Source organism: Atractosteus spatula, chromosome 25, assembly GCF_055471065.1.
Source record: "Atractosteus spatula isolate fAtrSpa1 chromosome 25, fAtrSpa1.hap1, whole genome shotgun sequence".
Lineage (NCBI taxonomy): Eukaryota > Metazoa > Chordata > Actinopteri > Semionotiformes > Lepisosteidae > Atractosteus > Atractosteus spatula.
The window spans coordinates 11,096,874-11,157,821 of NC_142730.1; the positions used below are offsets into that span (position 1 = coordinate 11,096,874).

The 60,948-nt window shown below is 46.0% G+C and overlaps 3 protein-coding genes across 3 annotated transcripts; 2 read left to right on the plus strand and 1 right to left on the minus strand.

The window, feature by feature from the left end:
- The first annotated feature begins 23,319 nt into the window (after positions 1-23,319).
- On the plus strand, positions 23,320-24,799 carry LOC148815433 (fish-egg lectin-like). Its single transcript, XM_088905702.1, has 4 exons — positions 23,320-23,368; positions 23,754-23,999; positions 24,167-24,509; positions 24,597-24,799. Exons 1-4 carry the CDS (start codon positions 23,320-23,322, stop codon positions 24,736-24,738), a joined length of 780 nt encoding a protein of 259 aa, XP_088761828.1. The 3' UTR covers positions 24,739-24,799.
- Positions 24,800-33,432: 8,633 nt separating this feature from the next.
- LOC148815434 (uncharacterized) lies at positions 33,433-42,260 on the minus strand. The gene is made up of 19 exons (XM_088905759.1): positions 42,170-42,260; positions 41,046-41,188; positions 40,559-40,693; positions 40,183-40,345; positions 39,860-39,958; positions 39,569-39,696; positions 39,114-39,260; positions 38,628-38,720; positions 38,189-38,311; positions 37,952-38,077; positions 37,462-37,584; positions 36,958-37,106; positions 36,663-36,783; positions 35,802-35,990; positions 35,418-35,567; positions 35,041-35,112; positions 34,619-34,715; positions 34,052-34,117; positions 33,433-33,515 (listed from the first exon to the last, which is right to left on the minus strand). The coding sequence occupies exons 1-19, from the start codon at positions 42,258-42,260 to the stop codon at positions 33,433-33,435; spliced, it is 2,298 nt and encodes a 765-aa protein (XP_088761885.1).
- A 16,320-nt stretch (positions 42,261-58,580) lies between these two features.
- On the plus strand, positions 58,581-60,540 carry LOC148815435 (maestro heat-like repeat-containing protein family member 1). Its single transcript, XM_088905081.1, has 5 exons — positions 58,581-58,601; positions 58,817-58,936; positions 59,726-59,848; positions 60,078-60,157; positions 60,504-60,540. The coding sequence occupies exons 1-5, from the start codon at positions 58,581-58,583 to the stop codon at positions 60,538-60,540; spliced, it is 381 nt and encodes a 126-aa protein (XP_088761207.1).
- Positions 60,541-60,948: the final 408 nt, after the last annotated feature.

Sequence of the window (60,948 nt, forward strand, 5' to 3'; positions counted from 1 at the left end):
TGGCGCATCAGCATCAGCTACAAGATGTTTTCCTTTTCGTATTCCTCAAAATTATCTGCATCTGATACACAGTGTAACATTAGCAACTGCCCGAACTTAAGAAACCTAAGCAACAATCCTCACCTCATTATCCATGTGATCATCTAACAGTGGATAATCAATTAAAGCCACTAACGTCATCATCACCCTCCTCTACACAATCCACAACAAACAAGTCTCCTGTTCTATTTACACGGACTGCCCTGCCTGGCCACCAACATTCACTCCCATCTTCACTGCTCACAAATGTGCTCCATTTTCTTGCCTACAAAGTCCTCTGCACTAACAGGAAGCAATTCTAAATAACTATTCATATAATCTTTCCACAAAGCAAACCACCACATTTTTCTAAATCCATCATCATCTTCTTCTTCTTCTTCACAGCCTTAGTCCCAGACTGTCCTGGGGTCAGCTGCTTTGGTTGCTCTTCTCCACTTGTCTCTGTCGAGCACATCTTCCTCACTCACTTCACATACCTCCATATCTTTTCTCACACAATCTATCCATCTCTTTCTAGGCCTGCCTCTTCCCCTGTTACCTTCCACCTCAAATTCCATTACCCTCTTTGTTACTTCCTCAACGTCCCTCCTCATGATATGTCCATACCACCGTAACCTCGCCTCTCGCATCTTCTCAACTACATCCACCACCCTACAGTACATCGTCTACGGATTTCTTCATTTCTGATCTTATCCTTCATTGAAATCTGCAGAATCCATCTCAACATCCTCATTTCAGTCCTTCTCATCAAGTTCTCTTCCCTCTTTCCAACTGCCAAGTATTCAGCTCCATATAGTAGTACAGGTCTAATCACAGTCTTGTACATTTTGCACTTTCTAGGAATTTTCCTGTCACAGAATATTCCAATTATTTCCCTCCACTTGTTCCATCCAGCTTTCACTCTTTGTTTTACTGCCTCCAGTGTTTCTCCTCCCTTTACCAGTTTTGATCCAAGGTATTTAAAGCCATCAACCTGTTTCAGTTTTCCTCCATTTGTCTCCTCAACATTGGTCATAGTATCTCCTCTTCTCTCCATTACCATTATTTCTGATTTTTCTGCATTCATTTTCACTCCACCCTTTTCCAGACTCCCCTGCCATTTGAACACTTTCTCCTGTAGTTCTACTTCTGAATCTGCCATCAGTGCCACATCATCAGCAAAGATGAGTTCCCAAGGCACTTCTGTTCTTACCTCCTCTGTCAGTGTGTCAATAATGTTTATAAAAAGGAAAGGACTTAGTGCTGATCCTTGGTGTACTCCAACTGTGATTTCAAACTCTTTTGTCTCTCCCCGTTGTGTGACCACCTTCGTAGTTGCATCTCTATAGGTTGCTTGAACTAACTTCACCATGCTTTCTGGTACTCCTTTCTTCCTCAAGCACCAATACACCACCTCTCTGGGCACACAGTCATATGCCTTCTCCAAGTCCAGAAAGGCCACATACAGCTTTTTCCCTTTCTCAAGTGTCTTCTCCTGTAACTGTCTCATCACAAAAATGGCATCTGTTGTGCTTTTCCCCGCTGAGAATCCAAATTGTGAGTCGTGGATCCTGACTATCTTCCTGAGTCTCTTGTCCAGAATTTTTTCCAGGATTTTCAATCCACGTTCCAGAAGTTGTATTCCTCTATAGTTTTTACACTCCATTGGGTCTCCTTTCTCCTTGTAGATGGTAACCATACTGCTTTTTGTCCATTCTTCTGGAATTCTCTCTTCCTTTGCAATATTGTTTAGCAATCTCGTCAGCCACTGAATCCCCTCTTCATCGAGGTTCTTAAAGTGTTCTGCTGCTATTCCTGATGGTCCAGTTGCTTTGCCCACTTTCATCTCTTTGATAGCTTCTGTCACTTCCTTTACTGAAATTTCTTGGATTGGTCCACACACTACGTCTGCCTCCACTAGGTTCTCCCTCTCATTTTCTACATTTAACAGATTTTTGAAGTACTCCAGCCATCTTTGCTTGATCTGTTTTTCTTTAATCAAGACTCTGCCTTCTCCATCCTTGAGTACTGCCACCCGGATAATATCTTTTTTCTGTCTCGCTCTATGTTTAGCAATCTTGTAGATTTGGTCCTCTCCTTCCTTTGTTTCAAGTTTCTCATACCATTCTTTCCAGGCTCTTTCCTTTGGTCTTGCTACACTTCTTTTTGCTACCTTCTTTAGTCTCTTATATTCTTGTAATTCTCCAGTGCCATCTTTCAGTGCCTTGTGTGCTTTTTTCTTTTCCTTCGGTGTTTCCTGAACTTCCATATCCCACCACCACTCTTCATTTTCCCTCGGTCTGCCTCCTCTTGTCTTTCCACAAACCCTGGTAGCAGCCTCTTCTAGGATGTGGCTCATCTCAGTCCACTCTTCTTCAACTGAAGGCTCCTCTGTTTCCTCTGTGTTGTTTTTCATTTCTCTCACCAGCTTGTTGAAATCTACTTTGTTTTCTCTCAGTTTCCACACTTTTGTTCGTGCTGGGTGTTTTCTCTGCTTTATTCTTCGCTCCTTCAATATTGTGATTTCCATCACCAGTAGCCTGTGTTGTCTGGTAACAGCCTCATAGGGCAGGACTTTAGCATCTTGGACTTTCGCTCTATCAATTCTTCTCACTAATATGTAGTCTATTTGGGTATGGCCTCCACTCCTGTATGTCACCTTTTGCTCATAATTCTTCGTGAACCCTGTGTTCACTGCAAACAATTCAAGAGCTTGGAGTGTTTCTAGTAGCCTTCCTCCTTCTTCATTTCTCTCTCCTAGCCCTCTCTGACCATGTTCATCGGGATAATCTGGGCATTTCTCTCCTAAATGCGCATTGAACTCTCCTTCAATTACCACCATTTCATTTCCTGGGATTCTGCTAACCACTTCTTCGAGATCTTCCAAGAAGCTATCCTTTTCCTCCTGTGGTCTTCCTACCTGTGGTGCATATACAGAGATGATATTCCACAACCCGCTCTCAAAAGCCACCTGTACATTGATAATCCTGTCTGAGTGTCTAACCACCCTCACTATCTTGTCTGCTAGGTCTTTGCACACTATCACACCCACTCCATTCATTTTTGTACTCTTTCCAGCGTATAGAATCTTGTATCCCGCTCCTACAGTAGGTGTCTTGAGCTGTTTCCTTTCCACTTGGTTTCTTGCACACACAAGATCTCCACTTTTCTCCTTGCCATAGTTTCAACCAATTCTCTCCCTCTCCCTGTCATGGTACCAACATTCCAACTCCCCACTCTCATTGACTTAACATTCCTTCCAGGCCCCTTCACCTTGTTTCTTTTCTGTAGCTCCCACTCTACAGTTTTCCCCACAGTAGCATAATTTCCATTAGTACCCTGTTGGGACACAGCACTAATGGCGGCCGTTGTTAACCCGGGCCCCGACCGATCCGCTATGTGCTTTGTGTTCTTTGTAACCATGGTTTTGGCAAGATGGTTTTACGTCGGATGCCCTTCCTGACACAACCCTTTTAGTCGCCTCTTACGACAGGCAGGGATACCCAGGAGGTATTCTGATCCCCCTCCCGAGGGAATTCTAAATCCATCATATTTATTTAAAAACATACTCCTGGCCATCTAGTCTCATTTCAACGACTGTGCCCTTGTACCACACCTTCCTGTCTTTCTCATCAAAAGCAGGTCTAACTCTCTTTCCTAACAAGTGTTCTGGTTTAATTAACATAAGAATTCTTAATCTTTTCTTTTTAGAAACTTGTCTCGCTTCTACCACAAGATATTTACAAAAACTTTCCCCTGGCAATCTGTCGACCTGAATACCTACAGTACCAATTTATCCAAAACTATTCTGACTATCTTAGAAGCCTTTCGTGCACGAACGCCCATGTTTGCTACTAAATCCATATAAACCTCTCTTACAGCATCACTATACTTTCCTTTTTCACACGTGCTAATATTGTGACTCACTCTCCTGTCTGTCTCTGTTTTCAAGCCTTCATATTCTCCCTGCCAGAACTGCACCTGCTCATTCAGGTCCCTCTCCCCATGTGCTAAATCTGCTTCAGAATCGCATTTTCTTTTGTAATACGTAACCTTCTGTGATTCCTTTTTTTATATATATCTAATCTTTTGCAACTGTTCCTGCAATTCATCAGTACTCTTCTCTAGTTGTGCATTTTCCTTCTCTAACTCACTTCTCTGCAGTTCATTCAAAATGACTGCCTGCTCACATTCCACAACTTTTTGCTCAAACACAGTAATACAGTAAAGCAACAAAAATGTCAATTTATGCTTGAAAAAGAAATAGAAATTAGGAAGGTCGTAATAGAATGAAAACAATAAAACTGAATAAAAAAGAAAGATAAATAGAAAGAACAGAGAACCATTTTAACTAAAAGCTAAATTAAAAAGATGTTTTCAAGTGGTTTTTAAAACAATGTACCGAGCTTGACTACCTGATAAAAAGTGGTAGTGAGTTCCATAATTTAGAAACATAAAAACAAAAAGCAGCCTCTCCACTCTTTCTATATTTCACATGTGGTATCTGCAGAAGGCCAGTATTTTCAGATCTCAGGTCAAGTATAGGAACATATAAAGACAGACATTCAGTAAGATACATAGGTGCTAGGCCGTTTAGAGCTTTAAAAGCAAGTAAAAGAACTTTAAAATCTATCCTGGAAAATACAGTCAACCAGTGAGGATCTTTCAAAACAGGAGTGATATGTGTTCTCTTTCTTGTTTTTGTTAGGATCTGTGCTGCTGCATTTTGAACAAGTTGGGATTTCTTGTTTTCTTGGGAAGCCCACTAAACAGAGCATTACAATAATCGATTCTACTGGTTACAAATGCATGGACACATTTAACACATGAAGCAAAAGAGCCCAATTTATCCTGCAAGAGTTCTTTCTGAATTTTAGTACCCAATATCAATATTTCAGTCTTGTCTTGATTAACTGTAGAAAATGTTGGGACATCTACTGAGAAATATCTAACACACAGCCGATTAGTCTGTTGACGGAGTTTTGATCTTCAGATGGAATAGAGATATACAGTTGTATATCATCGGCATAGCTATGAAATTGATCCCTTGGTTCCTAATTACATGACCTAAAGGTAACATATACAGTATAGTGAAAAGAGCAGAGGTCCTAAAATGGAACCCTGCGGAACTCCACAAGAAATGTCAAAATGTTTTGATGATTGATTTCCCAGAGCAACAAAAAACTGTCTATTCTTTAAATAAGATTTAAGGCATTCTAAAACCATCCCTGAAAGACCTACCCAGTTTTCAAGTCGGTTGATCAGAATCTTGTGATCAACTGTATCGAAAGCTGCACTGAGATCAAGTAAAACCAAATTATGTTTATCAGCACTCAGTCTCAGGTCATTCACAACAAGGACCAATGCCGTCTCTGTACTATGGTTAGAACGAAAACCTGACTGAAATTTCTCAAAATAAACAGTTAGAGACCAGATATTCTTTTAATCGAATAAAAACAACTTTCTCCAAAATTTTCTTAAAAAAAGGAAAATTTGAAATAGGTCTAAAATTGCTAACAACAGCAGTATCCATATTAGTCTTTTTTAGTAGAGGCTTCACCAAGGCAGTCTTGAAACCTCCTGCTGACAGAGAGCAATTTACAATAGTAAAAACATTATCTTGCACACAATCAAAAACCTTCTTAAAAAGAGTTGTAGGAACAGGGTCAAGATCACATGTGGAAGATGTCTGTAACGGTTTTAAGTGTCTGAAGATTAATAACAGAGAAAGACGTCATAATAGAACTAGGTGGCTGATCAGGACAATCGCGGAGACTCGTCGTGGTTGTCTGAGCTATATTCTGTGTAATCAAAGTTATTTTATCTTGGAAATGAATTGCAAACATCTTCACATTTTGTAGAAGATACATCATAAGAAATATTACGAGAAAAAGTAGGGTTTATTAAACTGTCTATAGTGGAAAAGAAGTACTTTAGTATTATCTTTGTGTTTGTTAATTACATTAGAGAAGTACAACTGTCTTGCCCTTTTTATGGAAGTATTGTCGGTGGAAATCTGTTCTCTCAGAATGTCATAATGAACCTGCAGTTTAGGTTTTCTCAATAAGTGCTCTGATTTGCGACAATTTCTCTTAAGCTGAAGTATCTCCTCATTCATCTTATGAGTGAGTGTGATTTTCTTAAGTTTCCTTAAGTTTCAGAGCATGAACCAGATCGTTGCAAGAGGGAGATGACACTGTGCATGAAACGTTATTTAAAATGTTTTTAAACTTCTCGGCTGTTGTTTAGTTTATGTAGCGTTTCTTAACATAAGATTCATATACTGTACATTCTTCCTGACTTGTAAATTAACTTGAAAGAATACACAAAGATGGTCACATATCAGTACATCAGATATTAGTAATAGACATTTAATTTTCATTATAAAAATAAGATTTACTGTGTGTTAGATACATGGCACATTAAGGACTCACTGTGCCACGTGGCATTTTAGCAGAGTAATGCTGTCCTGCACCTGAACATCTGCAAATATGAAAAGGTGTTGGGCAATACCTTTCGATCTGCTGCAGTGCTCTTTGTGGCAGCCTAAGCATTCCGAGTGACTGGACCTGCAAGAGCTGATTATTAAAGGTGACGTCTTGGCAAGGTGACGGAAGCCTGTCAAAGGTTCTTCATGCGCCGCCCAGCTTTCCAATAGAATTTCAAAGGGGAACTGCAGTCCCAGTTTCTCAGACCGGTTAGTAAATCTCTGTAGCAAAATGAATAGATTATCGGCATAAAAAACATTGACAAATATCAAATTAACCACAAAATCATGAACGTTTTGAAAGTTCTGTAAGTCGCCATATTGTCACAAACCCCTGTTCTCTCCACGGGGAGAGCGAGAGTTCGTATGAATTGTGCCGTGAAGCGGCCCTTCCTGCTCACTAGTCACTAAAATGATACATGTATTGTGATGTACGAGTGAATACATACAGGTTGTGCTGCAGGCATTTGACCACAGAAACTTTCCAGTATGATCTGCATTCAGAATTAACAAGTAACTTCAATTTATCAGCAAGACTGTCTTGATGTTGAGAGCAATATTTCTGTTGGATTAAAAGAGACATACTCACAAGCCTGCTATTTTGCAATGAATTGCAGACGTTGGGCATTCCTGGAAATTTTGTCTATTTTGTGATGTACACAGTAACTTGTAAAGCCTCCAGTTTACATCTGACATTTATTGTGGTTTGAAATACATCCATCAATGCTGATAGTTTCTAAGCTCTAAATATAAAAATGTGTTACTGTTCCCCTTTAAAGGAATACCAGAGATCGATGGTATAATGTTTACTTTCCATTCATATGTTGTCAGTTTCTAGAATAACATATCTCAGCAGTCAGTGACTTTCTGAAGAAGGTAGAACATGCTTCTCTTGGGAAAAGTACTTTGAAAATCTTCCCATCTGTCCTCATACTCCCTGTATGAGGACAGATGGGGAGATTTTCAAAGATACTCCTTGTCTGTCCATCAGTTGTGTAGAAAGAAATCTCTCAGAGAATTCTGGTTTTCATGGCTGTAGAAGCAGTAGAAGCCCTGAGTCTGTGTGAGGAGTGGGAACAGATCACCTCACCTCTCTCTCTGCAGGATTCTCAAATTGAACTTCCTGTAGACTGTCCTGAAGCGCATCTCTCACAGTCTCCTTTTGAGAGATGTTCTGGGCAACTGCACCAATACACTGGCACAGGAAGGCCTGTGACACCGGAGAAGAGGACAGTGAGCACTGAGTTCAGGAGGCTGCTCTGTACAGCTGCACTGAGAGGACATGTTAGCTCTGGAGACAGCACACTGAAGTAGAGCGCAGAGCGCACATTTCACAGTGAATGGGCTCTCCCTCTACTGGACAATCAAACACTGCTCACGGAAACATAGCTCACAGCTCACATGAATTAATCTAGCCTGAACAGCCACACACCTTACAACATCTAATATACAGCAAATTACAGACACACCTGCTATGTCCACTACGTCACAACACTAGGTGAGGAATAAGATGTTTAGTGAGTAAAAGTCCCAGCTTCTCATGTAGCTCAGCCTTCTGTCAGACTCACCTTCTCCTCAGAGGTGGAGCTGAGAGAGCAGAGCACTCTGACTGTGCCCTGAGTGAGCCTACAGGCCCACACCTCATCCGCCACTGCGCTCAGTGTGTTAGAGAGGAGCTGCAGACACACAGGGGAGGCAATCAGGTCCACAGCAGAGTGAGCAAACACACCCACACACGACACTGGGCAGCTAAAATTACTGCACAGCTACTGTATGAGGACTGACAATGATTCTCTCACACTACAGCATGACAGGACCACCTCAACAAGAGAAGATAGATTATTCTCTTGAATCCACAGCAACCCAGGAGAGGAAGCACAAGACAGCTGTGTAAGAGGACCCGGGGAAGGGTCATTTATAACTGGTATTTCCGGAACGAAACGCTGAAAATACTCGATATAGACCTGGGCAAGATGGCCACCCAGGATAACCAGCTGACCCGCTATTGGGAAAAGCCTACGCAGCGAAACGGGGAGACGCAGCTGAATGACATTAGGAAACAGGGTATAAATGCCCCAGAAGCGATGAGCCGGTGCGGAAGCCGATAAGGTGAAAGCGTGTTGGAAGAAGGAGAGATTTAGGAGTGAACTGAAAGGAATTTAAGAATAACGGACTATTGGATACGGTTTTGGCTACGATTACGGATTACGGCTTGGATACGGCGCAGAGTGGGGTGGACATACGGATTTAGGAATTTGGATCGTTCAAGGATACTGGCTACGGATTGCGGATCGGACTTGGAGAGACGTACCAGCGAAGAACAAAGAAGACCCGTGTGGTGTGAGTTAGATCTCTTTTACGCCTGTTTTCCCCCGGCGACACCACAGCTGTCACTGCATTTGAGTGACATGACATGACATTACCTAGCAGGGGAAGAAGATTACTTTCACTGTCTGTGCCCCCTCTCTCTCACTGTGTATGTTATCAATCCCCTCTCTCACTACATACCACAATCAGCCCATCCTGCCACTGCTTCAGGGGAATCTGTCCCTCTGGAAATTCTGAAACATAACACACAAAAAACTCAGCACTTAGATAGGGGCTGCAGCAGCTCAGAGCTTATTTAGGGCGAATAACTGTAATTGAGCATAAGAAAACACAGATGAGTGACATTAAAGACATCCTGGTGTTGATAAATGTAAATCCCCCATCTGATATGCTGTATCCTGTACAGTTCTGGACAATAGGATGGAGATCTGCTCAGGTACTGCTGCCATAAGGACAAAACCTGTGCTCTTCAGAAGATATGACACTGATTCTAATGCAACACTGAAAGATTCCAAATCTGATTAATCCTCTAAATGCACCTAAAACTCCCAGAGAGAAATCATATAATTCTGCTACAGACTTCTACACTTATCGTGGTGTACTCTCGGGAGCAGCTGAGTGCTCTTTCAGACATATCTCTTGGCAAATCTGTGCTGTTGTGCTGTGGGGTACCTGAGAGAGCCTGGCCAGGGGCGGGATGAGAGGCTCCCAGACTCTGGGCAGCTGGGGGTGGATCACTGGGCCCAGGGACTGCAGGAGGCTCAGGCACTCTCTCCCACCTCTGTGCAGCTGAGACGCTCCAAGCTGGCAAGCAGATGTCAGCCCAGAACTTCAGCTCGGACCTGCACATCACTGCTGGGTATCAGAGTGCACAGCTCTCTAACTGCTGTCTACACTGAATGCTGAATCACTGGCTTCACTGATGCACTTTTTCCCCCAGTTCACACTGGATCAAGAAAGGAATCACCCCCACTGGCCCAGTCTTCCCACTGGCTGGCTGTGGGTGGAGAAGCTGTGCACTACTGTTCAAGTCTTACGTTAGGGGACCTTGTGTGCTCTGCTAGCTGAGGCCTCACTTACCAAGTCTCACCATGAAGATGTCCGGTGAGGCCAGGAAATCTGAAACACACTCCTTGACACAGTCTGAAAAGAAACACAACCCTGTGAGTGCAGCCCTGGTCCAAGCAGCTTGACCAGACGCAGCAGATGCAAGAGGACAAGGAAGTGACTAGGAATCGGGGTGCATCTCATGGCTACGGAGAACTACAGTCTCACACCCTATCAACTCTGATTAATAATTCTCCGCTGTTCCTAAATAACATTCCTAAATAAAATAGACACTCCTGTTAGGAAGGATGAGTCTCCCATTTGGGAAAAAAACAGTCAAAGACTGGTTAGAAATGAAAGTGGCTCAGTACCTTCACCCACAAGTTTAGCAAGGATGGTCAGGCTGCCTAGTAGGTCCTGCTCCTTCAAATTGTCCAGCTGGGACATGGAGATTTCCAGCACACTCCCTGGAAACTCCCCAGCTACAAAGAAGCAACAAAGCAGAAGAAAATCACGGCACTCAGGACAGCACACACTCTCCTCATTCACCTGCACCTAGAACCTACAGCCCCTTCCTACAAATAATCTTCATCATCTCATCTGTACACCCAGCACAGAGGACACACATCAAAACAGAACAACTTTTCATCAGCTGGTGACATAGCATGAAGCAGCCCTTCCTGCTCACTAGTCACTGTAATGACTGATTAATGCAAAGTGCAAGCGACTAAGTTCAGGTTGTGCAGCAGACATTTCACCACAGAAATGTTCCACCGTAATCTGCAAGTGAATAGTATTGGTCGGCACAACTGTCTCCAAATGAAGAGCAATATTTAAAAGTCTTCACAAGCCTGCCTGGTCACAACATAACAGGGCCCCTTAACCTCACCGGACGTTTTGTTGCCTCGTCCAGAATCGCAGACAATATCACCAGCATGGCGCTGCGCAAACCTGGAAATGCCATCTATTTTGTGATGTCAAATGGAGCTATAACACGTTACTGTATACATTTTATATTCATTGGGGTTTGAAATGTACCCATCAATGTTGATTCTTTCGAACCCCAAAATATAAAAAGTTCCCCTTTAACGACTGGTGCCTTCATTCTTAGTGAAGTGGTTCATCTTGGATATCTTGAGCACAAAAGAGTAGAGCCACTGACTGAAGCTGCTCTACCACAGGGACACAACTGAGCTCCCTGGCTTGTGACTGTTGGATGTGGCATCTAGTGATCCAAGTCACACTGGTATTGAAAAGGTTTCCACCTTTAATAAATAGGGAATTTCTCTCATGGAGACAATGCCCTCACGTCAAGTTGTCTTTGTCCCGGCCTGCAACACATGAAGGAATCATCTTTCTGTGTCTGACACATAAAAACAAAGCCCTTAGCCCTCACCTAAGACACAGAACGTCTGCACGAAGGATGCGCTCCTCTCCTCCTCGGTTTCTCAGGACATTTGAAAGAAGCACAAACCTGAGAGAGACAGAGGATTTCTGAAGCACATTTACTGTACAACCCAGCCACATCTTCTGCACGTGCTGACAAACTGGGTACTATTAATATAGAAGTGCTTTCAGTTGGGACAGTAACTGGGCATGGCAATATCTAATACTGTGGGCACTTCCTCAAAACACACATTAATCATTTACTGGCTACTGTGACGTCTTGTCTGTGCAGGTGAGCAGGCTGCTGTCCCCATTACCTGGGCGTGCACCATGGTCAGCAGCTGCTCCAGCTGGGACTCCAGCACTGGTCTGGCCTTCGGCACTGCTGCCTCCATAAGCACACTCAGACTCTGAAAGAAGAGCACGTTGGAGTCAATCTGGAGAGGCATTGCTACTTAATCAAGAGGCCTCACTCTCTCAGTGTATGCAATAACATGTTAGCATTAGGATTTTGGTAGTTTGATCACACACAAAAATCTGACAGAGCAGGATAATGCCTCCCTTGGACTCTACTCCTGGAAGATTAACCTTGTTCACACCCTTCCACAATCACATGGGGCACCACAGACCATAATCCTCTTCTGCACTGGGCCTTACCAGCACATCACTGGAGCTTGTGGACAAAGGGACACTGGGAAAGTGCTACTAGTGATTGTTTGGATCAACAATTTAAGGAATCAAAATCCATTTTCTAAAAGAAACGGCCCTCGCAATCCACAACCTGTACACCTAAAGGCCCATCGTCGGCCACAGGCCTACCTTGTTGATTCTGGAGTAGCTGATGTCAAGCTCAGCTGCATACAGTGGCTGGAAGGCCTGTAAAACTTCTGGCAGCTCACTCTGAAACTTCTCCTCAGGGACCAGGCAGCACATAGCTGCCAGGGCCAAGACAATGGCCTCCATCACCTTCAGACAGAGCAAAACACAAACACCATCATCCTCAAGGAAAGGATTCGGTCACAGTAAAGCAAACTTGTCTAAACCCACAGACAGTTAAAACAACTTTGAGCAATGAATAAAACCTGCTTCATAAGTGCACCCTATTCAACTTTGTTTACTGTGATCTGAACCCTGGTACCTGATACCCTTCCCTAATACCTGCATGGACACATCTTTTCTTTGCATTCAAGTCCATTCTTTCCTCCAGAACATCTGAGAATTCAAGATGATTAATAAGATGTCAAATAACCTACACTGGATTAAAGATCCCATAACTTTGGCTCAGAAGACGGCAGCCATCTGTGCACTTTATCAAAACTAATGATGACCTGGCTTGAACAGTCTTGAACACACTGCCCGGGACCCTGGAATTTCACCCAGCTCTCGTACAGGCCTTCTAATGCTGACAACACAAGAGAGGAACAGCCTGCTACACTCCTCAGCTACATCAAAGCAGTCCTGTAGCTCAGTGGGAAGCGGTTTGAACAGGCCTTGTCAATGGATTACCAGTGGAACCAAGCATTGATAACAGCTGTCCCCCTAAATGAGACAGCTTGCACACTTACCAAAAGACATCATTGCCTTCATTTTCTTTGTCTCAGCAAGGGAGAGAACAGGCACCAGCAGGTCCAGCAGTCTCACAATATCCCTTGCAATGTCATGACCTTCAAAGAAAACACATTTCACACTGGGTAGGGACCAAGGCTCATGATTACACTGGAGACTCAGCAGCGGGATGAGTAACAAACACTGAGCCTTCATAATAAGCTCATGTATCAAGGCTTGAATGGACAGATACGAGCAGCATTATGAAATTTGAAATACAGCACAGTAAAACATCCGGAATATATCTGCGCAGATCACACCCCATTAGCAGCACAGAACTTACTGCAGTTGCGGGAGATATCTCCTACAGTATTCAGCAGCGTGTGGTGAGGGAGCACTCCGGGCTGGAAAAAGGACAGCACCATATCCATGGTACTGTTGTAGTGGTCTCTCACCACACAAACGACAATGTTGTTGGCTGGCTGTTGCCAGTCAGGCAGCCATTTCTGAAACAACAGTAAAAAGAGATCAGAGCATCTTGGGAGTCGATGGTATTGGAGTTGAAGCAACAGCTTGGATCAAGCCAATGAACACACAAGTTAACACACAACAATTTGCTTCCATTAGATGCAACAATGTGTGCTACAGGCAAGGAAACAGACCACAGCACTGCAGCAAGACATCAGCTCAATAGGCAGGAATTAAAGGGGTTTACATACTGGTGACATAGTCATTTCATTCAAGGCCATCGAGACGGTGCTCTTGGCCAAGGACTCATCCAGATGCTGCGCAGATGTTTTGCACAGCAGCTTCTCCACTGCCTGGAGGACAGCAGATCGATGGGCAGTTGTCACCTAGAGCAGGGAAGAACCAAAGCCAGGGGTGAGACTGCTGCTCTCATCACAGCACCAAGAGTGTCTGTTCAAAGGCTTCTCCTTCAGGGCCAGTCAGCCTGGCCAACGGGCACTGAGTGTGAAACAGCAGAACCACCCCAGCTCACCACACGAGGGAGTGGAAAAGCTTACAGAGAAACCCCAGGCTTCCACTTAAGCACATCTGTCAAGATGACAACACGTTAGGGCTTATCTTCTGACCTCTAGTTGTAAGAAACAGCACAGACAGTATCTTGGAGCACACTGGGCTCCTGATTAGAGTGCGTTTGCAACGAGTATGTCAGGAGGTGTGTAGGGAGCTCCTTCATGTTACCTGGGGGCTCTCGAGGAATCCCAGGATGACTGGCAGTGTCCCCTTGGTGTTCCTCTGCAGGAGGGAGAGAAGCTCTTCTATCAGGAGCTTCCCAGATTCCTCATCAGCGCTGCTCATTCCCTCCAGAACAGCCAGGACCTCATCTACAGCAGACACACAGACAGGGGAAACACTGGTGTCGCCGCAGCACAGACTTCTAGGGAGAAATCTCTAAATCTCACCTGTTCTCTGAGGGACCTAAAACCCTACTGACACATCTCTGAGAAACAGAGAGATTAAAATGATTCTTGATGCACAGCCTGTAAAAGCTGGGACTCTTTCACCCCGGACAGTTTTCCAGTAGAGAGGAATACAGATCTGCTCTAAGGGCAGGAGGCTTCAGAGTGCAGGGTTTTGTTTTCGTCTCATTTTCAGATCAGTGGTCCTGAATAACAGCTGCAGCCACTGGGACTTCTAAACCCTGAAGAACCCACAAAGAGAGCTGCTCTCTGGGTCACATCAGTCCTGTTAGCAGCTGCTCCTCAGCAAACAGAGGATCTCAGTGTTGAAGAAGAATCAGGGCAGCAGCTCTGCTCCCAGGTAAAGAATCTCCTTATGCTGCTCTAAGGGGATTAGAGCCTCTAATTCAGCTTCTCTCACACCCAGTCAAAAGGGCTTGGACAGATCTTCATAAATATACATTTGCTTTTCCCAAATTTACACTTAAATGTAAATGAAAGAATAATTGCAGTACATCACTCAGACACAGCTCATTTCATGTGAGTTACTCATTTTGAACACTTTCAATAGTTTCATACCTCACATGGATGTTAGTCTTCTTACAAATACTCTTATACTAAATTATTTTATTTAAATCTTATTATTTTAGCTTATATCTTTTATTTATTTTTGCTCAAATCATCATTTAGTTGAAAAGATGAAGAGACTGCTGTTGCTTTCCCTGCCTCGAGCTGAGGAGACCTGCAGGGTGACAGTGAGGAGCCCCTCGGGTCAGTCAGAGCTGAGCCCAGGGATGGGGTCCCAGTGGAAAGGGAAGCCAGGAGTCAGTGTGTGGGGGGACTGGCTTCAGGGGGCACTGGTCTAGATCCAGCTGCGTCATACCTGGCCCGGGGCACTGGCAGCCTGTGCGCTGCACACAGGAGGAGAACCACTTCACCCTGCTGGGCTCACAGCTGCACTCCTTCGGGCTCATCTTGGACCTGTCAGTCAGCCAGTAGAACAGCACAGTGAAGCAGGGAGCTGGGCGGCGCTTCTCACACACTGGGAGTCAAGGTACTGCTGACAGGCCAGCAGCAGACCCACTAGACACCACAGAACTCTCTCTAACCAGCTGGTCCTACTGGAATACAACCCAACAGGCTGAAGGGCAGACACGGGATATTGAGAACACAAGCAAATTCTTCACATCAGTGAAAGCAGAGACAGGAACAGAAGCAGCAATGAATTCCTGTTCAGATCTGCACTCTGGGCTTTAATAAAACCAGCAGGTTAAGAGCTTTTAACCCCCTCTCACTGAACACCGTGTTAACACAATAACAGCTCGATCTGCCCAGGAGAAACAGATCAAGAACAATCGGGTCCGCGATACCGAGCCTCGGCAGGTCCCTACCTAGTCCGTAAACCACCAGTGTCTTCAGTTAAAAGACAGAATATTGACAAAGCCGTGTCGAGCTCAAGTGTTTTCTTCGCTACGAGCACCAGCGCTGAGCGACTCGGCAGCATCGGAGCGCTTTCCCGGACCGGAATTGTTGCATCACAATCCTGATGTGTCGACGTCACGCTCACGTTTAATAAGTCATTATAATTACTATATCTAATTATTAAATTAAATTTCTTTTATATGCTTTCTGATTTTTCCCTACTCTACCAACAGAAGCACTGATTGTCTGATTTCCAAAGTGTCTGTCAGCCGGAAAGTTTCAGAAAACACGGAGCGTAGCGTCTTGCTCACGTTATGATGTCAGACACCACTTCCTCCCTCCATCCAGACTCGCCTCTCCCTCCTCTCTCACACAACTCGCTCATCGGGGCTTTTACTGTCACTCCAGTCCTCTCCCAGACACAGCCTGCTCATTAGTCCTCCTGTGATCTAGACTCGCCCTGCAGATCTGCTCTCCGGCTCCTCCTCATGTTCACTCCGCTCGCTCACGCACATGATTAACAACCCGGCGTTTTTCGGGAGGATGATTTCGGAAACACGGAGGAGATCCGCTCGAGTGTATGTTTGTTTAAAACCAATATATTTGTGTGTAGTGAACTTCACTGGTCAGCGTTATTTTGATACTAAGATTTCCATATGTTTTCCAAATTAATGTCTCCTTTTCCAAACCTTGGAAATCAGTCATTTTTAAGAAAAGCATACAGCTTTTCACAGGTTCCACAATGCATGAGCAGGTATTCTTAAGACACCGTCTGCCACCTGTACCCAACACCAGTGGCTGAGTCTAGCAGTCCTACCTGGAGCTCAGGGCCCCTGGGATCCTGCAGAGGCAGTAGCAGCACATCCTCCACAAGCACACGAGTCAGGTGCTCTGCACTGCAGGGAGCTCTGGGCTCCAGCTACAGTCGGACAAGGAACAACAGGACTCTGTTAGCAGCTCTTCCTCAAGACCCAGCATGATGTAAACAGAGATGGAACTCTGACAAAAACTCAGGGTTACATCCTGCCAGTATATCAGTTTTAGAAAAATTAGTCTAAGTTACATATGGCAATAAAGTTCAAGTTCAAATTGAGTTGTATTTGTTTCTCCTGGGAGCACTGTTCAGGATCCTATTTGAAATCTTCTTGCCTCATCTCTAATGATGTTGACACTTTATAAACTTTATTATATTGGACATGATTATGCTGAATCAGATGTTTTGTTAATTGTTTTTTTTTTCAGTTTTATTGTAGAACAAGCACCATCATTAAAATAAATGGTAGGCAGTTTATGACCCCGTGTGAAATCAATAGCTGTGATTTGAAATCAGGTATAGAATCAAGTCATTATGAGAAGGCTGTGGAGAAGAATAACTCCACATTCAACACAAAATGAATCCACTGAGCTGTCAACCTCCGAGAGAATCCAGAAGAATCCAGAGTGCCTTCTAATACTGTATGTACAGCAGCTCAGAAAGGTTCCATTCACTGCAGGGCGGCTCAGTTGTTTTTCACTTCATTTAGAAAGCTGATTTGAAGTCTTATGTCTCCAATCATATCAAAGCAGGTCTTTCATGGTCAGCCCACACTGGAACAGATGTTCCACCACCACAAGCTTGAAGGTCTTCGCCTGAACACCTGCAGCACTGAACCGAAACTGAACCGAACGGAGTAAATGGAGATCCAAGACAGACTGTGAATCCCATGACTGTGGCACAGTCCTGTATGAGCTCCAGATTAAACCTCACGCGCTCGTCTCTTTTCAATCTGGACTGGCAGATCAACGTTGAGAGAATCAGTGGGATGTCTTGCTTAAGACGGGTGACCTTCTACCTTAAACAGGGCAACAAGCAGCTACAACAACGCATCTAAGAAGATGGCGCCGTGTTAGTGGCAGCCTGCTCTTTGTTGTCTCTTTGTTGTCTTTTTGTTTGTGTCAGTTAGTTAGTGCTAGTGTGTTAGTGTTTTTGTTTTGTTTCTTTCAGTTAGTTAGTGCTAGTGTGTTAGTGTTTTTTATTCATACCCTTGCCGGCAACTAGATTTGCGATCACAACATGATGGATGCTAGGAAAGTTGAGATACTTTTTCTTGTTTTTTCTGATACTCGGACCTCTGTTTCTATCGGGTTGCAATGCCGATAGCTACAGAGGCACTGTCTACACGCGGGACCAGCTGATCGCACTAATGCGTCCGGCTCTACTCACTGGAGAGAAGCCATCAGTTCCAGAGTAGCTGAGTAGGAGAAGCCGAGGCTGTAGGGCTGGTGCGACGCAAAAGGCAAAGAGAAGGAGATTTAAACCCTATCTTCCTTCGATCATCATGGGAAATGTGAGGTCCTTAGTGAACAAGATGGACGAACTGGGAGCATTGGTGAGGAGCGAGGGAGTATAGAGAATGCAGTATCATGTGTTTCACCGAGACGTGGCTGCAGGAACTTATTCCGGTCTCGAATTTTGCCATCGGCGGCTTTCAGCCGGTGCGGGCGGACAGAAACACCGAGAGCGGTAAGAGGAAAGGAGGGGGCTCGCTCTGCTTGTCAACAACAGATGGTGTAATCCTGGGCATATTCATGTTAAGGAGCGCGTCTACTGTATAACCCGGACATTGAACTGGTTGCCATAGGACTGCGTCCATACTATCTGCCGCGGGAGTTTACATGCGCCATCTTTGTTGTTGTTTACATTCCACCCACGGCGAACGCAGAGGCAGCGTGTGACGTCATACACACAGTCACAGCCAGGCTACAAACAAAGCACCCTAGTGCTTTTATAGCTATTTCAGGGGACTTAAACCACGTCTCTATTTCCATCATTTTGCCTACTTTCCACCAGTTTGTTAAGTGCCCGACCAGAGAAAACAAAACACTGGACTTATTATATGCCAATGCTAAGGATGCATATAGTTCCACAGCCCTTCCCCCCCTTGGCAGATCAGATCACAACCTTAACTTGCTTACACCACTATACACGCCTATTGTCCAGCGCCAACCTGCAGGCATTAGGACTGTGAGGAGATGGTCTTAGGAGGCTATGGAGGATCTACGTGGTGGTCTGGAGGCTACCAACTGGGATGTGCTGTGCAAACCACATGGGGACGACATAGACAACATGGTGGACTGTGTCACTGATTACATTAACTTCTGCGTACACAACACCATCCCCACCAAAGACGTACACTACTTTTCCAATAACAAACCCTGGATCACCAGCGACTTGAAGGCTCTTCTGAATGACAAGAATTGAGCCTTTAGGAGGGGGGATAAGGAAGAGGTCAAGCGTGTACAGAGGGAACTAAAGCAGAAGTTTAGAGAGAACAAGGACGCCTACAGGGGGAAGGTAGAGGACAAGGTGCTAAGGAATAGGGTGAGGGATGTATTGAGCTGCATGAGAGAGATCACTGGCTTCAAACAGGCTGGGGGTGCAACGGAGGGGAACCTGGAGATGCCCAACGAGTTGAACCAGTTTTTAACAGGTTTGATTCAGGGCCCTCTGTGGCTCAACACCCATCCCCTCACAGCCACGCGCTCCCTAAGCCTTCACAGCTGCGACTGCCCAACACCTTCTCCATCCCCCCACAATCATGGCCGCCTACAGCTACAACCGCCAACAGCTGCTCACCCCCCCATCCCCCACAGCTGCCACTCTCCAACACCTCCGCCATTAACACCTGCAGCACCTACAGCGCTATGAGCACCATCCCCCAGGCAAGGCTGACCAGGTGAAGAGGGAGCTGTAGAGGTTGCACCAGGGTAAGGCTACAGGACCAGATGACGTCTGTCCCAGAGTTCTGAGGGCCTGTGCTGATCAGCTGAGCGGAGTGCTCCAGTGACTGTTCAACCTGAGCCTGCGCTTGGAGAGAGTCCCTGTGCTCCGGAAGACATCATGCCTGGTCCCGGTACCAAAGAAAAGGTGCCCCTCTGTCCTCAATGACTACAGACCAGTAGAGCTGACTTCTCATGTCATGAAGGCACTGGAGAGGCTGGTCTTATCCCACCTGAGATCTCTAGTTAGTTTATCACTGGACACCCTACAGTTCGCCTACCAGCCCAGTTTTGGTGTGGAGGATGTAATCATCTACATGCTGCTAAGGGCCTACTCACACCTGGACAAGGCTGGCAGCACTGTAAGGATTATGTTTTTTGACTTCTCCAGTGCCTTCAATACTATCCAGCCCTTACTTCTAAGGAGGAAGCTGGAGGAGTTACAAGTCAGTGCCTCCATGATCTTGTGGATCACTGACTATCTGACAGGCAGACCACAGTCGGTGAGACTTCAAAACTGTGTGTCTGAACAGGTAGTAAGTAACACAGGGGCTCCTCGGGGGACAGTTCTTTCTCCGTTCCTCTTCACCCTCTATACTTCGGACTTTAAATACAACTCAGAGTCATGCCACCTGCAGAAGTTCTCAGATGTGCTGCAATTGTGCAATTGTGGTGTAGGCATCCTCTCATGAGGCACCAATAAATGTAGGGGTTTTGTGCATTTACTGGGACAATTATTAATTGTAACATTAAGTCACAAAATGATTCTTTGATGGCTATTAGAAGACCGACCCAGAGGGATACTCAGCAACGCACACACGGATACTAATACACGACAATACATTCAATAATACATAAAATGTGCATATATACATAACAGATCTTATCATGAGGGTTAGCAGAATACAAAAGGTATATATTCCTTCATACTGTATATATATGAAGAGTTACAAACCAAGAGGGACATACGTTCAGTATATCATTCATTTAGACCGTTTCGTAAATGAACTTGGATTACAACTTCTACACTAGATACTCAAAAGCAAGTACATCCTCATAGGAATTAAATTGATATAATCTCAGGTTAAGGTAACAATTGAATTCTCGAGCTGTAATGCAGAATGTTGAATACTCATCCAATTTGTGTGGATTCAGATCTCCCGCGGACACAAACAGCAGCAGGCTTGTTGCTGTGTCCAATCAGCGTTCTCTGGCCCGGTGCCAGGCAGTGCTGTTTCAGCGAGAGAGAAGTGGGAGAGATTTCTGCTGTGGTGCACTGCTGATGCTTTCTAGTTAGTGTTGGCTGAAACTAGCAGAGTTTGTGCACAGGAGAAAAGTGACTGTGGGTCCAAGCAGGTCACACTCTTTAGACAGGAAGAAGACCAGTTCGTTCCTGATGTAGCGCAAGTCCTGAATCCACAGATTCAGCTGTCCACAGTTCCGACTGTAGTTCACTTGTTGATCAGGTGAGCTTTCACGGTGGGTTCACGAGGCTTGCTGCTGGGCTAACCTCGGGTGGATCCTTTGGTTACGCGCTGGCAACCTCCGTTCTCGACTCTTAGAACAAAGTGAAGTTCTGACTCTCGGACACACTGGCCGTTACATGGTGGTCCGAGCTCAGTCTGAGGATGTCCAGGAGGCGCCCCGAGGAAGCCCTGTGCTGCCTGTTTTACCTGGAGGAACTACGGTCGTTCATTGGTCGAACGTTCTGTGGGCATTCGAGACCCACGTGGGGTTAACCTGCCCTACCAGTTCCTGATTGGCTGAGGATGGGTAACAATGCACTCTGACCTTAGGGTTGTAAACAACTTTGAATAAGACTGTCCCAGACAGTGAGGCGCAAGAGATGACCATTTATTAGGGTTGCTGGAGAATCTCAGCTTTGGGAGTTGTTCCTTATCAGGACACTCTATCGGCTAGAAAAACACCTTAAATGTGAACCAGCTGGAATGGCCTCTCTGTATCCAGCACCACTGAGATGAAGGAGAGAGGGACTGGCAAGGGAGCAGCAAACTTAATTCCTGTATTTTAATAAGCCTTGCCGCTACAGTGGGATGTATCAAGAGTGGGCAGGAGGAAGAGTGCAGAGGAAGAGGTTAGCAGCTTTGTGGAGTGGTGTGGGGAGAACCACCTGCAATTGAATGTAACAAAGACGAAGGAACTGGTGGTAGATTTCAGGAGGAAAAGCGTCAAACATACTCCTGTCTACATCCATGGGAGTGGCGTGGAGATGGTGGACTTGTACAAGTACCTGGGAGTGCACAGTGACGATGGAATGGTCTAAGAACATCGAGGCCATCTAAAAGAAGGGTCAAAGCCGACTTTACTTCTTAAGGAGGCTCAGGTCCTTCAATGTATGTAGTAAGATGCTACATATGTTCTATCAGTTGGTGGTGGCGAGCGCCATTTTCTACGCAGTGGTATGCTGGTGCTCTGGGATTAGAGCAGGGGATTCTAACAGGCTGAACAAGCTCATCAGGAGAGCAAGCTCCGTCATTGGGTCTGGCCTGAACCCCCTGGAGGTAGTGGCCAAGAGGAGAACGGTGTCCAAACTAGAGGCCATCATGGACAACGTCTTATTATTATTGTATCATTCGTTACACTGTTGCTGTGTTGTCTGTGTTAAGCTGCTGTTGCACTGCAATTTCTTTCATGGGATCAATAAAGTATCAGTCTATCTACTTCCTTTGAATATCCACACTTTCTCCAACTGCAATTTTTTCATCATTGACATAACTTTTTACATACATGTAAACTACTTTGAAAAGCCAGGATGCCTTTCTAAATTGGTAGCAAAGTGGTCCCTGTCTTGGAATTTTATCAAAGACGAGCCAGGAGAGGTGTTCTCATTCACTCAGTAAGGCATTTATTCATATTGTGCAATAGGGAAAAACAGCATCCACCAGTCTGTGCAGCAAGTGAGAGCTGATTTTCAAAGAAAATAGGAAAAGGTCCATTATTTTATACACTTAGCTGATGCAACACCTCAACTTGTTTACTTCATTATGGTTGGTTAGTAAAACAAAGACAGGCGAGACAGTAATTTTCCAGTCCTTATAGGTCTTAGCCTTAGGACAGAGAAGACAGCTACGTGCAGTTATGCATCGCCTTTTTGCTGGGACAGAGATAAACATATTCTTAGAACATCCCATGGCCTTGACTCGCTGGGTACAATCACAGTTTGTTCTAAGAATCCAGCTGCTTTTACAACACAGCTCTGCCCATAAACGGACATATTTAGGATAAAACACTTTTTTTCAGTAACTTTCCATTACATCCCATAGAGAAAATCCACATGGAAGACATGCAAGCTCCACACAGCAGGAAATTCAGTTGGACATCAACCCCAGGAACTGTGAGGCTGCAGTCCTAAAATCCACACCACTGTGCTGTCCAAATGGAATATTTCAATCTAGGGCCCAGATATTTTCCTCTAAGTGCTCAGAAAAATTTAATCTTTAATCTGGGAGATAAAATCTGAAATGAAAAAAAATATCTCATGACAAAGAGCAAGAGTAACCAAATATTCAGCTTTGCAATGAAACTATTTGTCTCGTTATCTAATTTAGACCACCCCTGACCTGCACTACTGGAGGATGTCCCTGCTGATATTAGTACTAATCCAGCTCGTGACTATCTGAAGCACTGGGCTTCAATTTCAGTTTTTGTCGCCATGATTCCCAAACCCTGAGGATAAGGTCTATGGAAAGAATATAATTAATGATGTCTTCTGTAATTGATACTTGAGTGATTCAATCAGCAGCTCGTTATGGTTCACAATTTAACACCTGGTTAGACAGGTGTGTGTAGGACCTGAAGCCCAGCAGTCTTGAGTATATAAAGGCCACCGGGGGGGAGGGGGGGCTTATACTATACATGAGGTTTGTGTGATCATTCACCAACATGGAAGGGAGAGGCTGTGTGTTGTGTTTGCTTGTGGGATTCTTTCTAGGTAAGGTTTGGGTTTATTGCTTTGACTGAAAGGAGCAGCACAAAGGCAGATGGGAGGATTAACTGCATGCTGCTAGTATTTAAGGATTTCAGTATAGTTATTTGATCTTGAGTAGGGATGTTGCCTGAGTGTTAAATCCATGACTTGGATGTTTGTGTGCTCTTGAATTTCTGCAGACCTTTGATTCTCTGTGCATTGAGCTCTGTTCACTTGTGGTTGTTGCTGATTCATTAATGCCCTATTGGCTTGTTTCTTCTGTCCTCGTATATTGACTTAGTCCCTCAGTGTCAGATGCTTATGATCCCTTAAATGTTGCCTTAATGCTGCCTTAAACCCAGGCTGCTTCCACGTGATCATTGACCCAGTGGTGTCCTCTCCTCCCCAGTGTCTGTAGCTGAAGCCCTGCAGTGTCGGGCTGTGCCTGGCAGTCTGAAGCAGATAGATGCTGGTGCTGGAAGAGTGTGTGGAGTCGACAATGCAGACAACCTGGTCAGCCATCAGGGCAACAGCTGGGTCTCTCTGGCCATGAAGGGGAAACATGTGAGTGTGGGGCCAGCAGGACTCTGGAGTGTGAGTCTCTCAAGCCTTGTGTTCAAGTGGCTTCGGGTAAGGTGGATCCAAGTGCAACCAGGTGAGGCTGCAGCTGATCTATATAGGTTAGAAATGATAGCTTTCATGTTTATCCATGGATAGTGGCTGCTTTCAGCCAGAACATCTTTCACTCAAATGTTCATGACTGAGGAATGAGCACTGCACTACCCCCTGCTGAGAACAGCTGTTTCTTGCTCTCCTCTGCAGGCTCCCTCATCCAGATTGATGCTGGTGGAGACAAGTTTGTGGTTGGTGTCAATGCTGCCAATTCCATCTTCTGCCTGAACAGCGGGCCTGTGCTGCAGTATGCTGGCCAGGGCAACATCCCCTGGATTCCTGTCGTGGGCTCCCTCAAGTACTATTCCTGTGGGCCTTTTGGCTGCTGGGGAGTGAACAGGTTGGACCAGATCTTTGTCAAGCTGGATGTGAGTGGGGATTCCTGCAAAGGCTCCGACAGGTGGTACCCCATCCAGGGCTCCCTGTCCCTGGTGGAGGTGGGCTCAGATGGCAGTGTGTATGGGGTGAACAGGAATGGAGTGGTCTTCAAGAGGTGAGCTGGGGGAGGGGTTAATGCACATGGTTGCATGAATGACTGTCCTAATTCTAGGCTGCTCTAACCCTGTTCCTTTTCCTGCAGGGTTGGAATTGATGCCTGTAACCCCTTTGGCAGGAGGTGGTGGGCTCTAAGGGCAGCTGGTGTGGCCAGGCATGTGTCCTATGACCGAGGAATCCTCTGGGTTGTGTGCAAAGATGGCCGAGTCCAGAGGTGCCAGGTCTGAGCAGCCTGGGTGGTCTGGCCCTGAGTGGGAAGTGACAGACATGACTAGGCTGCATGAAGGATTCCGAGTGGAATGAGGCATTAATGCCTGTCTTGTTTTTCTGTGCTGCAATAAAAATGCCTGGAAAACCCTGTTCTTCTGTGGTGTCTAATTCATTAACTTCAAATTGGTTAATGAACTTAAAACCAGTCCTCCTGATTTAATGAGGAGGACTACCTGGGATGTCACATTAAGCTCTTATCCCACATGGCCCTTTGCCTGTAATAAGCTAATAATGAAACATATCTAGTCTCTTTCCACAGTAGCTTAGTCCCACTTTTGTGCATGAATGGATTAGCTAAAATGCTACTATGTTTCTTGGGGAGCATCACTGATTGGTCTTTTCCAGTGGCCCTAAACAGGGATGTAAGTTGAGGCTGTGACTGGAGTCTTCAAGGCCTTTCACTCTCTTAACCCTAAACCACTCCAGTGTAATGTTTGTTTCCATAATGTGTTGGTGCAAAGCACTTGGTCTTAACTTTCTATTACATCCCTAACCATGTTGACTGGGTGCTTTCAGTTTTTTACAACTGAGTTCATCTTCATGGTTGAATCCTCACCTGCGGTTTAGCGCAAGTTCAGGTGTAATACTTCATTGCTGTAACTAGTTGAGTGGGAAGTGGTTTGGTGAACTTGTACAATTTAAAATGCAGGTGCCATCTGAATACCTGCAACACATGCCACAAAAATAACACCTATTAGTACTTTACTGAGTTGTGTGTATTTGTAATATGTGAACCAGTATTGCGTACAATCCACTCAAATGTGACTTTTTTCAGCTGATTATTTTTATTTCTGTACTTGTAACCAGTTTTTCCATTTACCTTTCCTAATGTAAATTTAAACTTTTAAAGTAGGCTGAGTATGTAACAATTGCTGATACAATGTCATTGAGACATTTGTTTTTGCAAAAGATCATTATCAACTGCAACAATATGGTTACATACAGTACTTTTGACCACACGTTGTGCACAGAAGTGACTCCTGTTTCCATACACGAAGGTGAAGGTTATACAGTAGATTTGTTGTTGCCCTTTAGGATTTTCAATACTTAAATTGGGCCCCTGAACAGTGCAGGACAATCACTTGAACCTGAGAATGTATCTGGTCACTCTTTCCGGTTTGGGCTGATTCCAGAGCAAAATCTTTGTTGTAACAGACAGCACATTTGAAATGAAGCATTACTAGTGGTACAGTCTTTATATAGCATCTCCTGATTTAAATGTTACACTTAACTATATATCCTAACATTTGCTTTATAATTTTTCCCACATTATCTTATCTCGTTCTAGTCCTACCCGTCTGTGCTCAGCTTTCTGACCACTAGGTGGCACTGCTGCTTGGCTGACTGGCCTCTGGATAGACTTCTCTGGGATCTTCAAAAAAGCTTTGATATTTTTAATGAGAAACATGAAAAACAGACAATAGATTAAAAATCCTCAAATTTGCTGCTGCCTTTTTAACAGTTTTCTTGTTAAGTCAAAATTTGTGACAACCATAATCACACAATTAATGGTTGTATAAAACTATCAGGGATATTTAACAAAGCTCTATGTTTTTAAACATATTGAGGAAAAGGGCCCCTGATCTCATGGAATGGCTCCAGATTGCTTGTGCTATAGAGGCAATTTTGTTCAGCCACAATTATTCCAAACGCCAGTGCTGATGGTTAATGTGAACATTGTCTCTGAACAACCAGAGAGTGCTAATTCAGGGTCTGGGGTATATTCTTCCCAAACACCTTTGAGTACCACTGAAATATTTCTACCCAAAGTTTATAGAACTTGGGGCAGAGCCTTCAGAAGATCTGCACCTGTCACATAAAGGAGAAACAGATATATCTTCAATTTAATTTGAGATTTTAGTCAAATTAGTTTTAAAATAATGCAGTTGACCTATGACCTTCTGTTGCAATATCTGGTGTCTAACATTATTAGAGCACCAGTGGATATTGTTCTAACCCTCGTTAGTTCCTGACATCAGGTGTCCTTCAGGAGATTAACAGACAGCTCTGTGTGCCTTGAAAAGCAGGAAACAAACTGTGATATTAGTTGTCTAGAGATGTGAGGTCATTGCACAAGATTGTAGAACAGATCAGCTCTTGTAAATTGATCATAGAACAGCTCCGATTTTCACATTGAGAACATCTTGCTTAACAACGTGTCTGACCTGTAAATAAAAAAGCATGTTTGTGAGAGGTCAACACTGTGGGATATTCTGCCTGAACCTCAGCAGTGAGCTAGTGAAGTCTCTGTTGATCCCATTTGAGAGCTGGTCCACAGTTCTACTGGACTGATGTCAGGAGAAAAGGTCTTGTCTCATCCCAGCAGCTCCCCAAATAAGCTCACAAATATAGAATTGACTGTGGCTTTGAACTGCATATAGAACTAATGGTGGCTTACAATGAGCTGAACAGCTGTACAAGTCACTGACCAAGTCACTAAAAGGAAATATCTTGGGTAAATAATACTACAATTTTTATTTTTTAATTAAATATTTTGCTTTCTTGTTCCATGTTAACAGACAATATGTGAAAATGTTACTGCAGCAGAAAAAAAATGCAGATCAGGGGGAATTTCAAGCTTTTCAAGAATGATGAACAGCAATGGCGCTTTGTGGCAAATCTCTGTGTCCTTTGTGCGAACACTCTTACCGAAAGAGTGCAATGTGAAAAGCTTTTGCATGTGTAAAGTATAGAAAGTGCCTGTGTATGTTGACTTTCTCTTTTGCAATACTTTAAATGGGATTATTATATGGTATTTTAGCCTATAAAATAACTTGACCTACAGTGTATATGTGCATGTATAAGACTCTTGTAAAACACATTGTGCGAAAGAATTAATTGATATTGATACTCTCCATGGTTACACAAACAAAAGGTGGTGTCAGAGGTTATATCAGTTTGAATGGAAAGAGCCTCTCTGGAGTATGTATCAGTAAGACACTGTGTTCAAGCAGCAGCCAGGTAAGACTACAGCAGACGTGTATCATTCAGCTGGTGAGCATAAAGCATGTTAGATGAGTGACACCTGCAGGAAAGGAAACCTGTTTGCAAGAGGGAATTCTTTTCCTTTCTACAAAAAGGCGCCCTGGAAGACATACTATTCTGTACAGTTGTTGAACACATTCCATTCTGAAGCACAGGTGAGCTGTGTATTGGGCCGGGTGTAGTTTAGTTTCTGCCATAAACCCTCAGATGGAGGAGATGGATAGAAATGTCCAAGTTACAACACCCAGCTCTACTTGGGAGCCTCGTTTACTAACTCCTGAGTAACAGGGCTCTATGCAGCTGATGTTTGAATAAAATGCTCCTTTGCTACAGTACTTGTTATGATCCCCGCTTCCCTGTTGCCTAGACCACGCTGAATTAGGCAACCTACCGGATCACTAATTCACCACCACACCACCATCTCATTATACACTGAAGCACAGTCTTCCCTGACCTCCTCGCTCGGTGTCCGTGTGAGCTTTATTATTGCTTTTCGCTCGTCTCGTTTACACCTCTTCGGCTTGGAACTGCTTGTCTCTGTTGGACCTGCGGCTTCTGGATTGCGGAAAGTACACTCCTCGGTTTCGGACTCCCGGCTTTCTGCTTTGAAAGACGACTCTCGGGTCCCGGCTTTGATTTAGGATTACTGGCTTCCCCGTCTGATTTAGTTTTTTCGAATTGAGGAAAAGATTGGTTGCAGGATTATTTTCCAGCTCCCGCATTTATATTTTATAATGTAAAATATTATATTATATTTGATATTTTAGTATTTTATAGTTTATATTTTAGTTTCGGTTTTATTAGCTGGACTCGTAACACTACTTTGAATTGGAATTGAATGAACTGAGTCTTTATTACATCTGTTGTTAAGTAGGATTCTTTAATGGTCTTCATCCTCCCTCTGCCTAATTAATTCAGACTGAGACTGGTGATGAGGCTGCAGTTACATGGGGGATGGGAGATGGGTGTGACTTTATTAATGAACAAGTAATAGGTTTATTCCATGCTGAAAAAAAGAAGAAAGAGAACACAACGTTTCGGCCGTGGAGCCTTCTTCAGGTGAGTCTTTATTAATTATCAATCACATGGGAGACTCCTGGGAAAAAAACTATAGTTGCTGCTGGAAGAGGTGTTAGTGGGGCCAGTAGGGGGCGCTCACCCTGCGGTCTGTGTGGGTCCTAATGCCCCAGAATAGTGACAGAGGTGCCGTCCTTCGGATGAGACATAAAAGTGAGATCCTGACTCTCTGTGGTCATTAAAAATCCCAGGGTGTTTCTCGAAAAGAGAAGGGGTGTTACCCCTGTGTCCTTGCCAAATTTCCCCCTGGCCTTTACCCATCATGGGCTCCTAATAATCCCCATCTCTGAACTGGCTTCATCACTCTGTTCTCCTCCCCACTGAGAGCTGGTGTGTGGGGAGGACTGGCGCATCATCCAGGTGGGGCTGCACACTGGTGGTGGTGGAGGGGATCCCCATTACCTGTAAAGCGCTTTGAGTGGAGTGTCCAGAAATATATATATATTTATATATAAGTGTAAGCAATTATTACTATTATTATTATTATTATTATTATAGGCTAGGCTGAAGTAGTAGGTCTTCAGTCTGGATATGAATCCTGACATATGGGGTGAGAGACTGTTCCATAAGCTAGGGGCCCTGTAACTAAAGTCTTTACAGCCAACTGTTATTTTATTAATATGTGAAGAAGACCTGCGTTCTGTGAACTAAGCAGGCGATTTGGATGGTATACATTAATAAGTCCATTAGATAGACAGGTGTCTGACCTCTGAGAGACTTGTAAGTACGTAGAAGGATTTTGAAGTCCACCCTGTACCTGACAGGAAGCCAATGAAGAAAGCTAAGTATGGGGGTTATATAGTCGTACTTTCTGCTCCTAGTAACAATTCTAGCTGCTGCATTCTGAATTCGCTGTAAGGTGTTGAAAGATTGGAGGGTGCTCCCTGATAGTAGGGCATTGCAGTAGTCTAACCTGCTGTTACAAGAACATGTATTCATTTCTCTGTGTCTTGAGTGGAGAGAAACTGCCTTAGTTTTGCAATATTTCTTAACTATAGGAAGCATGTTTTAGATACTGTTTTAACATGAGAGTTAAACGAGAGCCTTGTGTCTACTATGATGCCCAGGTTACGTGCAGAGTCTTTCAGGCAAATTTTTAAATCCTCTGAGTTCAGTGCTGAAGTTATAGTAGTCCTGTCAGTATTGTTGCCTCCAAACAATAGAACTTCAGTTGAGTAACAAAAAGTTTTCACACATCCTAGTCTTTATTTCATTAGTGCAATTAACTAAAGTGATAATAGAAGAGTTGCCATTTGAGTGTCACCAGAATATGAATGAAAGTTAATATTATGTTTTCGTATTTTCCGACCTAGCGGCAGCATGCAAAGAGAGAACCATACTGGTCCCAGCACTGATCTCTGTGGTACCCCAAATTGAACTTGTGACATTGACGAAGCAGTACAATTATTAGACATTTGAACATAGTGAAAACGCTGAGTTAAATATGAAGTAAACCAATTAAGGATGTTTCCACATAAGCCAACCTCAGACTCAAGCCTGTGTATCAAAAGTTTGAGACAGGCCTGTAGTTGTTAAGAACTTGTCGGTCCAAATTTAGCTTCTTAAGGAGCAGACTAACTACCTTAAATTGATCAGGTACAACTCCTGATGCAAGGGACATGTTCATCATACTAATTATAGGTCCTGCCAGTACTTCGAGGGAATATTTGACTAGCTGAGTGGGGATGGGATCTACCGGGGGGTCTGTACACTAAAAGAATGTATGTAGATGATTCAGGAGCTATTTTAAGGAGCATTGCTTCAAATGTGTGAAAGTCATTAAATAGTTTTTAATTCATTTCTTAGAGACTCACTGAAGATGACTGCTAGGCCACCTCCATGCCCTGAGCAACAAGCTTTCTACAAAAACGTTTCGCCATTAGGTGAGACTTCAACTACAGGAATAGTGTCAGTGGGTCAAAGCCAGGTTTCCGTTAGTAGGCACAGGTCAGAGTTGGTGTCAAGCACCATATCATTAACCAGAACTGATTTGTTGCCTAGTGAGCGAACATTTAACAGGGAGCATTTTATGGTAGTTTCATGTTTTAACTGATTTAGGTTTACCAGTGGAATGGAGATTAAATTGTCAACACAGGAGCCCCTAAAGGAACGTCTGAATTCTAATCTAGGTCTAGTGATAGTTGCAATACTCTGTCTATTCACACTCCTATCTGGTTCTGGATAGTAATGTGATTGATGGGATGCCGTGTGGTAGAGAACCTGGGTCGGTACAGGAGGTGAACTAGAGCTGGGAGTACAGACAGCACACGATTTTAGATCACATGGCTGAGGCCTGGTTGGTGCTCTTAGTAGTCAAGCAAGCAGCTTCTCTGCTATATTTTGGGATAGAATTAATGATCCCTTCTGGTTAAGCTGGAGACCATCCCGTTTATAAAAGCCATTCCCAAAAAATGTCCCAACTATTAATTAAGGTTATTCTATTGTATGCACACCAAGTCTCTATCCAGCGATTTAGGGAGTACAGCCTACTATAGGGCACGTCCCCTCTGTATAGGATTGGTAAGGGACCAGACACAATTAAATTCCGACATTTTTCTTTGTGCTCTTTTGCACATAGAAATGAAGCTGCTCTTATACCCCTCGGATTGTTGGTACTTTATATCATTAGTTCCAGTGTGAACAACCAAGGTGGAGACTTAATTGCTGGAAAATGTCTAGTTTTGCCTCAATGTCAGAAACTCAGGCCCCAGGGAGGCATTTTACAGAGACCACTGCATTGTGATGGTTAGGATTTCTAACATTCCTGATTATCGAGTTGTCAATTATGAGCACCTTATCTGCATCAACAGACGCGCTGCCTAAAGCAGAGAACCCGTTGCTCAGTCAGATTGGTGACTGGTGTGCAGGGGGTCTAGTCCTTGAGCTCTTAGACCCCTGTCTGCGACCCAGGGCTCGCGTGTGGTTGCTGCTGGTGCCGGCGCTGACCTGGAGACAGCTGGGCCAGGAGGGACTGCAGCCAATTCTGAAATGACTGAGTGCTCTGAAGGAGCTGAGTCTATCCATCCCTCAATCTGGTTAACATCTAGTGTGCTAATGCGCTCCTCCAAAACATGAATTCTGTCCTCCAACTCTACTATAACAAACATTTCTGGCATTTAAAATTATCAACACAGTGAAGACGTGAGCTGGACATGGCTTCACACTCAAGACAAGTCAATGTACTGCTCACAGGCCAGCAGCGACACTCACTAGGTACCACAGAACTCTCTTTTACCAACTTGTCGTGCTGGAATACAATCCACCTCTGCTAACTGCCAGAAAGGGGAAATAAAGGACGCAAGGAAATCCTGCACTTCATTAACAGAATCAACAATTCATTTCTCCTGAGATCTGCACTCTGTACATAGTCTTCTAGTGAATACAAAACACCCCAAACCTAAGAGGCTTGAACTCCTTCCTGCTCAGACCGTCATGTTCACACAGTAATAACTCGATCTGCCCAGGAGAAACAGCACTAGAACAATCCGATCCGTGTGACCGAGCCTCAGCACGTCCCTGCCTAGTCCAGTAAACAGCCATGACTCTTGAATCAGCAGTGAAAAAAGAAGCTCAGGTGAGATGTTTTCTTTGCTTCATACTTGAGCTCTGAGCAAGTCAGTAAAATTGGAACGCGCTCCTGACCGCCAAATGTTACGTCACAAACTTGCTGCCACTACGTGACACATGCGCATAATCAGTGATTATAATCATTAATATTATTGATTGAAAGTTATTATACAACTTTGTATTCTTTCTGCTCTCCCCACAAGCAAATGGTTCTCTTATTCCCAGTGTCAGTTGGAAAGTGTGTGAAGACACAGAGCAGCGCTTCTTCTGTATGACATGACCTCAGACATGCGTCTCCCCACGATCACTTCAGACTACGGCTTCCTCCCACTTTCCACAGACCTGCTACCTTGTCTTTCACACAACACCATAACTGTGGCTTTTCCTGATCATAAAAATCTGCAACCAAACCAATCTAAGACAATTCATGTTCATTTGCAGCACCGATTGTATGAAAGAATGATCTAGATTTGCAACAGGCAGATCTGTCTGCTATACTGTGCATTATAATGTTCCTACTTGATTCCCAGAGCAGCTCGACTCCCAGCACACTGCAGCAGGGCTGCGGTGTGAGAAACCCCTGTGGGCCAGGAGAGCCAGAGACCTGCTGCTGTGCCGCAGGAGGTCAGCAGACTGATGGGTGGACAGACTCGCCGGTTTGGGCTGAAGCTGAATCACCTGAGCTCTCCTGCGCCCCTCTGTCTCTCAAGTGTTATTCTCTCTCCTGCACTTCACTGCTCTGTATTCTGTACTTCTGTGTGAAACAGCTGGTGTCCAGCTCCTCCTGTCTGAACACTTGCAGACTGAAGACAGGAAAGCGCTTCATACACTTCAGTGTTGGTTCAGCACCATTCATACATTCTGGAATGAAAACCAGCTTCTGTACACGTTGTGTAATTTATTTAAACACAAATGTGTGTGTGGAGGACAGAGAGAGGTGTGCTGTCCGGTCCAGAGTGAGCTGGGGCGCCCAGGTGTCTCTGCAGTGGCTGGGGAGGGGCGCCCCGACTCCAGAGTGCTGCTCAGGGCCGGGTGAAGAGCCCCATGGCTTCAGCAGCCCTCTCCCGCACCTGCAGCTCTGGGTCCTGCAGCAGGATCCTCAGGGCTGCGGAAGGAAAGAGACGAGGCTGTTACTCGGGGTCCTGCAGTCCTGCTCAGCTCCTGACACACAGCTGCAGTGCTGATCCAGCTCTTGCCCAGCAGGTGTGAGTTAGGAGACACTGTGCAGAGCAGCAGGTCTGGACCTCATGCAGTGGGGTTAAAGAAGGAGTGTGAGATCCTTTCTGTGTGACATCTGTGTTCTCTTCACTGTCAGAAGGAACAGTAGTCAAAAATGTCAAAGTATGAAGCTGGAAGAAACGGCCACACTGTAATTCACAGACCGAACAAGTCTCTAAAAAGAATAAAATAAAGCAGCGCTACTACAGATGTGCAATTCCACAGAAATCTGCTAAACAGGCCAACTATACATTTTTCATCTCCATGCTCTGACCTTCTCAAAACTTTGTACACTGGGTATCTATGGTGTGAGAGGCTACAGCCAGAATTTCTGGTGAAACAGACTCTAAAATACTAGAGTCTGTATATACTGTACAAGAACAACTGGTCAACATATTGGACACAAAAGACAAGCATCGTTACCTTGCTGAGCTCTTCTCAGAGCGAAACAAGACCAGAGTCTCCTCTGCAGCTGCTGCACTTGGAGGCCTGAAACACAGAGGGGTTGAACAGCAGAGCTCCTGCACACACAGCACCACACAGGATACTGCACCAGCGCACACTGCCAACACTCGGAATGGGGAGCAGCTCATGGAAATGTGTTTCTTGGTGACATTGGTAAGTCTGATTAACCTGCCTCACTACTGACAGAAAAGTGCATTTCAAACACTAGACAGACGAGGCTCAAAGTGGTGCCCAGTGTCCTGCTGCCGAAATGAGACTACTGTAGCTAGACATACTAGAGCCTTCTTACTAGAGGCCTTTTACTAGCGTGACATATCAGAGCCTGAGTCCTTTGAGAAAACCCCAGTGATCAAACACCTTCAGACTCAAAGCTTTCAAGGGAAACCTACAGAGTATCCTTTTAATGCTTGAATTCCCATCCCGGCAAAACCCCATCACTAACCACAGCACAACTCACTTTTACCAGTGGAGCATCACCTCTACACTGAGTCTCAATCACTCTTCTCATTGTCTCTGAGCTCTTACCAATGAAGATGGCAGCACTTTCCCGAACCCAGGCCCTTCTGCTGTGTGCACCCTGGAGCGCAAGCCTCTGGGCCAGGCTGATCTGCCCACTCGTTATCTGGACACAGGGAATATTGCAGGGCAGTGTGAGACAGCACGCTACTACTGTACAGGAGCCCCCATATGAGAGACAGTCCTCCATTACAGAGAAGCACCTCTAATCCATCTAATGAGAGTGTATGAACTCATCAGCACTACTGCGATTATAATCTGGCACTTTCAGCTCTTACTCACTGTAATTAGTGCTCAGTGTAAGCTTGGTTTAGCACAAATATATTTCCTAAATCTGAGACAAGTCTTTGTGTGTTTGTGTCCCAAAAGCAGGGTGTGCTCCCCTCTCTCACCAGCAGCCCAGAAGCCAGCCCTAGGAGAACCTCACTCACCAGGATCCTGCACATCTCCTTCATGGACAGCACACATTCCAGGGTGAAGTGCTGTAGGACTGTCCAGCAGGCCTGGGGAAATCCACATCGTCAAAACCAGTTTATCTTCACACAGAGCCCAAATTAAACAGAAACTACACAAATGTCACAAAATAGCAGCCAGCCCTGAAACCCTTTGACACATCCTTGATAGTAACCCTCTGAATGTTTAGATTTCCAGGCTACAAGTTCATACTGACTGTAGGGTTGTTTTTCTTCATTGATTGCAAAGCTGGTCAAACACTGGATAGGTGACAAGTATCATTATCAAAGAAGGACGTGAGAAGACCCACAGTCCCACAGGCTGGGCCCAGCCAGCGGCAGCTCTGTGTCTTTACCTGGATGGCCTCTGGGCTGGGGTCAGTCAGGTTCAGCAGCACGCTGACCAGGGAGCTGTGGACCTCTTTGTTGAGCCGGGCTTTGTCAGAGCCCAGCCTGACCAGCTGCCCCAGCAGAACCACTGTGGCTCTGCGGACCTCCGGGCTCTCCTGTAACACAGACACAGGACAAGAGGGAAACTTTACACATAGACACGCACAAACTGTCACCACTTATTTTCTCCTCTCAGGGCTGGAGTCTGAGCCCACTGTCACTGTAGCTCAAAGGGCAAACACTGTAATCATGGATATCCAATTGATTACAATTAAAAATGTTATATTTCAATTTAATACACAAAAACAAATGACACAATATTTGAATAAAGAACATCCTAAAAAACTTACACTTTCCAAGCAGGGCCTGGCTCTACAGTACACAAAGGGCACCAGTGCTTTGGCTTGACTCTTGTCTGCGATGGACAGGACAGTGATCAAGCCCAGTAGAGCCTGCAGAACAACTGGCTCAGCTGGGGTCTCCTGCTCTGTCAGGGCTGAGCTCTGAGCTGCCAGCTGCTCCTCCGTGTGTCTTTGGATCTGAAGACAGGAGGACACCAGTCGGCCTTCATTCCCAGTACTGCTGGGACAAGGGTTACACTGAGGGAGGGTCATGCTGGTCGCTGCTGGTCAGCAGAAGGGACAGCTAAAACTGACATGCTAGCCAGCCACATCTGAAGATAATTGTCCACCACGCCCGCCTCAGGGGGTTCAAGCTACACAAGCCCTTGGTCTGTCAGCGCTCAGGAACTCGGTCCTAAACTCTCGAGCTTCTCCCTGACTTCCGAGTTTGCTCCTCGGATACTGGCCCCTAGCTTCACCCTGTCTTTGTTGTCTAGATTACCCTCTTGTGCTTGTGTGCTGTGTCTGTCTGTTTACAGACTGTGCTTATTACCATCAGCTCTGAGTTTGGAGTTTGCTGTGTGCTGAGCCTCTGTGTTCACCCAGCTTTGTTCTGGCCTGTTCTGGATGTGGCTTTGGGCTGCTGGTCTGCACCACGCTTTTCTGTGCTCGCCAGCCTGTCCCTGTGCTGCAAACAGGGAGCTGTTTGCTCACACAGCCGCTTGCCTGCTTGCTGGTGTCTCTCTGCCTGCTATTGGGCTGCGACATATTACAGGGAGACAGTACCTCCGTGCTGTAGCTGTCAGCTGTCTGACTATCTGTCCTCTGCTCAGTTAGAAACACCAGCAGATGGGCTCTATAGTCACTTACATCCAGTGCTGGATCATCCACCTTCATGTCCATCATCAGGCCGAGATGATCAGCCAGGTGCTTCACGGTCTCCGAGACCACCTGGCTGGTACTGAGGACCTGCCACAGCTCCGGGAGTGAGCTGCAAAACACACCCCCGAGTCAGCCTCACACCCCCCAGCTGTGAGTGCAGGGCTCTGCATTCAAACCCATTCTCAGAGCTAAAATACAAAAACACTGACGCCACAACACAGTGCCGTTGTTGTGATGCTTTTATCATTGCAAAGATCCTCTCACTGCTAGAATTGTGCTCTACCTCTCAGAGGGAGATGTGAGGGTCACTAGGGACTGGATGGTCTGTCTGAGGTCCTGTGAAGCCAGATATAATATCCCCTCCCTCAAGCTCTCTTTCAAGCTGTCATCCAGAGTGTAACTACTGCCGAAGAATTGCAGAATGTCAAGAGCCTACAGGGAACAAGAACAGCAGGTCAATCCCAGACAGATCACATGAGCTCTGTTACACTGACTGTTGAAGTTGTCCACTACTGCCCCTTTGTTGCAGTTCTCAGTGCTGTCTTCAGAGACAGGACACAGGATCATGTCACTAAGTGTGAACAAAGGAGTCATTTTTCTGAATACTTCTGGAACAGTGTTTCCCAAAAGCGAAAAACACAACTGTATTGATCAATAGCAAAACAGTTTCCCTTCCAATCACTTCTCACAAACTATCTGTTCTCCGATTCACAGTGACAGGATACAGCTTGTCCAGAGCATCCGTGTGGGAAAACAGCAGACAGGCGGCTGCGTCAGACACACTGACCATCATTGTCGCCAGGAGCTTGGCCTTGGCAGGGAAGCTGGGAGCTCCGGTGGGACTGGCGCTGTGCACTGCCTGTGCAATCATGCAAACACTGCGGCACAGGCTCAGTCTGACACTGGGCTCCTGCAGGGGGACACACAGCAGCTCACTCACTGACAGCCCAGACGCCACCTCACCACCTCACCTCCACCAGCCCTGGACTGTGATGGACACTCACAGCCTGGACAGCCACGGACACTGTATCCCTGTGTCCTCCTCCCCATAACAATCCCATCAGGTTCAAGTATAATTAACAATTTCTACCCAGACACTGCAGGAAAGTAGCAGAACAAATAAGGAAGAACTTTTGCCTGAGGGTTGTTACGAATACCTCCCTGCGTTACAGACGCACATTACAGAATGTAGCAGTGGTTGAATACACTCTTCAGACAGGAGCTGTGAGGTTCACTCTGTCAGATCTCTTGTTCTCAAAGGAGGACATGTTGCCTACCTTAGTGGTGACATGGGGTCTCAGTCTCTCCATAAAGTCAGTGTCCATTCTCTGCAGTAGATCCTCTGCAGGTGCTTTAAGTGCAACGTGCCCATAGCACAGAATCAGGGCACAGGTGAAATCACTCTGTAGTAACAAGCATGACAATCCACATCAAGGTGCTGAAACTTGTACGTAGAAGCTGACATTAAGAGCAGCTTCTGTTTGTCTGTCAGGACTCTGATGCAGTACACCTACCCCAGAGCCCTGCTCATTGCAGGGGAAGGCTGGGTCAGTCAGCTGGGTCTCCAGTCTCTTCAGCACAGACAGCACCACATCCAGGTGCACACTGGCACACAGCCCCATCAGCACTGCCAGATCCTGGGACACCAGACAGGCACCAGAGCACTCTTATAACACCCACAAGGGCATCATGCACGCTCTCTCATGGACTGCTGTTCTAATGCCATGATAAAATGAGCTGAGTCATCAATATCCGTTCAACTGAATGAATAAGGGCTTCAGCAGTCAGATACACGGCACTTCAGTGTTGCCATGAGCTGTGGAGAGGGGTAGATCACAGCACTGAGCTGCTGTCATTGATGAGGCTCCTGAGGGCTTCACCCCTCAGACAGACACTCTTACTGACTACTGTAACGTCTTTCTGTGCAGGTGAGCGGGCTGCTGTCCCCATTACCTGGACGTGCACCATGGTCAGCAGCTGCTCCAGCTGGGATTCCAGCACTGGTCTGGCCTTCGGCACTGCTGCCTCCACAAGCACACTCAGACTCTGAAAGAAGAGCACGTTGGAGTCAATCTGGAGAGGCACTGCTGCTTCATCAAGAGGCCTAACTCTCTCACTGTATGCAATAACACATTAGCATTAGGATTTTGGTAGTGTGATCACACAGAAAAATCTGACAGAGCAGGATAACACCTCCCCTGGACTCTACTCCTGGCAGATCCACCTTGTTCACACCCTTCCACAATCACATGGGGCACCACAGACCATAATCCTCTTCTGCACTGGGCCTCACCAGTACATCACTGGAGCTAGTGGACAAAGGAACACTGGGAAAGTGCTACTAGTGATTGTTTGAATCAAAATCCATTTTCTAAAAGAAACGGCCCTCGCAATCCACAACCTGTACACCTAAAGGGCCATCATCGGTCACAGGCCTACCTTGTTGATTCTGGAGTAGCTGACGTCCAGCTCAGCTGCATACAGTGGCTGGAAGGCCTGTAAAACTGCTGGCAGCTCACACTGAAACTTCTCCTCAGGGAGCAGGCAGCACATAGCTGCCAGGGCCAAGACAATGGAAGCCGTCACCTTCAGACAGAGCAAAACACAAACACCATCATCCTCAAGGAAAGGATTCAGTCACAGGAAAGCAAACTTGTCTAAAACCACAGACAGTTAAAACAACTTTGAGCAATGAATAAAACCTGCTTCATAAATGCACCCTATTCAGCTTTGCTTACTGTGATCTGAACCCTGGACCTTGATACCCTTCCCTAATGCCTGCATGGACACATCTTTTCTTTGCATTCAAGTCCATTCTTTTCTCCAGAACATCTGAGAATTCAGGATGATTAATAAGATGTCAAATAACCTACACTGTATTAAAGATCCCATACCTTTGGCTCAGAAGACGGCAGCCATCTGTGCACTACATCAAAACTTATCATGACCTGGGTTGAACAGTCCTGAACACACTGCCCGGGACCCTGGAATTTCGCCCAGCTCTCATACAGGCCTTCCAATGCTGACAACACAAGAGAGGAACAGCCTGCTACACTCCTCAGCTACATCAAAGCAGTCCTGTAGCTCAGTGGGAAGCGGTCTGAACAGGCCTTGTCAGTGGATTGCCAGTGGAACCAAGCATTAATAACAGCTGTCCCCCTAAATGAGACAGCTTGAACACTTACCAAAAGCCATCATTGCCTTCATTTTATTAGTCACAGCAAGGGGGAGAACAGGCACCAGCAGGTCCAGAAGTCTCACTATATCCCTTGCTATGTCACGACCTTCAAAGAAAACACATTTCACAGTGGGTAGGGACCAAGGCTCATGATAACACTGGAGACTCAGCAGCGGGATGAGTAACAAACACTGAGCCTTCATAATAAGCTCATGTATCAGGGCTTGAATGGACAGATACGAGCAGTATCATGAAGTTTGAAATACAGCACAGTAAAAAATCCAGAATATATCTGAGCAGATCACACCCCATTAGCAGCACAGAACTTACTGCAGTTCCGGGAGATATCTCCTAAAGCATTAAGCAGCGCGTGGTGAGGGAGCACTCCGGGCTGGAAGTAGGACAGCACCATATCCATGGTACTGTCGTAGTGGTCTCTCACCACACAAACAACAATGTTGCTGGCTGGCTGTTGCCAGTCAGGCAGCCATTTCTGAAACAACAGTAAAAAGAGATCAGAGCGTCTTGGGAGTCGATGGTATTGGAGATGAAGCAACAGCTTGGATCAAGCCAATGAGCACACAAGTTAACACACAACGATTTGCTTCCATTAGATGCATCAATGTGTGCTACAGGCAAGGAAACAGACCACAGCACTGCAGCAAGACAACAGTTCGATAGGCAGGAATTAAAGGGGTTTACATACCGGTGACATAGTCATCTCATTCAAGGCCATTGAGACGGTGCTCTTGGCCAAGAACTCATCCAGATGCTGCGCAGATGTTTTGCGCAGCAGCTTCTCCACTGCCTGGAGGACAGCAGAGCGATGGGCAGTTGTCACCTAGAGCAGGGAAGAACCAAAGCCAGGGGTGAGACTGCTGCTCTCATCACAGCACCAAGAGTGTCTGTTCAAAGGCTTCTCCTTCAGGGCCAGTCAGCCTGGCCAACGGGCACTGAGTGTGAAACAGCAGAACCACCCCAGCTCACCACACGAGGGAGTGGAAACGCACACAGGGAAACCCCAGGCTTCCACTCAAGCACATCTGTCAAGATGACAACACGGTAGGGCTTATCTTCTGACCTCTAGTTGTAAGAAACAGCACAGACAGTATCTTGGGGCACACTGGGCTCCTGATTAGAGTGCGTTTGCAACGAGTATGTCAGGAGGTGTGTAGGGAGCTCCTTCATGTTACCTGGGGGCTCCCGAGGAATCCCAGGATGACTGGCAGTGTCCCCTTGGTGTTCCTCTGCAGGAGGGAGAGCAGCTCTTCTACCAGGTTCTTCCCAAATTCCTCATCACCGCTGCTCATTCCCTCCAGAACAGCCAGGACCTCATCTACAGCAGACACACAGACAGGGGAAACACTGGTGTCGCCGCAGCACAGACTTCTAGGGAGAAAACTCTGAAACCGACCTGTTGTCTGAGGGACCTAAAACCCTACTGACACATGTCTGAGAATTATAGAGATCAAAAAGATTATTGATGCACAGCCCATAAAAGCAGGGACTCTTTCACCCCGGACAGTTTTCCAGTAGAGAGGAATACAGATCTGCTCTAAGGGCAGGAGGCTTCAGAGTGCAGGGTTTTGTTTTCATGGTCCTGAATAACAGCTGCAGCCACTGGGACTTCTTAACCCTTTAGAGCCCACAAAGAGAGCTGCTCTCTGGGTCACATCAGTCCTGTTAGCAGCTGCTCCTCAGCAAACAGAGGATCTCAGTGTTGAAGAAGAATCAGGGCAGCAGCTCTGCTCCCAGGTGGAGAACCTCCTTCTGCTGCTCTAAGGGGATTAGAGCCTCTAATTCAGCTTCTCTCACACCCAGTCAAAACGACTTGGACAGATCTTCATAAATATACATTTGCTTTTCCCAAATTTACAATTATATGTAAATGAAAGAATAATTGCAGTACATCACTCAGACACAGCTCATTTCATAACCACTGTGAATTACGCATTTTCAACACTTTCAATAGTTTCATACCTTACATGGATGTTAGTCTTCTTAAACATACTCTCACGCACTAAATTATATTATTTTATATCTTATTATTATATTATATAATATAATATATTATTATATTTTATGTTATATCTTTTATTTATTTGTGCTCAAATCATCATTTAGTTGAAAAGATGAAGAGACTGCTGTTGCTTTCCCTGCCTCGAGCTGAGGAGACCTGCAGGGTGACAGTGAGGAGCCCCTCAGGTCAGTCAGAGCTGAGCCCAGGGATGGGGTCCCAGTGGAAAGGGAAGCCAGGAGTCAGTGTGTGGGGGGACTGGCTTCAGGGGGCACTGGTCTAGATCCAGCTGTGTCATACCTGGCCCGGGGCACTGGCAGCCTGTGCGCTGCACACAGGAGGAGAACCACTTCACCCTGCTGGGCTCACAGCTGCACTCCTTCGGGCTCATCTTGGACCTGTCAGTCAGCCAGTAGAACAGCACAGTGAAGCAGGGAGCTGGGCGGCGCTTCTCACACACTGGGAGTCAAGGTACTGCTGACAGGCCAGCAGCAGACCCACTAGACACCACAGAACTCTCTCTAACCAGCTGGTCCTACTGGAATACAACCCAACAGGCTGAAGGGCAGACATGGGATATTGAGAACACAAGCAAATTCTTCACATCAGTGAAAGCAGAGACAGGAACAGAAGCAGCAATGAATTCCTGTTCAGATCTGCACTCTGGGCTTTTATAAAACTCCAGCAGCTTAAGAGCTTTTAACCCCCTCTCACTGAACACCGTGTTAACACAATAACAGCTCGATCTGCCCAGGAGAAACAGGTCAATAACAATCGGATCCGCGATACCGAGCCTCGGCAGGTCCCTACCTAGTCCGTAAACCACCAGGATCTTCAGTGAAAAGAAGAAGAAGCCGTGTCGAGCTCAAGTGTTTTCTTCGCTATGAGCATCAGCGCTGAGCGACTCAGCAGCACCGGAGCGCTTTCCCGGACCGGAATTGTTGCGTCACAATCCCGATGTGACGACGTCACGCTCATGTTTAATAAGTCATTATAATCACTATATTTAATTGTAAAATTACAATTTTATATGCTTTCTGATTTTTCCCAACTCTATCAACAGAAGTACTGATTGTCTGATTTCCAAAGTGTCAGCCGGAAAGTTTCAGAAAACACGGAGCGTAGCGTCTTGCTCACGTTATGATGTCAGACACCACTTCCTCCCTCCATCCAGACTCGCCTCTCCCTCCTCTCTCACACGACTCGCTCATAAGGGCTTTTACTGTCACTCCAGTCTCCTGCCAGACCTCTCCCAGACACAGCCTGCTCATTAGTCCTCCTGTGATCTAGACTCGCCCTGCAGATCTGCTCTCCGGCTCCTCCTCATGTTCACTCCGCTCGCTCACGCACAGACCTTGTGCTCTAAACAGTCCGCAACAACACATCTGGTCTTGAAGCAGCTCGTCTTGCAGCGCCCTGCAGCAGCGCCACAGTGTGTGAAGCCCTGCGGCCGGGAGCAGCAGAGACCCGTCGCTGGGCCGTAGGAGGTCCGAGACTGACGGTCCTGCAGACCCGCTGGTTCGGGACAGCTGGAGCCCCTGATCTCTCTCCCTGCGCCCCTCTTCCTCTGAGGAGACGCTCTCTCTCTCTCTCTCTCTCTCCCCGCCTGTCCCTGGCGCTGTGCTGCACTGGGCTCTGCTCCAGGCCGCGGGGATGAGCAGGGTCCCGGGGCTCAGCAGCGCCTCCCGGCTGCAGACGAGGCTGGCGGGACTCCCGGGCTGAGCTCGGTCCAGTTACCCGCTCCCTCTCATAGGTCTGCCCTCGGCTCTTCTCCGCAGTGTGACAGGAGGCAGAGAGCCGCGCCTCAGGAGCCCCACACGCCTCCACAGGGATCAGCCGCAGGGAGACGATCGCTCCTCCGACACACAGCCGCTCACAAATAACGGCTGCGCTCCTCTCGCGCCCTCAGCGGAGCGGGCAGCCGCGAGCCGGAGCCGGAGGAGGCGGAGACGCCGAGCGCTCGGAGCTGCGACTCAGCCAATCAGAAGCCGCGATCAGCAGGGGGCGGGGCCTGAATGAAGAACAAGATACAGTAGGAATATTTTATATTATTAATATAATAATAAAACAGTTGCCTATGAAAATACTTGTCAGATACACCTCAGTTCAGCTGGAGCCATTTCTGCGTGAAACAGCTTGTTTCCTGTCTTCATGACAACTTGTCCACGACATTCTGGATGAAATGAAAAAAACTGAAGTTTAAACGGTTTTTTCCTCATTTGACTGAAACCCAAATGGCTGGAGGTTTAACAGCAGGATATGCAACGTGTTACTTCCAAGTGGTCATTTTCCTTCTGCTTCTAAAACCAGCTGAACTCTGAGAATTTTTCTTCTCAGTACATTCATTTCACCAGAAGAGTAGTATCAAAAATCGGCTGCACATAAAATGAGCATTTCTGTCAGAACTCGCCAGTTTAACCTACTGCTGAACAGGCAAAGTAAGCTTTCCTGCAGGCAGTCACTTTCAAGATTCAAGATGTTTTATTGGCCATATACAACAAGTGTGTTGGAATGCCTACTCGTTCAGCTGTACCCAGTAACAGTGGAGAAAAAAGAAATAAACAGACATGGACAATACATTTAGACACTAGACATTATAACACAGCCAAGACAGGACATAGTGCAAACAGTGCAGTACCTTAAAGTGCAGGTGCTAATTTGAGCTGTTTATGATGCGGACTGCTTGGGGGAAGAAATTGTTTTTGAATCTACTGGTCAGTGTTCTGACACTGCGATACCTCCTACCAGAACCCAGGGGTGAAACCAGATCGTGGCCAGTTTAGGTCCCAGTTTCTGTGAGACACCCCCAGACTGTCCTGATCTGAGTCTCCTGTGGGACGGGTGGTGACTCGAGTTCGGCAGCAGAGCAGCTGTGTGCTGGGCTGATTCCTTACCTTGGCCTCGGTCTGGCTCAAAGCCCTCAAGCCCAGAACAGACACACTGACGGTCACACGCAGCTGGAGATCCACAAACACTATCAGACCGATATCCAGTCCCTGCAAAAGCATCTGGAGACAAAGCAAAGGAGACCGTGAGTGAAGCTGAGGCCAGCCTCACACACTGTGAGCTGCAGGTGAGGCTCTCCAGGCCTGCTTCAGGTGAGCCCTGCTGTAGCTCAGCCCCAGTCCTGCTCCTGGATACCCAGGGCGTCGGTGAGGTTTCCAGGGGTCTTCGAAGCAGCAGCTCCTGAAGAGCTGGAAGAAGCTGTAAAACTGGTCCAATTAAGCCAATAATGAGCTAATTGAGGTCACTGAAAGTCCAGCTGGACTGAAATCCTGCAGACACACAGGACTGGGGACCCTGGTCACAGGCTTTCATTCCTGCTGAGCTCTTAGTGTATCGATGGAGCCGTTTGCTGAGCTGATCAGCTGAGACTCCAAGTTAGCTCTTCGATCGAACATCTACAGCCCTTTAAGCACATGAAAAGGGGAGTAAAACACCAAATGAAATAACAAAGACAGACAGAGAGAAGCAGCGAAAGGCAGGTGGATTTTGTCCTGATCAGTTTTGGGGACCAGATTCTGGCTGAGAAACTTGATCCTTTGTTATATCAATGTTGTAACAGAGCTTGCAGTTCCGTTATTTTAGGAAACTCTGATTATGGAAACGTCTGTCCATTTTCACTTCATCCAAATTAGGGTCACAGGGAGCTTGAACCTGTCCCAGCAAGCAAGACGCTTGTCAGGATACACCCTGGACAGGACACTAGTCCACTGCAGGGCAGACTCACACAAACACAAACACAGACACACACACTGGTGGTAGATTTCAGGAGGAACAAGGTCAAACCTACTCCTGTCTACATCCTTGGGAGTGACGTGGAGATGGTGGACTCGTACAAGTACCTGGGAGTGCACATCGACGATAGACTGGAATGGTCTAAAAACATCCAGGCCATCTACAAGAAGGGACAGAGCCGACTTTACTTCTTGAGGTGGCTCAGGTCCTTCAATGTGTGTAGTAAGATGCTACAGTACATATGTTCTATCAGTCGGTGGTAGCGAGTGCCATTTTCTACGCAGTGGTACTGTATGCTGGGGTCCTGGGATTAGAGCAGGGGATTCTAAAAGGCTGAACAAGCTCATCAGGAGAGCAAGCCCGGTCATTGGGTCTGACCTGGACCCCTTGGAGGTAGTGGCTGAGAGGAGAATGGTGTCCAAACTAGAGGCCATCATGGACAACATCTCCCATCCCCTCTATGACAGGCTTTCAGAAATGAAGAGCACATTCAACAATAGACTGATTCATCCACGGTGCGACAGGGAGCGCTACAGGAGGTCATTCTTGCCTTCTGCCATAAGACTGTACAACGCATCCACCTTGCGTCTGGGCAGAGGCAACATTGACAGTGACCTGTTTCTGGACAGAACACATCTACACATCTACTGCTACATCTGTTCTCTTTCTTTTCATGTTCACAACCGTTTTTTGAGCAATATATACCATGGACCCGTGCAATACATTTATATTTATATCTATTGTAACATGACCAGGGGAAGGGTCATTCATAACAGGTATTTTCAGAATGACCTACTTAAAATACTAGATATGGACCTTAGCAAAATGGCTGCCAAAAAGAATCAGCTGACCTTTAAATGGAAAGGGTCTACCCTGAGAAACAATGAGACACAGCTGAGCCGCAACAGGAACCGAAATATAAGTGCCCCGGAGGCAGTGAACAGGGCGGAAGCCGATAAGGTGAATGCGGTTTGGAGGAAAAGAGAGGAAAGAGGTGTATGTTAAAGATCGGGCTAAAGAATAACGGACTACTGAAAGGAGAAAAGGTTAATGGTTTTTGGATTATGGACACTGGATAAGGATACATCGCGGATTGGCTTTATTACGGACTTTTGGAACTCGGATCGGATCAGGATTAAGGGAACGGATTACGGACTGTATTTGGAAGATAGTTGGAGGAAGAAACACCACGAAACTCAGGAAAGAAAAGTGTGGTGTGAGTACTACTTTCATTGACATAAACTTTCCCCCGGAGACACCGCAATTGGTGGAGGATGCGGGCAGCGCCCGCTCGGGTTTGAGAATCGAAGAAAGTAAGTTTTTTTGTGGGTGTGTGGAAGTGGGTTTCGCTTTGCGTGTGTGGAGAAAAACAATGGAACAATTAATACAGCAATTGTCCCAGGCCACCCTCGCCCAATTTCAGGCTTTAAAAGGACAGCAAGAAGCTATCCAAGCGTAGCAGGAGGCGAATCAAATTCAAAGCGAAACTAACGAACGAATTATAGAGGAGCAAAACTTTGTACGGGAAGAATTGCACCGATTGAGGGAAGAAATCCGGCAGGCCCCAGTAGCGGGGAGAGACACCATTCAGGCTGAACAAATTGCGCTACAAAAGATGACAGAGCTTGATGATGTGGAAGCGTATTTAACCACCTTTGAAAGAACTGCCTCTCGAAATGCATGGCCCAAGGAGCGATGGGCCAGGAGAGTAGCCCCTTATTTAATTGGAGAAGCTCAAAAGGCCTATCATGACTTAAAAGAAGAAGATGCAGAGAATAATGAGACTCTGAAAAGGGAGATTTCGGCAAGACTGGGGGTAACATTGGCAATACGAGCGGTCCGGTTTCACAATTGGAGATACCAAATGGACAAGCCCACGAGGTCTCAGATGTTTGACCTGGTACATCTGGCAAAGAAATGGCTCCAGCCAGAAGAATTAAACCCAGGACAGGTGGTAGAAAGGGTGGAGTTGGATCACTTTGTGAGGAGTCTGCCTGTTCATCTGAAAAGGAAAGTGAGTGATGGGGATCCCCAGACACTGGACCAGGCAATGGACTTAGTGGACAGACAGCATGCCACTGCGGCCGTGATGGGGAAAGAAAAGGGGGAAGTTCAAAAAGAGGAGAGAAGAAGCCCCAAGAGTTCAGAAACTGAAATAAAGTATCGGTTACTAAAGTACAGTAATTATCGGGGCCCGCCCCAATTGAAGAAATCCCTTCAAGAAAGGTCAAAACCGAGGCCACCGCAAGGGAGAGCAACCTGTCGATGTTATAATTGTCATGAAGAGGGGCATGTAGCCAGCCACTGTCCTAGCTGGTCTGAACCCAGGTAAGAGGACACCAGAGAGGAAGCAAGGGGTGACTACCTCACGGCGAACATTCCGACCTGTGAGGAACCCCACGTTACTAAAATTAAGATAGGGGAAGGACCTGTTGAGGCCTTGCTAGACTCGGGAAGTATGGTGACCCTGGTGATCCCTACAGTGCTACCGGAAGAAACGGAAATCAGGGGCATGGAGGGGATCCCTATTACTTGCATTCACGGGGACACAAAGAGGTATCCCTCTGCAGAAATTAACATCACTACGGAAAGGGGAACATATAAATCAGCGGCCGGGGTGGTGGACCAATTACCTTACCCGGTGGTGTTGGGAAGAGACTGTCCCTACTTCCTCCAAATTTGGAGTAATGTTCAGTCAGCTAGGCCAAGTCCCCTCCCGGGTACTGGAGACCCTGTCAACAATGCTGTAGACACCCCAGGAGAAGCGGGCCCACAGGAAGAAGGCCCCGAACTAGGAGATGAATTCCTGGGTATGGATATACCGGACTGGGAGACACCAGAACATCGAGGTAGGTTTGGGACGGCCCAGTTGGAAGATGGAAATTTGAGACATGTGTAGTGTGCTCTCTGAAGGCACCAGTTCTGTAGGGTTTGGGCATTTACTGAGACAATTATTAATTGTAGCAGTAAATCACAAAATGATTCTTTTGATGGCCTTAGAATCCAACCATGCGATATAACTCAAACAACGCACACACACAGGTACTAATACACGAGGATACATTTATTAATACATAGAATATGCATATAAACCTAACAGATCTTATCGAGAGGGTTATCAGAATACAAAAGGTATATATTCAATCAGTTACGAAGAGTTACATATATCAAGAGGACATACGTTCGGTATATCATTCATTTAGACCGTTTCGTAATTGAACTTGGTTACAACTTCTACATTAGATACTCAAAACAAGTACATAACTCTTAGGAATTAAATTGATATCAACTGGTTGGGATAACAATTGAATTCTCGAGCTGTAATGCATTGAAGTTGAATACTCATCCAATCTCTGGGGATTCAGATCTCTCCGTGCCAGGCTGTGCTGTGCGGCTTGCGACGGTGCGCTGCTGATGCTCACTGACTGGCTAGTTAGTGTTGTCTGAAACTAGCAAAGTTTGTGCACAGGAGAAAAGATGACTGTGGGTCCCAGCAAGTCAGGAAGAGGACCGGTTCGTTCCTGATGAAGCGCTAGTTCTGAATAGTGATTCAGCTGTCCACAGTTCCGACCTGTTCACGAGGCTTGGTGCTGATGCTAACCTCGGGTGGATCCTCTGGTTACTCTCTGGCAACCTCCGCTCTAGACTCTTAGAACAAAGGAAAGTTCTGGCACTCGGACACACTGGCCGTTCCGTGGTTGTCCGGGCTGAGTCTCAGGATGGTCAGGAGGCGCGCTGCGAGAATGTCCTGCCCTTGGGAGCCTTTCTGCTCCTGGGCCATCCTGGCCTGGAATTCTTCTCACATTCTCCTTTAGAATAGTCTTTCGAAAAAGTTCACAGAATTCTCTGAGGCCCTCTGTGTTGCCTGTTTTTACCTGGAGGAACTTCAGCTCGTTCATTGGCTGAAAGTTCCATGGGCATCAGAGTCCCACGTGGGTTACTCGGCCCTACCAGTCCCTGATTGGTTGATCAAGGTGAGATATGAGTCATTTACTCCTGACACCTAGGAATGCAGTCCAGATGTCCATCTGGCACTCCCTAGACAGATAGGCGCCAATGGATGACCATTGATCATGATAGCCAGGCTTAGCTAAGTGCATCCCCATTTGGGAGCTGTCCCTTATCAAAAGAAACCTTAAATCAGCCTGCATGAATAGCTTCTCTGTGGCTGCACCACAGAGATGAACAGAGAGATGGGGCCTCATTTGGGAAAGCACCGCAACACTTAATTCTGTCTTATTAACAAGCATTGCCGCTACACATGCATGGGGACATGTGAGGAAAATCGAGGGGAGGCTGTGTAATACCAAGGGTGCCCTGAGTTACCCATATTTCATGGTGAAGAACAACCTCCTATATCAGGTGCAGAGGAGAGATCAAGAAGAAGTAGAACAACTTCTGATTCCACGGGCCTACCAGTCGAAACTCCTCAACTTGGCCCATAGCCACCTCCTGGGAGGACACCTGGGGGTGAAAAAGACAACCGAGAGACTGCTCGCTCGTTTCTTTTGGCCAGGTATATATAAAGCCATCAAGAAATATTGTCGGGAATGCCCGGAATGTCAGAAAACTGCCCCGCAACCTTATTATAGGAATCCTTTGATTCCTCTCCCAATTATTGAAACTCCATTTGAACGGATTGGGATGGATTTGGTGGGACCCCTGATCAGAACCGCCAAAGGACATCAGTATATACTGGTAATAGTGGACTACGCCACGAGGTACCCCGAAGCCATTCCCTTGAGAGCCGCCACCGCCAAAAATATAGCTAGGGAGCTAGTACAGGTTTTTTCTAGGGTGGGAATCCCCAAGGAGATCTTAACAGATCAGGGAACTCCTTTTATGTCCAAAGTCATGCGAGACTTAAGTAAACTATTGGGAATTCAGCAGATCAGAACCTCGGTATATCACCCACAAACGGATGGACTGGTGGAACGTTTTAATAAGACGCTCAAAGGCATGCTGAGGAAGGCCATGCAGAAAGATGGTAAAAATTGGGATCAACTGCTCCCTTATCTAATGTTCGCGATTCGAGAAGAACCGCAGGCCTCGACCGGGTTTTCTCCATTTGAGTTACTATACGCTCGGAGACCACGAGGCCTATTAGATCTGGTTAAAGAATCTTGGGAGCATCAGCCTTCACCTTTCCAGACTGTCATCGAACATGTCGAACAAATGAGAGAAAGAATCAACATTGTTGTGCCCATTGTGAAAGAAAACCTGGAAAAAGCCCAGGCCCAGCAAAAGCAGATTTACAATAGGGGAGCTATTGTACGAGAATTTCAGCCTGGGGACAAAGTTTTAGTATTGGTTCCGACCCCGGAATGTAAATTCCTGGCCTCCTGGCAGGGACCTTATGAGGTGGTTGAAAAGGTGGGTCCGGTCAACTACACAGTCAAGCGACATGACAAACGGCGTCCGCACCAGATCTACCATGTCAATTTATTAAAAAAATGGAATGGAGCAGAAGTACTGCTCACCCACTTCTCCCCTGACCCTTTGGAAGAAGAAACAGGTGCTGTAACCGTGGGGGACCTGGCTCCGCCACAGAAGCAGGAATTACAAGAATTCCTATCGCAGAACAAAGATGTTTTTTCCAGGACACCGGGTCGAACTCACCTCATCCAGCATAAGATTATTACAGAACCAGGGAAAAGGGTAAGATTGCCTCCCTATCGAATACCGGAAGCCAAAAGGAAATTAATTAAAGAAGAGGTTGAAAAAATGTTAAGTATGGGAATAATAGAGGAATCCCATAGCGAGTGGGCTAGTCCTATAGTTTTGATACCCAAGCCGGACGGGACTATTAGATTCTGTAATAATTTCAAAAGGTTAAACGAGATCTCGCTGTTTGATGCATACCCTATGCCTCGTATCGATGAGTTACAGTAATTGAGCGATTAGGTAATGCCCGATATATCAGTACGCTGGATCTTACGAAGGGGTACTGGCAGGTGCCACTGGCTGAAGAAGCTAAAGCCAAGACCGCTTTTGCAGGTCCTACCGTTTGGTTTACACAGAGCCCCAGCTACTTTTCAACGATTAATGGACCGAATACTTAGACCATATCGTGATTTTGCGGCCGCCTACTTAGATGATGTTGTGATCCATAGTACGACCTGGGAACAACACCTACAAGACCTGGAAGCAGTAACGGGAGCTTTACGAGAAGCAGGATTAACGGCCAATCCCAATAAATGTTGCCTGGGGGCCCGGGAAGCCAATTATCTCGGCTATACGATTGGGAGGGGAATGATTATGCCTCAAGATCGAAAGGTACAGTTAATCAAAAACTGGCCTCAGCCATCTACGAAAAAGCAGATACGAACATTTTTGGGACTGGCGAGTTATTATCGCCGCTTCATTCCAGGATTTGCCTCCATTGCCGCCCCTCTGCATGACTTGACAAAAACAAGCTGTCCTGAAAAAGTAAAATGGACAGAAATGGAAGAGAGGGCCTTCCAGGACTTAAAAGCAACGTTACCTTCTCAACCGGTCTTACAGGCGCCGGACTTTAACAAGACATTCATGGTTCAGACGGATGCTTCCGATACTGGGGTTGGAGCCATACTGTCACAAGAAATTGATGGACTAGAGCACCCTATTTTATATATTAGTAGTAAGTTACACGCCGCGGAAAAACATTATTCAACGATAGAAAAAGAATGTCTTGCAATAAAATGGGCTCTTGACTATTTAAGATATTATTTGTTGGGAAGACAGTTTGTTCTGTATACCGATCATGCACCATTAACATGGATGTTGAAAAATATGGACAAAAATGATCGAATCACCCGATGGGGCCTTAGTCTTCAAAGGTTTCAGTTCCGGACAGTTTATAGACCTGGGAAAAAACAAGGTAATGTAGACACCCTCTCCCTAATGCATTGTTTATTTTTTTTTAGACAGCCCGAGGACGGGGCTGATCTCAGGGGGAGGGTATGTAACATGACCAGGGGAAGGGTCATTCATAACAGGTATTTTCAGAATGACCTACTTAAAATACTAGATATGGACCTTAGCAAAATGGCTGCCAAAAAGAATCAGCTGACCTTTAAATGGAAAGGGTCTACCCTGAGAAACAATGAGACACAGCTGAGCCGCAACAGGAACCGAAATATAAGTGCCCCGGAGGCAGTGAACAGGGCGGAAGCCGATAAGGTGAATGCGGTTTGGAGGAAAAGAGAGGAAAGAGGTGTATGTTAAAGATCGGGCTAAAGAATAACGGACTACTGAAAGGAGAAAAGGTTTATGGTTTTTGGATTATGGACACTGGATAAGGATACATCGCGGATTGGCTTTATTACGGACTTTTGGAACTCGGATCGGATCAGGATTAAGGGAACGGATTACGGACTGTATTTGGAAGATAGTTGGAGGAAGAAACGCCACGAAACTCAGGAAAGAAAAGTGTGGTGTGAGTACTACTTTCATTGACATAAACTTTCCCCCGGAGACACCACACTATATTTACATCTATAATTATATTCATATATGTGTTATACGATTTTTCTGGGTACTGTTCTGTTCTAGTTTGTTCTTTGTGTGTCCGGACTGTGAGTAACTCTTTTAGTGCACCCTCACTGTACTGATTGTATTGTACGTATTGTATTATTATTATTGTATCATTCGTTACACTGTGGCTGTGTTGTCTGTGTAAAGCTGCTGTTGCACCGCAATTTCCCTCACGGGATCAATAAAATATCTATCTATCACACGCTCAAACACACACACTCAAACACATACTCACAGACACACACTCTCACACACAAATTCAAACACACACTCACACACAGAGAAACGCACACGCTCAAACACACACTCTCACACACACACTCAGAGACACACACAGACATGCACACACTCAAACATGTCACAGACGTCAATTAACCTACCTGTACATTTTAGGACTGTGGGGGGTGGGAATGGAGCACCTTGAGGAAACCCACACAAACACCGGGAGAACATGCAAACTCCACCCAGACCACAACTCCAGAGTTGAACCCAGGGCCCCAGCACTGTGAGGCAGCAAAGCTGTATTTAATTTAAAATCATTTCAGCATTTTGAACAGTAAAGGTGAATATACATCCACACCCACGCACACAGTACTCACTTGTATCTGTATCCAGGGAGCTGTGCTGCAGACAGTATTTACAGTCTTTCCTCACAACTAATGAGACATGAGACACAGTAATGTTTAGTGCACATGCCAGAAACAGATTCATGTCAATGATGGGCTCTTGAAACATCAATCTGAGCAATCTGGGATCAGATTTAGTGACAGTCCAATGTGTTTTATACAACCAAACTGACCTAATCATTGAATGAACAGCTCAAATTCCAGGGCTGTTTGACACGGGACCGAGAGAGAGGAAACACTCTGGTGGAGAAGCTGTCCTCACCTCCAGATATAATGAACATCCTCAGCTGAGAAATCAAGCTGAGACACTGACTGTGCGCGTGTGGAAACTCTCATGGCACTGATCGCAAGAGTGGGAGTGCTCCCCTTGGTGCCCCTGTTTGGCTGCTGTGTGTCTCTCAGGCTGGTCTCCAGTCCCTGGTGGCAGCACTGGGCCCCACCCTTCCTGTGAAGCACTTGCTGAAAATGTGAGGCAGGTGAAAAGAGTTCTTCCCATTCACACGATTCTTATCATTTGTGCAGCAATAACACAGAGAGGGACAGGAGCTGTGCTGCACCAGATTCTTCTAGGAGGAAAACACTCAGCCAAGGTATTGTACCAGTCAGAGGGACTGAACTGCTCACCCTACTAGTTCCGTCATTCTCACCAGGATCTGCTCCTGGGGACTGCTCACCCACACGCTGCCTGACACTGTTCCACTGGGGCTGGGGGTCCTAACAATGTCAATGTAGTTTACAGGCATGTTCTTGCAGATGAGAACCCCTCCATCACCTCATGCATCAGGTCACCTGTGTCTTAAGCAAGACATCCCAGTGATTCTCTCAACGTTAGTGTGCCAGTCCAGATTTAAAAGAGACGAGCACCTGAGGTTTAATCTGGAGCTCATACAGGACTGTGCCACAGTCATGTGATTTACAGTCTGTCTTGGATCCGATTTACTGATCTGAGTACAGTAGATCTCACAGATCTTGATTTACTGATCTGGCCTCACTTGTGAGGTTCGGCTCAGTGCTGTAGGGGTTCAGGCAAAGACCTTCAAGCTTGTGGTGGTGGAACTTCTGTTCCAGTGTGGGCTGACCATGAAAGACCTGCTTTGATACGATTGGAGACATAAGACTTCAAATCAGCTTTCTAGATGAAGTGAAAAACAACTGAGCCGCCCTGCAGTGAATGGAACCTTTCTGAGCTGCTGTACATATCAGAAAGCACTCTGGATTCTACTGGATTCTCTCAGAGGTTGACAGCTCAGGGGCTTCATTTTGTGTTGAATGTTGTTGAAGAAAAGTTTAGAAATTGTTGAAGAAGTCTTCACTCAGGTTAGGTGTGGTCAAGCAAAGTCCTTTATTCATGCGCATGGGGAGAATATAATCATGCAGATCTGAGAGCAGCCTCTCATACAGATCTGTGAGTAATCTCTCCACCGAGATGGTAAATGCAATTAGTTTTATCCAGCAGATTCACACAGGAAAGCTCATTCTAAGTTTCCATATTGGGAGTTTTTTTTATCTCTACAAACATTTCTTTGTAATTGACCACATTCTTCTTAAGGAGCAATTTTACCTTGTATACAGACAAAAGGAAGTATATAAATAAAAGGTGTGAAATGAGCTAGACATTCTGCTATTGTAGCATTAATATCAAAAAGTCAAATAATATGCCTGCAATTGTTCTTTCATACTGTTGCTGGGTAAAAGGCATTTTTCAAAGCCAACTAGTCACTATCTTTTAAACTTTAAAAAAGGTAAATGCTAAAATTCTTCCTCAATGCAGAGTTAGCTTTCTCATAATGACCTGATGCTATACCTGATTTCAAATCACAGCTATTGATTGCACATGGGGTAATAAATTGCCTACCATTTATTTTAATGATGGTGCTCGTTTTCCAATAAAACCGAAAAAAAAATCAATGAACAAAACATCTGATTCAGCATAATCATGTCCGATGTAATAAAGTTTATGATGTGTTTATAAGTGTTAGAGACGAGGCAAGAAGATTTCAAATAGGATCCTGAACAGTGGTCCCAGGAGAAACAAATACAACTCAACTCAAAATGAGACGAGCCTGCCTTTCACTGCAAACATGAATTGCCGGCGTGTTAAAACTGGAAAGGAAGTTACAGGAGTCTCTCAAGAAACTGTCCCAGAACATGGAAATGTTATTGTTGGAGTGTGGAACAAGCTGCCCAACACTGGCGTCTTTCAGGAAACAGCTGGACATGACTCACCAGTCAGGACAGGAGTGAGTTCTTTACACAAAGTATTGTAGGAGTGTGGAACAAGCTACCCAGCCATGTTACTGAAACCTCTTTTAGGGAATGGAAGGATGATGAACTGAGGTGCATCTGACAAGCATTTTCACTGGCGCCTGTGTTATTACTCTGTGAATAATTAATCTAAAATATTCCTACTGTACTATTGTTTATCATTCAGGCCCCGCCCCCTGCTGATCGCGGCTTCTGATTGGCTGAGTCGCAGCTCCGCGCGCTCGGCGTCTCCGCCTCCTCCGGCTCCGGCTCGCGGCTGCCCGCTCCGCTGAGGGCGCGAGAGGAGCGCAGCCGTTATTTGTGAGCGGCTGTGTGTCGGAGGAGCGATCGTCTCCCTGCGGCTGATCCCTGTGGAGGCGTGTGGGGCTCCTGAGGCGCGGCTCTCTGCCTCCTGTCACACTGCGGAGAAGAGCCGAGGGCAGACCTGCAGCCCCGCTCCGCGACGGGTCTCTGCTGCTCCCGGGCGCAGGTATTTCCCGCAGCAGTGTGTCAGTCTCACACTCTGACAGCGAAGCTCTCAAGAGAGGTTTTGCCTTCAGACTCAGCGAGTCCGGGTTGCAGCGGCGATGTGCTTCAGTTCCCGCAAAGCACTCTGGGAGGGTTTGCTCCGGCCGCAGCAGTGACGTCACGGAGGAAGGAGAGTTCCGGCGTGTCTGCTCCTGAGAGGGTGTGCTGGCTCTCCTGAAGCGTGTGGAGTGGGGACTGATAACACACACAGTGAGAGGGAGGGGGCACAGACAGGGAAAGTGATCTTCTTCCTCTGTGTTAGGTAATGTCATGTCATTCAGATGCAGTGACATCTGTCTTGTGCTTCCTCTCCTGGGTTGCTGTGGATTCAAGAGAATAATCTCTCTTCTCTTGTTGAGGTGGTCCTGTCGTGCTGTAGTGTGAGAGAGTCGTTGACAGTCCTCATAGCTGTGCAGTAATTTCAGCTGCCCAGTGTGGTGTGTGGGTGTGTTTGCTCACTCTGCTGTGGACCTGATTGCCTCCCCTGTGTGTCTGCAGCTGCTCTCTAACACACTGAGCGCAGTGGCGGATGAGGTGTGGGCCTGTAGGCTCACTCAGGCCACAGTCAGAGTGCTCTGCTCTCTCAGCTCCACCTCTGAGGAGAAGGTGAGTCTGACAGAAGGCTGAGCTACATGAGAAGCTGGGACTTTTACTCTCTAAAAGTCTTATTCCTCACCTAGTGTTGTGACGTAGTGACATAGCAGGTGTGTCTGTAATTTGCTGTGTATTAGATGTTGGAAGGTGTGTGTCTGTTCAGGCTAGGTTCATACGTGTGTGCTGTTGTGTTGATGTGAGCTGTGAGCAGTGTTTGATTGTGCAGTAGAGGGGAGAGCCCCTTCAGGGTTCTGCGCTCTGTGCTCTACTTCAGTGTGTCGTTTCCACAGCTAGGGATGCTCCCATCAGGCTGTTGAGGGCCGATTCCCTGTCATTAGAATCGGACGCTTTTTTCTGTTAAAATCATTACAATAAGCCATGTACACGCCTCATGTCCCATGGCTAAGTGTTACCCTGGTTATTTTTTCCCATTAAAATGAACTAGACCACAGGTATAATTTGTTTATTTTTATTAACAAAATAAAATGTAGTGGGATTATTGTTCAATTACCATAAAATAAACACTACTGACTAAAAGAAATAAAATAATCACTTAAAATAAAATAAAGACTTTTTACTCATCAAACATGCACACAAAAACTTTTATAAATATTACATATACAGTACATTTGGCACATACAGTATATAGCAATAACAAAAAAACAGCTAAAACAACATTAAAGGCTTGTCTTAATCACAACCCATAATTCTAATTAAATAAATAAAATGTTCAATAAGATGTTTAACAAGAAGATAGTAGCCAACTTCAACCAAAAGGAAAGAAGTCAGAATCATTTGGCTCTTTAGCTACTGAGCCTCTTGTTTACTAATCATCGAGGGCAGATTCTTGTTTATGAATGGGAGCAGCTGTGCGTGTGTTGAAGACAATCTGTTCCTCATCTCATGCAAAATGTGCGCTGCTGTGCTGAATAGACGCTCGCTGTCCACACTCATACAAGCAGCGCAAAGGTAGACCTGAGCTGCTTCTGCCAAGGCAGGGAAACGGCTTGGATTGCTCTTCCAGAAAGCCACTGGCTCTGTGCTTCTTGGGATGAGTTGCTGACTGAGGTGGAGATTAATCTCTGATGCTGTGGAGTCATTCCTGTCCCAACCATCGCTTTTATCTTCATTCAGAATCTCCTCATACGTCGCCTGCAGAGATCCTGCCCGTAGTTCTTTCGGCTGTCTTGCTGTGCCTGCTGTAAGGCTCCAGTGTTTTAAGTGTTGCCGTTATTGATGACTGAGTGAGAGTCGGTTTGCTAGTCGCCGCAGCTCTTGCACTTGCTAATTGTTCACACTCTGCGTATTCTTTTTGGTGTTGAGTTCTCAAATCTCTGATGAGGTTCATGGTGTTGAACGTTCTAGCCGGTGATCTCCCACGAGCGACTTCTTTTGCACATGTATTGCAAACTGTAAATTCTTCGTTTTTTGTAGAAGTGTGGAAAAACTGCCAGACTGGCGAGGACATGTTGCTACTGTATGTTCAGGTAATGTCGGAAATGTAGTCATCGCAAAATTGGTTTTTGAGATTGGTCAATTTAGAAACCACCGATCGAGTCATTTGGAATGAAAATCGGCTGATATCGATCAGCGGCTGATCAATGGGAGCATTGCTATCCACAGCTAACATGTCCTCTCAGTGCAGCTGTACAGAGCAGCCTCCTGAGCTCAGTGCTCACTGTCCTCTTCTCCGGTGTCACAGGCCTTCCTGTACCAGTGTGTCGGTGCGGCTGCCCAGCACCTCTCTCAGCAGGAGACTGTGAAACAAGCGCTTCAGGACAGTGTGAAAGAAGCAGGGTTTGAGAATCCTGTGGAGAGAGAGGTGAGGTGATCTGTTCCCACTCCTCACACACAGACTCAGGGCTTCTACTGCTGTTGACGACAGCCATGAAAACCGGAAGTCTCTGAGCGATTCCTTTCTACACGACTGATGGACAGACGCGGAGCATCTTAAAGTATGAGGACAGATGGAGAGATTTTCAAAGCACTTTTCCGTAGAGAAGCATTTTCTACCTTTTTCAGAAAGTCACTGATTATAGAGATTTGACATTCTAGAAACTGACAACATATGAATGGAAGTAAACATTAAACCAGTGTTCAAACTGCTTTATTGAGTGTAGGTTGTGTACTGCCTGAGCCTATCCCAGCAAGCTACAGCACAAGGCGGGGTACACCCCGGGCGGGACGCTAGTCCTTCACAGGGCACACAGACACTCGCACCAGGCTAATGTTACCACAGGCCAATTAACCTACCAGTATGTTGCTGGATTGTGGGAGTAAACTGGAGCACCTGGAGGAAACCCAGGGAGAACACGCAAACTCCACACAGCAATCACCCCAGGACTTGAGCTAAAACTAGTTTTACTGGTCATTTTATCGCCAGAGAGGAAGGAAATTTAAAGATCACAGTTAAGATTTTTATGTTTAAATTTGCTATTAAGAGCAGAAGACCTCATAGTGTGAACTTCATAACTGCTTTCTGCTGACTTGACTAACCTGCTGGTACATTCTGTAAGGTGTGTGCAGTCAGGATTTATTCCAGTGAGTTTTTCACTCCTTGCAGGGTCTGCCTGGGCTGTCAGTGAGTGAGCTGCTGTGTGTCCCCCTGTAGGAGCCCAGCGTCAGACTGAGCCTGTGCCGCAGTGTGGGCATGATGGCACAGGCAGTGCGCAGCGCCAGTCCCTCCGGAGCTCCCAGCTTCCCTGCCAAGGCCCAGCTCCTGGCGACAATGATGGTCAGTGTGTCTGACGCAGCCGCCTGTCTGCTGTTTTCCCACACGGATGCTCTGACAGTCCTTACTGTCAGTAGAAATCAGAGGGGAGAGAGGTGCCCTCGCTCTCTTCCTCACTGCAGCTGCACAGTCTCTGGATTCTCAGCTGTGCCTCTAGATGAGCACAGGCCCTGTCCTGGTGTCTTTTGATGGAGGGAAGTGGGGTTTACATTTCTCTCCCGTCTCTTCACAGGCGTTTGTTAAAAAGCAGCCCAGTGATGCCCTGAGCCGAGCTGTCTGTCTGCAGGCCCTGCGCGCCTGTTCCACACTGAGGTACTGTTTCCTGATGAAACTGCCTTCACTGCTTCCATTTCTTCACAATTACATTTTTAAGTGTGCTTGAGGCAGATGGGCATTATGTTTGATGCAGTAAGTGCCATTTCCTAACATCAATATGTGGTGCATCAACTGCAGTACTCCTACGTCTAAAACAATACATTCAAAATATATGATATGATGTAATGTCAGACCTTGATAATGGCTTCCATAGGACTGGCCTGTGTCATGCTTTTTCTAAAAGAGCTATAGTGACAGGTTGTATAGTTCCATCTGTTTACATCATGATGAGTCTTGAGGAAGAGCTGCTAACAGTGTCCTGTTTTTCCTTGTCACACTGTAGCTGCAGCCCAGAGCTCCCTGCAGTACAGAGCACCTGACTCATGTGCTTGTGGAGGATGTGCTGCTACTGCCTCTGCAGGATCGCAGGGGCCCTGAGCTCCAGATAGGACTGCTAGACTCAGCTGCTGGTGTTGGGTACAGGTGGCAGACGGTGTCTTAAGAATACCTGCTCTTGCACTGTGGAACCTGTGAAAATTCACGATGGCTGTACATCCTTTTGCAGAGCACAATCCCTGACACATGTGCTGTATCCTTTTCTTAAAAATGACTGATTTCCAAGGTTTGGAAAAGGAGGCATTAAGTTGGAAAACGTATGGAAATCTTAGTGTCAAAATAATGCTGACCCAGTGAAGTTCATTGCACACAAATATATTGGTGTTAAACAAAAATACACTCAAGCTGACCTCCGAAATCATCCTCCCGAGAAACGCCGGGCTGTTACTCAT

Excerpts from the sequence above, each read along its gene's own strand:
- LOC148815433 (XM_088905702.1), top strand. The coding sequence starts at position 23,320 with ATGGAAGGGAGAGGCTGTGTGTTGTGTTTGCTTGTGGGATTCTTTCTA. Across the intron at positions 23,369-23,753 it reads GCTTGTGGGATTCTTTCTAG|TGTCTGTAGCTGAAGCCCTG; the intron begins GTAAGGTTTGGG and ends TCTCCTCCCCAG. Across the intron at positions 24,000-24,166 it reads GTGGATCCAAGTGCAACCAG|GCTCCCTCATCCAGATTGAT; the intron begins GTGAGGCTGCAG and ends TCTCCTCTGCAG.
- LOC148815434 (XM_088905759.1), bottom strand. The coding sequence starts at position 42,260 with ATGAGCCCGAAGGAGTGCAGCTGTGAGCCCAGCAGGGTGAAGTGGTTC. Across the intron at positions 37,585-37,951 it reads GACCCCATGTCACCACTAAG|GAGCCCAGTGTCAGACTGAG; the intron begins GTAGGCAACATG and ends GTCCCCCTGCAG. Across the intron at positions 36,784-36,957 it reads CTCACATCTCCCTCTGAGAG|CTCACTCCCGGAGCTGTGGC; the intron begins GTAGAGCACAAT and ends TGTGTTTTGCAG.
- LOC148815435 (XM_088905081.1), top strand. The coding sequence starts at position 58,581 with ATGTTGCTACTGTATGTTCAG. Across the intron at positions 59,849-60,077 it reads AGCTCCTGGCGACAATGATG|GCGTTTGTTAAAAAGCAGCC; the intron begins GTCAGTGTGTCT and ends GTCTCTTCACAG. Across the intron at positions 60,158-60,503 it reads CGCGCCTGTTCCACACTGAG|CTGCAGCCCAGAGCTCCCTG; the intron begins GTACTGTTTCCT and ends GTCACACTGTAG.